The sequence below is a fragment of the Salvelinus alpinus genome, chromosome 21 (assembly GCF_045679555.1).
Source record: "Salvelinus alpinus chromosome 21, SLU_Salpinus.1, whole genome shotgun sequence".
NCBI classification, from domain to species: domain Eukaryota; kingdom Metazoa; phylum Chordata; class Actinopteri; order Salmoniformes; family Salmonidae; genus Salvelinus; species Salvelinus alpinus.
The window spans coordinates 47291173-47362540 of NC_092106.1; the positions used below are offsets into that span (position 1 = coordinate 47291173).

At 48.8% G+C, this 71368-nt stretch overlaps 3 protein-coding genes and 1 pseudogene across 9 annotated transcripts in view; 2 read left to right on the top strand and 2 right to left on the bottom strand.

The window, feature by feature from the left end:
* The first annotated feature begins 21049 nt into the window (after positions 1-21049).
* Positions 21050-50631, top strand: LOC139548387 (SH2B adapter protein 2). Of its 7 annotated transcripts, none has more exons than XM_071358051.1 (10): positions 21050-21282; positions 24941-25012; positions 35304-36246; positions 37735-37842; positions 41001-41092; positions 41352-41452; positions 41698-41862; positions 44137-44342; positions 45643-45814; positions 47850-50631. In XM_071358051.1, the coding sequence occupies exons 2-10, from the start codon at positions 24969-24971 to the stop codon at positions 48221-48223; spliced, it is 2205 nt and encodes a 734-aa protein (XP_071214152.1). In that variant the 5' UTR covers positions 21050-21282; positions 24941-24968; the 3' UTR covers positions 48224-50631. The 7 variants fall into 7 exon arrangements, with proteins under 7 accessions (XP_071214152.1, XP_071214153.1, XP_071214154.1 ...); XM_071358052.1 differs by having other exon boundaries at positions 24944-25012; XM_071358053.1 differs by lacking the exon at positions 24941-25012.
* LOC139548522 (uncharacterized) lies at positions 23703-24287 on the bottom strand. Its single transcript, XM_071358211.1, has one exon. The coding sequence runs from the start codon at positions 24285-24287 to the stop codon at positions 23703-23705; it is 585 nt and encodes a 194-aa protein (XP_071214312.1).
* An 8557-nt stretch (positions 50632-59188) lies between the features above and the next one.
* On the bottom strand, positions 59189-62425 carry LOC139548523 (dnaJ homolog subfamily C member 30, mitochondrial-like; annotated as a pseudogene).
* Positions 62426-70266: 7841 nt separating this feature from the next.
* Positions 70267-71368, top strand: part of LOC139548524 (18S rRNA (guanine-N(7))-methyltransferase-like) — a 7592-nt gene continuing 6490 nt past the window's right edge. Inside the window, exons 1-2 of the mRNA XM_071358213.1 lie at positions 70267-70310; positions 70532-70588. Of these exons, the coding sequence (XP_071214314.1) occupies positions 70267-70310; positions 70532-70588 (101 nt within the window). The remainder of the gene's footprint in view (positions 70311-70531; positions 70589-71368) is intronic.

Below are 71368 nucleotides of genomic sequence, written 5' to 3' on the forward strand. Positions count from 1 at the left end.
GGAGGCTCTAATGTCAACCAATCATTAAGGCGTTTTTGTTTGACCCACGCGAACGTGACCAAAGAAATGACTGAACTGGAACCAACTTTGCAGCGATTCATGTCGCCTATACAGCGGATATATATATACACAAATGTGATATTTGATGTTCTCTCGCACTAATTGTTTGTACACACATGGTTTCAGTCTGAGTGGGTATGGGGCTTGGTGACGTGTTTATTTCAACGTTATGAAGAAACAGTTTTATAATACCATGGCAACGCTGCCACGTTGATCTGAGCCTTGCTGTTGGACTTCCGGCTGTCGCAGATGCACCTCCCCCCCAACTTCACTCTTCGACTTTGGTCTCCAGTCAGTTGCTCGAGGCCTACCACTCAAACGTTTGATGTGTTGGTAATGAGAGGTCTCTTGTCTACGGTATGAGGGGGTTGTGGGAGGTCTCAGGTCTACGGTATGAGGGGGTTGTGGGAGGTCTCAGGTCTACGGTTTGAGGGGGTTGTGGGAGGTCTCAGGTCTACGGTATGAGGGTGTTGTGGGAGGTCTACGGTTTGAGGGGGTTGTGGGAGGTCTCGGGTCTACGGTATGAGGGGGTTGTGGGAGGTCTCAGGTCTATGGTATGAGGGGGTTGTGGAAGGTCTCAGGTCTACGGTATGAGGGGGTTATGGGAGGTCTCAGGTCTACGGTTTGAGGGGGTTGTGGGAGGTCTCAGGTCTATGGTATGAGGGGGTTGTGGGAGGTCTACGGTTTGAGGGGGTTGTGGGAGGTCTCAGGTCTACGGTATGAGGGGGTTGTGGGAGGTCTCAGGTCTACGGTATGAGGGGGTTGTGGGAGGTCTACGGTATGAGGGGGTTGTGGGAGGTCTCACGGTATGAGGGGGTTGTGGGAAGTCTCAGGTCTACGGTATGAGGGGGTTATGGGAGGTCTCAGGTCTACGGTATGAGGGGGTTGTGGGAAGTCTCAGGTCTATGGTATGAGGGGGTTGTGGGAGGTCTCAGGTCTACGGTTTGAGGGGGTTGTGGGAGGTCTCAGGTCTACGGTTTGAAGGGGTTGTGGGAGGTCTACGGTATGAGGGGGTTGTGGGAGGTCTACGGTATGAGGGGGTTGTGGGAAGTCTCAGGTCTACGGTATGAGGGGGTTGTGGGAGGTCTCAGGTCTACGGTATGAGGGGGTTGTGGGAGGTCTACGGTCTTGTGTGTGCTTCTGAGTGAGGCTGAATTAGGCTGCATTATTCATGTGAGCAGTCCCCTTAAAGAGTTCTACACGTCTCCAAACCTCTTACTGGATCATTCAACTTTAACGAGGCGTTCTGACCACAGGCAACCCCCCCCACCCCCCACCCCCCACACACACACACACATCCACTGCTTCCTCCCCAGACCATCTCACATCCACCCTCCAGTCAGCATAATCACACTGGCCTGATCCAATCTTCAGAGACTTCAATTCACTTTTTCCTCCCCAATTTACCTGCCATCTAATCCCTCCCCCCACCTGCCACTCACATCTAATCAGTGCATCCTCTATTCAGAGCTCCCTCTTGCTCAGTCAGTCATCCAGTCTTCCTCCTCTCATCAACCTCTCCATAAATATTCACTTCCGTCTGAAATAACAGTATAGTTCTTAATGAGTCTGTGTTGTTTTAACTGCGGCGGAGGAATCGTCTCAAATGGCACTTCCTCAATAATGCGTAGTTTGGATGGGTCAAATCAAATCAAATGTTAAATCAATCAAAGCAAGTGTTATTGTGGGTGTAGTGAAATGCTTGTGTTCCTAGCTCCAACAGTGCAGTAATATCTAACAAATCACAACAATACACACATCTAAAAGTAAAATGATGGAATTAAGAAATTGATAAATATTAGGACGAGCAATGTCAGAGTGGCATTGACTAAAATACAGTAGAATACAGTGAAGCAGTATGTAAACATTATTAAAGTGACTAGTGTTCCATTATTAATGTGACCAGGGATTCCATGTCTATGTATATAGGGCAGCAGCCTGTAAGGTGCAGGGTTGAGTAACCGGATGGTAGCCGACTAGTGATGGCTATTTAACAGGTCTCAAGGTCTGATGGCCTTGAGATAGAAGCTGTTTTTCAGTCTCTCAGTCCCAGCTTTGATGCACCTGTACTGACCTCGCCTTCTGGATGATAGCAGGGTGAACAGGCCGTGGCTCGGGTGGTTGATGTCATTGATGATTTCCTTTTTGGCTCCCAAGTGGCGCAGCGGTCTAAGACACTGCATCTCAGTGCTTGAGGCGTCACTACAGACACTCTGGTTCGATTCAAGGCTGTATCACAACCGGCCGTGACTGGGAGTCCCATAGGGCAGTGCACAATTGGCCCAGCGTTGTCCGGGTTTGGTCGTCATTGTAAATAAGAATTTGTTCTTAATCTTAACTGACTTGCCTAGTTACATAAAGGTTAAATAAATAATAATAAAAAATTCAACATTTTAGGTATCTTGGAGGGCAGGCAGTGTGCCCCCGGTGATGGGTTGGGTAGACCGCACCACCCTCTGGAAAGCCCTGTGGTTGCGGGCGATGCAGTTGCCGTAACAGGCGGTGATACAGCCCGACAGGATGCTCTCAATTGTGCATCTGTAACAGTTTGTGAGGGTTTTAGGGGCCAAGCCAAAATTCTTTAGCCTCCTTTCACCACACTATCTGTGTGGGTGGTCCATTTCAGATCATCCGTGATGTGTACGCCGAGGAACTTGAAGCTTTCTACCTTCTCCACTGCGGTTCTGTTGATGTGGATAGGGGCGTGCTCCCTCTGCTGTTTCCTGAAGTCCACGATCAGCTCCTTCATTTTATTGAGGGAGAGGTTCTTTTCCTGGCATCACTCCGCCAGGCCCTCACCTCCTCCCTGTAGGCTGTCTCGTCATTGTTGATAATCAGGCCTACCACTGTTGTGTCATCTGCAAACTTGATGATTGAGTTGGAGGCGTGCGTGGCCATGCAGTCATGGGTGAACAGGAGGGGGCTGAGCACGCACCCTTGTGGGGCCCCTGTGTTGAGGATCGGTGAAGTGAAGGTGTTGTTTCCAACCTTCACCACCTGGGGGCGGCCTGTCAGGAAGTCCAGGACCCAGTTGCACAGAGCGGGGTTCAGACCCAGGGCCTCAAGCTTAGTGATGAGCTTGGATGATACTATGGTTTTGGAGGGTACTATGGTTTAGAAGGCTGTGCTATACTCAATGAACAACATTCTTACATCGATATTCCTCTTGTCCTATCCAGATATTCCAGATTGGATAGGTCAATGTGCAGTGCAATGGCCATTTCATTGTCTGTAGATCTATTGGGGTGATATGCAAATGCATGTGCGTCTAGGGTGTCAGGTAAGGTAGAGGTGATATGATCCTTAACTAGCCTCTCAAAGCACTTCATAATGACAGAAGTGAGTGCTACGGGGCGATAGTCATTTAGTTCAGTTATCTTTGCTTTCTTGGGTACAGGAACAATGGTGGCTATCTTGAAGCATGAGGGGACAGCAGAATGGGATAGGGAGAGATTGAATATGTCCATAAACACTCCAGCCAGCTGGTTTGCATATGCTCTGAGGACGCGGCTAGGGATGCCGTCTGGCCTGGCAGCCTTGCGAGGGTTAACATGCTTGCATCTGAGCCATTGAATTGCGACTCCACTTTGTCTCTGTACTGTCATTTTTGCCTGTTTGATTGCGTTACGGACTGAATAACTACACTGTTTGTATTCAACAATATTCCCAGTCATCTTGCCATGGTTAAATGTGGTGGTAGGCGCTTTCAGTTTAGTGCGAGTGCTGCCATCTGTCCACGGTCTCTGGTTTGGGTAGGTTTTAATAGTCACAGTGGGAACAACATCCTCTATACACTTCCTGATGAACTCAGTCACCGTGTCCGTGTATACATCAATGTTATTCTCCGAGGATACCCGGAACATATCCCAGTCCACGTGGTCAAAACAATCTTGCATGGATTCCGATTGGTAAGACCAGCGTTGAATAGATCTTAGCACGGGTAATTCCTGTTTGAGTTTCTGCCAATAGGAAGGGAGGAGCAAAAGGGAGTTGTGATCTGATTTGCCGAAGGGAGGGTGGGGGAGGGCCTTGTAGGCATCCCGGAAGAGAGAATAGCAGTTGTCGAGTGTTTTCCCAGCGCGAGTACTACAGTCAATGTGTTGATAGAAGTTCAGTAGCGTTTTCCTCAAATTTGCTTTTGTTAAAATCTCCAGCTACAATAAATAAATGGATCTGTGATTTACAGTTTACATAAAGTCCAGTGTAGTTCCTTGAGGGCCGTCGGGGTATCGGCTTGAGGGGGAATGTACACTGCTGTGACTATAACTGAAGAGAATTCACTTAGGAGGTAATACAGTCAGCATTTGATTGTGAGCTATTCTAGGTTGGGTGAACAAAAGGACTTGAGTTAGTGTGATTGTGATAACATACATTATGAGTTGTTAATCATGAAACATACCGACCTTCTGAGAACCCAGCTGGCTGTGTGGACGGGGACAGTATATTCGGAGAGAGCCATGATGCCGTGAAACAGAGTATGTTACAGTCCCTGATGTCTCTCTGGAAGGAGATCCTCGCCATGAGCTTGTCTACTTTATTGTCCAGAGACTGAACATTAGCGAGTAAAATACTCGGAAGGACCATCCTGCCTCCTGAGTCAAACTAGAAGTCCACTCCAAATACCTTTTCTCTGCCGGTGTCATCTTGGAGCCTCTGGGATAAGTTCAATAGCCCTGGGAGGTGCAAACAACAGATCCAATCTAGGAAAGTTGTATTCCTGGTCGTAATGCTGGTGAGTTACCGCCGCTCTGATATCCAAAAGTTATTTCCGGCTGTATGTAATAACACAAAAAACGTTCTGGGCTAATAATGTAAGAAATAACGCACAAAAAAAATAAATTCTGCAAAGTTGCTTAAGAGTTAGAAGCAGAGCTGCCATGTCTGTCGGTGCCATCTTACTTCAGCTCAAAAACACACAATGAAAAATGCAATAAAATAATAGCTAGTTGAAATCCAGACACTTACATGTTGACGTCTGTCTACAACATGCCGTCAGCAGAGGGCGGCAGAGAATCTCTTTTGACCTCTTCCTGGCTCTCTTATCCTCACCTTAGTGTGTGTCTGTGTTTGTTTGTCTATTTCATTCTGTCTGTCTGTGTGTTTGTCCAGTGTGCATGTGGATAAAGGCATCATTCTGTCTGTCTGTGTGGTTGTGCATGTGGATAAAGGGATAATTCTGTCTGTCTGTGCGGTTGTCCAGTGTGCATGTGGATAAAGGCATCATTCTGTCTGTCTGTGTGTTTGTCCAGTGTGCATGTGGATAAAGGCATCATTCTGTCTGTCTGTATTTGTGTGCGGTTGTCCAGTGTGCATGTGGATAAAGGCATCATTCTGTCTGTATTTGTGTGCGGTTGTCCAGTGTGCATGTGGATAAAGGCATCATTCTGTCTGTATTTGTGTGCGGTTGTCCAGTGTGCATGTGGATAAAGGCATCATTCTGTCCATGAAGATGGTCAGGACAACATACTGGTAGTAATAGTGCTGTAAGGCCCCAGGCAGGGAGAAAGCTATTGACTGTTCTGTTTCTACCTCACAGTCGAAAATACACACGAGCTGCTGCTTCTGCTAATTAGGGTGTTATTTAATCCAACCTGCTGAAAAATACATGAGAATTGTTTTTTTATTTGATTTATTTCACCTTTATTTAACCAGGTAGGCTAGTTGAGAACAAGTTCTCATTTACAACTGCGACCTGGTCAAGATAAAGCAAAGCAGTGTGGCACAAACAACAACACAGAGTTACACATGGAATAAACAAAAATACAGTCAATAATACAGTAGAAAAAGTCTATATACAGTGTGTGCAAATGGCGTGAGGAGGTAAGCCATGCACACTGCCTCCTTGTAGCGGGGTCACAATGTTTACCTTGGGGTAAGTTGAGCCAATGGCCACCATACCCTAGATACAAATGTTTACATTTGGTCATTTTTATGCATAATTATGCATAGTATTTTTGCGATGAGTCACGCATATGAATTCAAGATGCAATTTTGTTACAGAGCAGACGACATGCCCCATGTATACAAATGTAAAACAAGCAGGGGTCTAGTCCCCCTTGAGGTCCTTGAGAGCAGCCAGGGAGTGAGAGAAGGGAAGAAGTCCTTTCAAGCAGCGGCAAGGGATGAAAACAATAGACTGAACGAGACTGAAGAGGGACAACGACAAACAAGAAGAGGAACATGAACCTGTGTGAAAGACAGGCTATGACAGAGGAACAGAGAAACACAAGGTCTTATCTAATGACATGGAGTCTGAGCTTGATTAAGAGAAGCTATGACAGAGGAACAGAGGAACACAAGGTCTTATCTGATGACATGGAGTCTGGTGTGGGTGTACCCCACACCCCAACAACCTCCCCTGTCCCTTACAACCTCCCCTGTCCCAGACAACCTCCCCTGTCCCAGACAACCTCCCCTGTCCCAGACAACCTCCCCTGTCCCAGACAACTGGCCAAGAAATAGAAGCTAAAGTAGTATTGAACAGAGAGATCTATGTCTGAATCAAGGCATACATTTAAGTTATACAATATACCACTCCCCCATTCCATGATTTTAATTTTGACCTACCAGCACCATCATCTACTGTCACAGGACATCATCACCCACTTACCCCAAGAAGACTCAACTTCCCCTGTCCCCGTGCTCAACTTCCCCTGTCCCTATGCTCAACTTCCCCTGTCCCTATGTTCAACTTCCCCTGTCCCTATGCTCAACTTCCCCTGTCCCTATGCTCAACTTCCCCTGTCTCTATGCTCAACTTCTCCTATCCCTATGCTCAACCTCCCCTGTCCCTATGCTCTCAACTGCCCCCATAACCAGGTTAAGTTGTGCCAAGAGACCACTTTTTTGGACAAGATATGTTTTCAAAACTGTTTACATGAATTCTGATTATTTCCAGGGATCCGCAACATCCTAAAATATATGTATATATCTTTGTTAGAAATAATATATTTCCCATGACGTAGTGGTGCTGAATGTAAAAAATGGTGTGGACGTACCCCAAAAACAGAATGGTGTGGGCGTACCCCAATAACAGAACGGTGTGGGCGTACCCCAATAACGGAACGGTGTGGGCGTACCCCAATAACGGAACGTTGTGGGCGTACCCCAATAACGGAACGTTGTGGGCGTACCCCAATAACGGAACGGTGTGGGCGTACCCCAATAACGGAACGGTGTGGGCGTACCCCAATAACGGAACGTTGTGGGCGTACCCCAATAACGGAACGGTGTGGGCGTATACCGGTCATTACAAGTAGGAGGTAGGAGTAGGAGTAGGAGGACGTTATTCTCTATGAGGAAATAGCTAGCATGTTTGAAACAGTCTCTTTGAGGAAGGGTTTTTGAAATGTTTTTTATCCAATTTATGCTTTGTTTACAAATACGAGTATAGGATGCGTCAACAAAATTATTTGGGTATAAGTTAACAGAATAGGAACTTTTAAAAGTGAGATTTTCCATGGACAGTTACTTTAAACCGCTGTGTTACGACGGCCCTGCAGGGTTAGGGGTTAATTCAATTACAATTCCAGTCAATTCAGGAAGTACACTGAAAGTCTAACTCCATTGCTCGTCGATGCTTTTCAATGAGGAACATGTGGAATTGGAATTTGGTTTACTTTCTGAATTGACTGGAATTTAAATGGAATTGACCCCAAACCTGCCCCCCCAGGCCAGAAGTCCTATATGTGAAGCGTTCCCAGCCTACCATTCAGAAACAGCATCGTTCACTTCTTAGTAGCTGGGATCTCATTCGTTGATTTAACATCATTCAAGATTTTCTCTTTTGTGTCGCTAAGTATGTCAGCTCAGAAAAATTTAGAATCAAGATTTCCCCCCCCCCCATCATTAATACAGAGTGTGTGTGAGGGGGTCATACATTTTTTGATGGCACCATTCACCACACACCTCCACCTCTCCTCCCCTCCATCTCTCCTCCCTCATTCCCTTCATCTCCTAGGGAACTCCTCTCCCCCACAACAAGCCCCGCCTCTCTCTATTTCTCTTTCCCAGCATGCAGTCGCTTCGCCCCCTGGTTCCCCCCGGTCGTTGCCATGGAAACAGACCTCCGTCAGGTTGCTCCTGCTGAACACTCCCAAATGCGTTCTGATTCGCTCTGACAGCATCTGGCCGAGTCACCCACACATGTGACCGCCTGTCCAGCCAATCAGATGTCTAGAGGCGCCCCCCCCCCCCCCCGCTCTGAGCCAGCCCCCCCCCTTCACCCGGCCTCCTTACACCCCTTGGTGAGGCAGAGACTCCCCACCTCACCGCGTTCCCCCTGAAGGTGACAGGAGGTGACTCTGGGTCTCAGAGCAGAACAGAGGCTGCTGCACTAATCCACTGATCACTGGGATCCATGGCCTCATGACAACAACAACAAAACATTTTATTTACAGTCAGACTCTTAGTCTCCTGCGGTGTTTATTGAAGAGCCCCCTGTGTCAAACACCGTTCAAATGAATACATTAACTGTCACGGACATTGTGTCAAATTCCTTTTTCTACAAAGCACAGTGAAATGTCATTGAATGATACTGTTGTCTTTTTCGTCATTGTGGGTGTGAATGGGAATTACTTCAGAGCGCTGTTGATGTCTCTGTTGATGAGGTTGGACATCACATTCATCCTTCTCTCCTGGTCTGTGTGATTTAGTATGTTGTCTACTATGTGTTGTATCTACTCCTGTCCCCAGACATACTGGCGTCATCAAATTAATCACTAGCTCTGTGAGAGATCAGGTGCAATTTGACTCACAATATGCACACACACACACACACACACACACACACACATTAACTGCTTTAATAAATATGTAGTCGTCAACCCCAGTGAGGCGCATGGGTGCTGAGGGATTGTGGGAGCCTGAGTAAGCTCTGTTCATTGGGCCTTTTCTGTTCTCAGTCACTAGGGAGAACAGAAGGCCCAACTCCCTCCCCCTCCTTCTCCCCCTCCCTCCCTCTCCCCCTCCCTCCCTCTCCCTCTCCCTCTCCCCCTCCCTCTCCCTCTCCCCCTCCCTCTCCCCCTCCCTCTCCCTCCAACTCCCTCTCCCCCTCCCTCTCCATCCAACTCCCTCTCCCCCTCCCTCTCCATCCAACTCCCTCTCCCCCTCCCTCTCCATCAAACTCCCTCTCCCCCTCCCTCTCCATCCAACTCCCTCTCCCCCTCCCTCTCCCTCTCCCCCTCCCTCTCCGTCCAACTCCCCCTCCTTCTCCATCCAACTCCCTCTCCCCCCTCCCTCTCCATCCAATGTTTCAGTCACCAGTCCCTCTCTGTAACTCAGTAGGAAGAGGTATGTTTCAGTCACCAGTCCCTCTCTGTAACTCACTAGGAAGAGGTATGTTTCAGTCACCAGTCCCTCTCTGTAACTCAGTAGGAAGAGGTATGTTTCAGTCACCAGTCCCTCTCTGTAACTCAGTAGGAAGAGGTATGTTTCAGTCCCTCTCTGTAGCTCAGTAGGAAGAGGTATGTTTCAGTACCTCTCTGTAACTCAGTAGGAAGAGGTATGTTTCAGTCACCAGTCCCTCTCTGTAACTCAGTAGGAAGAGGTATGTTTCAGTCACCAGTCCCTCTCTGTAACTCAGTAGGAAGAGGTATGTTTCAGTCACCAGTCCCTCTCTGTAACTCAGTAGGAAGAGGTATGTTTCAGTCACCAGTCCCTCTCTGTAACTCAGTAGGAAGAGGTATGTTTCAGTCCCTCTCTGTAGCTCAGTAGGAAGAGGTATGTTTCAGTACCTCTCTGTAACTCAGTAGGAAGAGGTATGTTTCAGTCACCAGTCCCTCTCTGTAACTCAGTAGGAAGAGGTATGTTTCAGTCACCAGTCCCTCTCTGTAACTCAGTAGGAAGAGGTATGTTTCAGTCACCAGTCCCTCTCTGTAACTCAGTAGGAAGAGGTATGTTTCAGTCCCTCTCTGTAGCTCAGTAGGAAGAGGTATGTTTCAGTCACCAGTCCCTCTCTGTAGCTCAGTAGGAAGAGGTATGTTTCAGTCACCAGGACCTCTCGTGACAGAGAGGCAGTTTTGGAGTATCTCACCCCCCCCCCCCCCCCCCCCCCCATCTATAATATGTGAGTGGGGGGTTGAGAAGACCCACACATCCATCCTCAAATGCCCCCAAGAGGCCAATCTCCCTTTCAACCACTTCAGATGCTTTCAGAGGGAATCAAACGGCTGTGTGGGTTCAGAATTCTAATTGTGATTGGTCACATACACATATTTAGAAGATGTAATTACGGGTGTAGCAAAAAGCTTGTGTTTCTAGCTCCAACCGTGCAGTAATATCTCACAATACACAACAGAACACACACATCTAAAAAGTTAAAGAATGGAATTTAGAAATATTAGGACGAGCCATGGCGTAGTCTGGTAAATTGTTCCTTGTTCCTGTTTAATGGAGCATGGAGAGAAACACACCTTGTTTCTGTTTAATGGAGCATAGAGGGAAACACACCTTGTTTCTGTTTAATGGAGCATAGAGGGAAACACACCTTGTTTCTGTTTAATGGAGGGAAACACACCTTGTTTCTGTTTAATGGAGGGAAACACACCTTGTTTCTGTTTAATGGAGGGAAACACACCTTGTTTCTGTTTAATGGAGGGAAACACCCCTTGTTTCTGTTTAATGGAGGGAAACACACCTTGTTCCTGTCTAATGGAGGGAAACACACCTTGTTTCTGTTTAATGGAGCATGGAGGGAAACACACCTTGTTCCTGTCTAATGGAGAGAAACAGACCTTGTTTCTGTCTAATGGAGCATGGAGGGAAACACACCTTGTTTCTGTCTAATGGAGCATGGAGAGAAACACACCTTGTTTCTGTTTAATGGAGCATGGAGGGAAACACACCTTGTTTCTGTTTAATGGAGCATGGAGGGAAACACACCTTGTTCCTGTTTAATGGAGCATGGAGGGAAACACACCTTGTTTCTGTTTAATGGAGCATAGAGGGAAACACACCTTGTTTCTGTTTAATGGAGCATGGAGGAAAACACACCTTGTTTCTGTTTAATGGAGCATGGAGGGAAACACACCTTGTTTCTGTTTAATGGAGCATGGAGGGAAACACACCTTGTTTCTGTTTAATGGAGCATGGAGGGAAACACACCTTGTTTCTGTTTAATGGAGCATAGAGGGAAACACACCTTGTTTCTGTTTAATGGAGCATGGAGGGAAACACACCTTGTTTCTGTTTAATGGAGCATGGAGGGAAACACACCTTGTTTCTGTTTAATGGAGCATCGAGGGAAACACACCTTGTTTCTGTTTAATGGAGCATGGAGGGAAACACACCATGTTTAATGGAGCATGGAGGGAAACACACCTTGTTTCTGTTTAATGGAGCATGGAGGGAAACACCTTGTTTCTGTTTAATGGAGGGGAACACCTTGTTTCTGTTTAATGGAGCATGGAGAGAAACACACCTTGTTTCTGTTTAATGGAGCATGGAGGGAAACACACCTTGTTTCTGTTTAATGGAGGGAAACACCTTGTTTCTGTTTAATGGAGCATGGAGAGAAACACACCTTGTTTCTGTTTAATGGAGCATGGAGGGAAACACACCTTGTTTCTGTTTAATGGAGCATGGAGGGAAACACCTTGTTTCTGTTTAATGGAGCATGGAGAGAAACACACCTTGTTTCTGTTTAATGGAGGGAAACACACCTTGTTTCTGTTTAATGGAGGGAAACACACCTTGTTTCTGTTTAATGGAGGGAAACACACCTTGTTTCTGTTTAATGGAGGGAAACACACCTTGCTTCTGTTTAATGGAGGGAAACACACCTTGTTTCTGTTTAATGGAGCATGGAGGGAATCACTCCTTGTTTCTGTTTAATGGAGCATAGAGGGAAACACACCTTGTTTCTGTTTAATGGAGCATAGAGGGAAACACACCTTGTTTCTATTTAATGGAGCATGGAGGGAAACACACCTTGTTTCTGTTTAATGGAGCATGGAGAGAAACACGCCTTGTTTCTGTCTAATGGAGCACGGAGAGAAACACACCTTGGTTCTGTTTATTGGAGCATGGAGGGAAACACACCTTGTTTCTGTTTAATGGAGGGAAACACACCTTGTTTCTGTTTAATGGAGCATGGAGGGAAACACACCTTGTTTCTGTCTAATGGAGCATGGAGAGAAACACACCTTGTTTCTGTTTAATGGAGCATGGAGAGAAACACACCTTGTTTCTGTCTAATGGAGCATGAAGAGAAACACACCTTGTTTCTGTTTAATGGAGCATGGAGAGAAACACACCTTGTTTCTGTTTAATGGAGCATGGAGGGAAACACACCTTGTTTCTGTTTAATGGAGCATGGAGGGAAACACACCTTGTTCCTGTTTAATGGAGCATGGAGGGAAACACACCTTGTTTCTGTTTAATGGAGCATAGAAGGAAACACACCTTGTTTCTGTTTAATGGAGCATAGAGGGAAACACACCTTGTTTCTGTTTAATGGAGCATGGAGGGAAACACACCTTGTTTAATGGAGCATGGAGGGAAACACACCTTGTTTCTGTTTAATGGAGCATGGAGGGAAACACACCTTGTTTCTGTTTAATGGAGCATGGAGGGAAACACACCTTGTTTCTGTTTAATGGAGGGGAACACCTTGTTTCTGTTTAATGGAGCATGGAGAGAAACACACCTTGTTTCTGTTTAATGGAGCATGGAGGGAAACACACCTTGTTTCTGTCTAATGGAGCATGGAGGGAAACACACCTTGTTTCTGTTTAATGGAGGGGAACACCTTGTTTCTGTTTAATGGAGCATGGAGAGAAACACACCTTGTTTCTGTTTAATGGAGCATGGAGGGAAACACACCTTGTTTCTGTTTAATGGAGGGAAACACACCTTGTTTCTGTTTAATGGAGCATGGAGAGAAACACCTTGTTTCTGTCTAATGGAGCATGGAGGGAAATACACCTTGTTTCTGTCTAATGGAGCATGGAGGGAAACACACCTTGTTTCTGTTTAATGGAGCATGGAGAGAAACACCTTGTTTCTGTCTAATGGAGCATGGAGGGAAATACACCTTGTTTCTGTCTAATGGAGCATGGAGGGAAACACACCTTGTTTCTGTCTAATGGAGCATGGAGGGAAACACACCTTGTTCTTGTTTAATGGAGGGAAACACACCTTGTTTCTGTCTAATGGAGCATGGAGGGAAACACACCCAGGAGGCGTGGAGCATCAATGGCTAGACCATAGATTTAGGAATTAGAATACTATAGGGAGCCTGTCTGTCTGTAGCCAGGGAGCCTGTCTGTCTGGGGAGATAAGAGTGCCTTGTCTCTCTAAATGTACCAAGCATAGATTTAGGAATTAGAATAGACTGTCTGTCTGGGGAGATACGAGTGCCTTGTCTCTCTAAATGTACCAAGCATAGATTTAGGAATTAGAATAGACTGTCTGTCTGGGGAGATACGAGTGCCTTGTCTCTCTAAATGTACCAAGCATAGATTTAGGAATTAGAATACTAGAATGGATATGAACCTTGTAATGGTGGGATTAAGGGCAGCCATGTTGGTCAGGGAGTTGGTCAACTATGGTTTGCCAGAGCTGTGATAAGATATTGTGTAAAATAATGAATTTGAAGAATTATCTGCACTGTATGTTTGTTATCTATCCAGCCAGTTTTAGATGAATGATACCATTAATATTTCAAATGTACTGCCAATATGCCAACGTTTCCATGTAAACAATGTAGTCAATCCCCAGGCTGACTTCAGTTGATGATAGGACTTAGACAAGTTGTAAATGAAACGATTAGTGATATTATACCATATAAAAGCACTCTATTGCAGCAGTCGTCCCCTGGACCTCAGGTGGGCAGTGTGAAAAGTTCCCTGTGTGGTCTCTGTGGGACACCATACTGTAGTGTTGTCAGCAAAGTCACCAATCCGTCTCGAAAGGAGCGTGAAAGAGAGCCACCGGGCTCTACGTATTTGCTGACCTGTGACCCCAATGACTACCGCCCCCTGGTTAAAGTGGAATTTACACACACTGACGAAGATGAACACGGGGATGGTTCTGTAGTACAGACATTTAAATGCAATTCATGGAATGCATAGAATAGAACAAATTGTACCATGGCATTGTTGAATACTCGTTTCTGATTGGCTTGAAGGGCATTCTAGAGCGTGCATGATTTCCCTATAAGGCACAGGTATATTTACTCCCTTGGAGATCATGGGTCAGGCTGGCTAGCCAATCAGGGCCTGCAGAGACTGCATGGCTAGAGAGTGCACAAGGGTGAGACACATGGCTATTGTCTGATTGGCTGAAGCCGCAAGCTGGAGGAGATATGGATTTGTCACGAGGGGGAAAAGGTGAGGATTGGTAAGAGTCTGACAGCATGGGTCCAGATGTCAAATAAATAAATCCACACACAACGTAGTGATACAGCGTCCTGTAGCGCCCTCGCCAGGCGGATTCTGTAACAGCTTTCCAAGAAAACAAAAATGAAGACATTTACACTCTGTTCACGTGTACATTCATTTTAGAGGATATTTATACAGAGAATTGGTATAAAACCCATATAAACTGATTAGAATTATATTTCTATATTTTAGCTTGACAATAATTCTATTACACAATTTCTGATATATCCCATGACTTAGTTTTATTTTCCGGCATAACGCGCCGAGTAACCTTAGTGGTTAAGAGCGTTGGGCCAGTAACCTTAGTGGTTAAGAGAGTTGGGCCAGTAACCTTAGTGGTTAAGAGCGTTGGGCCAGTAACCTTAGTGGTTAAGAGCGTTGGGCCAGTAACCTTAGTGGTTAAGAGCGTTGGGCCAGTAACCTTAGTGGTTAAGAGCGTTGGGCCAGTAACCTTAGTGGTTAAGAGCGTTGGGCCAGTAACCTTAGTGGTTAAGAGCGTTGGGCCAGTAACCTTAGTGGTTAAGAGCGTTGGGCCAGTAACCTTAGTGGTTAAGAGAGTTGGGCCAGTAACCTTAGTGGTTAAGAGAGTTGGGCCAGTAACCTTAGTGGTTAAGAGAGTTGGGCCAGTAACCTTAGTGGTTAAGAGCGTTGGGCCAGTAACCTTAGTGGTTAAGAGCGTTGGGCCAGTAACCTTAGTGGTTAAGAGCGTTGGGCCAGTAACCTTAGTGGTTAAGAGCGTTGGGCCAGTAACCTTAGTGGTTAAGAGAGTTGGGCCAGTAACCTTAGTGGTTAAGAGAGTTGGGCCAGTAACCTTAGTGGTTAAGAGAGTTGGGCCAGTAACCTTAGTGGTTAAGAGAGTTGGGCCAGTAACCTTAGTGGTTAAGAGCGTTGGGCCAGTAACCTTAGTGGTTAAGAGAGTTGGGCCAGTAACCTTAGTGGTTAAGAGCGTTGGGCCAGTAACCTTAGTGGTTAAGAGAGTTGGGCCAGTAACCTTAGTGGTTAAGAGAGTTGGGCCAGTAACCTTAGTGGTTAAGAGAGTTGGGCCAGTAACCTTAGTGGTTAAGAGCGTTGGGCCAGTAACCTTAGTGGTTAAGAGCGTTGGGCCAGTAACCTTAGTGGTTAAGAGAGTTGGGCCAGTAACCTTAGTGGTTAAGAGTGTTGGGCCAGTAACCTTAGTGGTTAAGAGAGTTGGGCCAGTAACCTTAGTGGTTAAGAGAGTTGGGCCAGTAACCTTAGTGGTTAAGAGCGTTGTGCCAGTAACCTTAGTGGTTAAGAGAGTTGGGCCAGTAACCTTAGTGGTTAAGAGCGTTGGGCCAGTAACCTTAGTGGTTAAGAGCGTTGGGCCAGTAACCTTAGTGGTTAAGAGCGTTGGGCCAGTAGCCCGAAAGGTCGCTGGTTAGAATCCTCGAGCCGACGAGGTGAGAAATCTGCCGATGTGCCCTTGAGTAAGGCAGTTAAACCCTAACTGCTCCTGTAAGTCGGTCTGGATAAGAGCGTCTGCTAAATTACTAAAATGTAAACGTTAAATCAGGATTATACCTCTAGGGCCATTCGTTCCAGTCAGACTGGTTTGGATTTCTCCCTGAACAATATGGCTGACATTTTCACCCCATTCTGGAACTCAATGGATCGGACTATAGAGCAGCTCTGTGTGTCAGTGTATGCTTGTCAAAGTGAGAAAGTCTGTGTGTGTGTGTGTGTCCAGCTGGTCTGAGCCCCTCCCCCAGGAAGCCTCCTGTGAGTGATTTACAGGAGACAGTCTGAAAGAACAATACTGTGAGAGATTGTATGGTGGAGGCTGGGTCACTGCACTCAATGAGTTACTGTGTCCGTGTGTCTGTCTGTCTGCACTCAATGACATTACTATATCCATGTGTCTGTCTGTCTGCACTCAATGATGTTACTGTGTCTGTCTGTCTGTCTGCCACCAAATGAATGTATGTATCTTGCTGTGTCTAAATGGCTGGGGTAGGTTGCAAGTTTATGTAGCATGCCAGGGCCAGGGCCAGGACCAGGGCCAGGACCAGGGGCAGGACCAGGGTCAGGATCAGGACCAGGGGCAGGACCAGGACCAGGGACAGGATCAGGACCAGGGGCAGGACCAGGACCAGGGACAGGATCAGGAGCAGGGGCAGGACCAGGGGCAGGACCAGGACCAGGGGCAGGAGCAGGACCAGGGGCAGGACCAGGACCAGGGGCAGGATCAGGGGCAGGACCAGGACCAGGGACAGGATCAGGACCAGGGGCAGGACCAGGACCAGGGACAGGATCAGGAGCAGGGGCAGGACCAGGACCAGGGGCAGGACCAGGACCAGGGGCAGGACCAGGGGCAGGACCAGGGCCAGGACCAGGGCCAGGACCAGGGGCAGGACCAGGGGCAGGACCAGGACCAGGACCAGGGGCAGGACCAGGGCCAGGACCAGGACCAGGGGCAGGACCAGGACCAGGGGCAGGATCAGGACCAGGGGCAGGACCAGGGCCAGGACCAGGGCCAGGATCAGGGCCAGGACCAGGGCCAGGACCAGGGGCAGGACCAGGGGCAGGACCAGGGCCAGGATCAGGACCAGGATCAGGACCAGGGGCAGGACCAGGGGCAGGACCAGGGGCAGGGGCAGGACCAGGGGCAGGACCAGGGGCAGGGGCAGGGGCAGGGGCAGGACCAGGGGCAGGACCAGGACCAGGGGCAGGACCAGGGGCAGGACCAGGGGCAGGACCAGGGGCAGGACCAGGGGCAGGACCAGGGGCAGGACCAGGGGCAGGACCAGGACCAGGGGCAGGACCAGGACCAGGGACAGGGCCAGGACCAGGACCAGGGGCAGGACCAGGGCCAGGATCAGGGGCAGGACCAGGGCCAGGACCAGGGGCAGGACCAGGACCAGGGGCAGGACCAGGGCCAGGACCAGGGGCAGGACCAGGACCAGGGGCAGGGCCAGGACCAGGGACAGGACCAGGACCAGGGGCAGGACCAGGGCCAGGACCAGGACCAGGGGCAGGAGCAGGGGCAGGACCAGGGCCAGGATCAGGGGCAGGATCAGGGCCAGGACCAGGGGCAGGAGCAGGGGCAGGGGCAGGACCAGGGGCAGGACCAGGGCCAGGATCAGGGGCAGGACCAGGGCCAGGATCAGGGCCAGGATCAGTGGCAGGACCAGGGCCAGGATCAGGATCAGGGGCAGGGCCAGGACCAGGGGCAGGGGCAGGATCAGGGCCAGGACCAGGGCCAGGGCCAGGACCAGAACCAGAACCAGGGCCAGGACCAGGGGCAGGACCAGGACCAGGGGCAGGATCAGGGGCAGGACCAGGGCCAGGATCAGGGCCAGGATCAGGGGCAGGACCAGGGCCAGGATCAGGGCCAGGATCAGGGCCAGGACCAGGATCAGGGGCAGGACCAGGACCAGTTGCAGGACCAGGGGCAGGACCAGGCTTATAAACTCTGATTTAATGGATTAGGTATAAATGTTTGGCACTGAGCAAATTTCAGGTCTGCTGAGCGCAAACATGAACATTGCGAAAATTGTGTGTAACTTCAGCCATGTGTTCACTGTGAACACTGAGACTGGATCCGCTTGTTAGTTTTAACAGTGGTCAAGTAGGCTACTGTGGTTATTTGATCACAATGTAGGCAGAGTGGCCTAACATTTAAAAAAAACAATGGAGAGAAATGCATCTCATTTCATTTGTATATGGAAATTGCTGTTCTATCATTTAGCCTGCAGTAGCAGCAAATGTGTGGTGTTCAATATAGGCCATACAGGCCTACTGCAGCTCTGATTGGTTACGGTGCACCAGTCCTTGTAGCGTTCAAGACAACTGGGAACTCAGAACTGGGAACTCGGAACTGGGAACTCGGAACTGGGAACTCGGAACTGGGAACTCGGAACTGGGAACTCGGAACTGGGAACTCAGAACTGGGAACTCGAAACTCTGACTTTCGACTTCAGTGCTTCAAAACAACTGAGAATTCTGAAAAAGAAAACGAGCTCCGACTGGGGAAAAAATCGATTTGGGAACTCTGGCCTCTTTTTAGAGCCTCGACTTTCCGACCTGAAGATCGCTGACGTCATGATGTAGTATTTTTCAGAGTTCCCGGTTGTTTTGAACGCGGCATCAGTTGTGCCTCTCAATACAATATAATCCTACTCCAATGCGCTCTGCCTACAAGGAAATCTCTTGCACAGTTAGTTTTGCATACTAAATCTTGCGTAGTTCGTTTTGTTTCGGTATGTTACACTGAAGGTGGCTAATATTGAGTTGATTCGAGCACAATTCCCACAAAGGGGAAAACCAGAAAGTTAAGTTAATCCGCTGATATTTATTATACGGCGCCCGCGCAGTTTAGAGAGAACATTGGTGGTACGACAAATGGCTAGTGATTGACACTAAGTGTGTGTGTGTGTCACAGGAGGTTGTTGGCACTGTAATCGGGGGGGGGGGGGGGGGTGCAATTTGCATACCGCACCAACAGATCCACAGATATGCAAATTGGAGTGGTCTAGGGTTTCTGAGATAATGGTTTTGATGTGAGCCATGATCAGCCTTTCAAAGCACTTCATGGCTACCTATGTGAGTGCTACGGGGCGGTAGTCATTTAGGCAGGTTACCTTAGTGTTCTTGGGCACAGGGACTATGGTGGTCTGCTTGAAACATGTTGGTATTACAGACTCAGACAGGGACAGGTTGAAAATGTCAGTGAAGACACTTGCCAGTTGGTCAGCGCATGCTCAGAGTACACATCCTGGTAATCCATCTGGCCCAGCGGCCTTGTGAATGCTGACCTGTTTAAAGGTCTTACTCACATCGGCTGCGGAGAGCGTGATCACACAGTCGTCTGGAACAGCTGATGCTCTCATGCATGTTTCAGTGTTACTTTCCTCGAAGCGAGCATAGAAGTTATTTAGCTCGTCTGGTAGGCTTGTGTCACTGGGTAGCTCTCGGCTGTGCTTACCTTTGTAGTGTATCATAGTTTGCAAGCCCTGCCACATCCGACGATCGTCGGAGCCAGTGTAGTATGATTCAATCTTAGTCCTGTATTGACTATTTGCCTGTTTGATGGTTCGTCAAAGGGCATAGCGGGATTTCTTATAAACTTCTGGGTTAGAGTCCCGCTCCTTGAAAGCGGCAGCTCTAGCCTTTAGCTCAGTGCGGATGTTGCCTGTAATCCATGGCTTCTGGTTGGGGTATGTACGTATGGTCACTGTGGGGACGACGTCAGCGATGCACTTATTGATGAAGCCAGTGACTGTTGTGGTGTACTCCTCAATGTCATCGGAAGAATCCCGGAACATATTCCAGTCTGTACTAGCAAAACAGTCTCAATGACTCAAGTAAAAGTGAAAGTCACCCAGTAAAACACTACTTGACTAGAAGTCTAAAAGTATTTGGTTTTAAATATACATAAGTATCAAAAGTACATGTAATTGCTAAAGTATACTTAAGTATCAAAAGTACAAATCATTTCAAATTCCTTATATTAAGCAAACTAGACAGCACCATTTTCTTGTTTTTTTAAATGTACGGAAAGCCAGGGGCACACTCCAACCCCTAGGCATCATTCACAAATAAAGTATTTGTGTTTAGTGAGTCAGATCAGAGGCAGTAGGGATGACCAGGGATGTTCTCTGTTTAGTGAGTCCGCCAGATCAGAGGCACTAGGGATGACCAGGGATGTTCTCTGTTTAGTGAGTCAGATCAGAAGCGGTAGGGACGACCAGGGACGTTCTCTGTTTAGTGAGTCAGATCAAAGGCAGTAGGGACGACCAGGGATGTTCTCTGTTTAGTGAGTCCGCCAGATCAGAGGCACTAGGGATGACCAGGGATGTTCTCTGTTTAGTGAGTCAGATCAGAAGCGGTAGGGACGACCAGGGATTTTCTCTGTTTAGTGAGTCCTCCAGATCAGAGGCAGTAGGGATGACCAGGGATGTTCTCTGTTTAGTGAGTCCTCCAGATCAGAGGCAGTAGGGATGACCAGGGATGTTCTCTGTTTAGTAAGTCAGAGGCAGTAGGGAGGACCAGAGATGTTCTCTTGATAATTGTGTGAAATGGACCAGTTCTCTGTCCTGCTAAGCATTCAAAATGTAACGAGTACTTTTGGGTGTCAGGGAAAATGTAAAGAGTAAAAAGTATATCCTGTTCTTTAGGAATGTAGTCAAGTAAAAGTTGTCAAAAATATTAATAGTAAAGTAAAGTACAGATACCCCCAAAAACAACTTAAGTAGGTTTTTTACTTAAATACTTTACACCACTGACCAAAACGAACTAAAACTTCACACCATCTCGTCATAATATATACACAGACTGTTCCCGAACAGTTTCAGATAGGGAAACATGCCTTTTAAGGTTAGAGGTTTGGGAAAATAGGATTTTGAATGAGAATCAATTGTTTGGTCCCCACACGGACAGTAAAACAAACGTGTGTGTGTGGGGGGGGGGGGGGTAAAAGAGGGAGCTTGGTGGGATTACACATAATAGACTTCCCTCTAGCTCACAAAGAAACACACGCAACGTTTCTACCTAGGGCACGTGAACCGATCCAGAGAAAGCAGGAATCGTGCGCGGCCCCTTTAAGGGCAGACTGCGAGGGGCTGTTAAATAGATCAGAGAGAGAGATCAACACACGCACACACAGTCATCCCTGGGCTGAGAGACGGTGGTTCCCAAAGTCTAGTGTGCGTCGAGCGGATATGGAGAAAATGTAACGTTGCCGCGGTAGCCTCCTAATCTCCGATATGAAGACAAGTAATGCATAGTATTGGCCTTGATTGGACAACAAAATAACAACAAACAACAGTGCAAGGATTGGCTCCCCGACATCAGCGTAGCGCCGTGCAGTGAGTCGGACATCGAGGTGAGCGCTGCTGCGTTCATGTTTTCCATTTTGTGGCTTCCGACCTGCTTGGATGTTGCTGGGAACTATAGCGCGTATTCTAGCCTACTATTTGCCTTTATGGTCGCCAACCAGTAGCTTAGGCTACGTTCCACATATAATTTCATTTATAGGATATGAAAATGTTTGCGTCGTGCTTTAGTGAGGAGGGTAGCAGTTCTAGGCTAGGCAGTTTGGCACAGCCCTCACTGTGTTCGCTCCAGGTGCTGAAGGATAGCCGTCTGTCTATTCGCCCCGACAACGCGCCTGGTGCTGAAACGCATCCATTTAAAAAACATTGTTGCGACACACTGGTAGCCTAGGCGATAACAGACTCGATTGATGCCGTTGTTATTACACCTCAATGATTGATGTACTTCCTCAGAGGCCTCAAGACAAAGCTACTCGGTATTGGGGCTATGCGGTACGGGACTTTCCCCCTAATCCATTTAGCGGATCTAGGGGTAGGTCTCTCGAGGGGACAATAACAAAGACCACAATAACATGTCTCCAGCAGTCATTGCCAATCTCAGAGTCTGTGTCCTGGCTTTGCCTATAGAGTCTACTCTGTTAACAGTCCTTCATTGACGCGGATTTCGGGATCCGCTCTTTCAGCCGCAGACTCGGTGCTGTTCAGCCGTTCAATAGCCGGTTATTTCTCATTCATGAGCACCGCCACCGCGCGCACATGGTACCACAGCATATTGATTATTCCCATTGATTAAAAGGCCTAAGCTATTGATATATATTTTACAGTTCTATCTAATTGGTAATGGCTCTTATATAGGAATAATGTTATTGCGGCCTGTTTCATTCGATAGACTATGATCAAACACAGGCTACAGTGAAGATCAGACAACAATCATGCCACTTAATTAATAAATGGTCAGTGCAGTGCAACATGTAGGCTATCCTAGGCCATGTTTACTACTGATGGTTTTGTTACCAGTCTACAAAAATAAAGAAAAGAAAAGAAAACTCTTGAATTTCAGGGTGTTTTGATCATCTGTGAAATTAATTGAGTGGGTGAGAGGAACAGGAAGAAGAAACGAGTCGCGGAATGAGCGTCTCACACGCTCTATCCTTTATCACCTTTGGTCATAACGGAGGAACGCTGCTCACTCAATATTTACATTAGCTCTGTTTGTCTCCGGTCTGCTCTCACGCTAATTAGTGTGTTTAACATGCACAGTGGCGCGTGGGTTGTTTATAAGTGCGTCCTTGTTTCTTTTACAGCACTGGAGGCGCCTGTAGACCAACCGTAGGCACATCCAGAATCAGAACACAGCAATAGATTCCTGTCGGGAGTATTTTTGTGATACATCACACCTCAAAGGCATTGTGTTCATGTTTGTGTGTACTCTGAGTACATTATGCTTGTAAATAGTATGGCCGTAGGGCATTAAGTTATGCCTGCCCTGACTGCTGTCATCATGTCAGCTCAGGCTGGCTCTATCAGTCTGTATAGGAGAGGCTGTATCTGTGAAGGCACCAGTCTGTATAGGAGAGGCTGTATCTGTGAAGGCACCAGTCTGTATAGCAGAGGCTGTATCTGTGAAGGCACCAGTCTGTATAGGAGAGGCTGTATCTGTGAAGGCACCAGTCTGTATAGCAGAGGCTGTATCTGTGAAGGCACCAGTCTGTATAGGAGAGGCTGTATCTGTGAAGGCACTAGTCTGTATAGGAGAGGCTGTATCTGTGAAGGCACCAGTCTGTATAGGAGAGGCTGTATCTGTGAAGGCACCAGTCTGTATAGGAGAGGCTGTATCTGTGAAGGCACCAGTCTGTATAGGAGAGGCTGTATCTGTGAAGGCACCAGTCTGTATAGGAGAGGCTGTATCTGTGAAGGCACCAGTCTGTATAGCAGAGGCTGTATCTGTGAAGGCACCAGTCTGTATAGGAGAGGCTGTATCTGTGAAGGCACTAGTCTGTATAGGAGAGGCTGTATCTGTGAAGGCACCAGTCTGTATAGGAGAGGCTGTATCTGTGAAGGCACCAGTCTGTATAGGAGAGGCTGTATCTGTGAAGGCACCAGTCTGTATAGGAGAGGCTGTATCTGTGAAGGCACTAGTCTGTATAGGAGAGGCTGTATCTGTGAAGGCACTAGTCTGTATAGGAGAGGCTGCATCTGTGAAGGCACCAGTCTGTATAGGAGAGGCTGTATCTGTGAAGGGGGGAGCAAAACTGATTCTAGATCTGTTGCTAGGCTACGTCCTACTTGTACCTGGAGAAGAGAACATCCCTCTGTGACAGTTGGTTGAGAGTCAGGAAGCAGCCGGCTGATATGACCTCATGAGGGAAGAAAGAGGTCAGGTCAAAGGTCATAGTGTGTGGTATGTGAGGGTTGTATAACGTTGACCTCTGACCCCTTTCTTACCTCATGAGGTCTAATCTATGGGCTGTCATCCTTTCTTCTGAATGTCTGCTGCTCCGTCTCTCTGGCATCCTTTCTTCTGCATGTCTGCTGCTCCGTCTTTCTGGCATCCTTTCTTCTGAATGTCTGCTGCTCCGTCTCTCTGGCATCCTTTCTTCTGCATGTCTGCTGCTCCGTCTTTCTGGCATCCTTTCTTCTGAATGTCTGCTGCTCCGTCTCTCTGGCATCCTTTCTTCTGAATGTCTGCTGCTCCATCTCTCTGGCATCCTTTCTTCTGAATGTCTGCTGCTCCGTCTCTCTGGCATCCTTTATTCTGAATGTCTGCTGCTCCGTCATTCTGGCATCCTTTCTTCTGCATGTCTGCTGCTCCGTCTCTCTGGCATCCTTTCTTCTGAATGTCTGCTGCTCCGTCTCTCTGGCATCCTTTCTTCTGAATGTCTGCTGCTCCGTCTCTCTGGCATCCTTTCTTCTGAATGTCTGCTGCTCCGTCTCTCTGGCATCCTTTCTTCTGAATGTCTGCTGCTCCGTCTCTCTGGCATCCTTTATTCTGAATGGCTGCTGCTCCGTCTCTGGCATCCTTTCTTCTAAATGTCTGCTGCTCCGTCTCTGGCATCCTTTCTTCTGAATGTCTGCTGCTCCGTCTCTCTGGCCTCTGGTGCCAGGCTTCCTTTGAGTAAGTCAGTCCCAGTAGTGTCACACTAGACTACCCTCCACTGTCTGATCTGCTCTTATAGATGCCAAAGGAACAAATCTTGTTCAGATGACTTCTGGCTAGATTTCTGTGTGGTTGTGGCCCTGTGTTTACACTACATTCTACCCTTGTAGGCCTGTGTGTGTTCTGTGTCGTGTGTCTGCCTATCATTTATCTTATGTGTCTGGTTGTGAATTTGGCCTGTGTAATTTCCTGCTCTTCCCAGCAGTGACTTCCGGTGTATGTGTTTACTGTAGTAAAGAGAACACATGACTTGTCCCGGCCAGGATAATCTTAGAAAGCATGACAGGGCCCAGAGTCCCCGGGGTGGGAGAACGGCACCACCAGCAGTCCATTTCAACCAATTGGAGGGAGAGAGTCCCCAACCCACAGGCCTGCTGAGCTGGCAGGGAAGGCCTCAGAGCAGTGTGTGACTGTGTGACTGTGTGTCTGTGTGACTGTGTGCAGCTGTAACAGTGTTGTTGTATTAATCAACGTGATGTACTGAACAGAACAGTTCCTTGGAGGACTGGGTCCGATCGCCCTGCTCATGTCTCCTGGTCAATGTGTTTTAGCAGGTGGGAGTTGCCTCTGCTCCTAGTGATGTCTCTTTCCTGCTCATGTCTCCTGGGACAGTTACTGTTAAGGTACTGAAACCATCTGATGCACACACACACACACACACACACACACACACACACACACACACACACACACACACACACACACACACACACACACACACACACACACACACACACACACACACACACACACACACACACACAGCTAAGGTACTGAAACCATCTGATGAACATATATATACTACTGTTCAAAAGTTTGGGGTCACTTAGAAATGTCCTTGTTTTTGAAAGAAAAGCTTTTTTTTTGTCCATTAAAATAACATCAAATTGATCAGAAATACAGTGTAGACATTGTTAATGTTGTAAATGACTCATGTAAATGACTCATTTTAAAAGGCTAATTGATCATTAGAAAACCCTTTTACAATTATGTTAGCACACTTTTGTATATTATAACTACTTCACTTGCTTTGGCAATGTTAACACATGTTTCCCATGCCAATAAAGCCCCTTGAATTGAGATGGAGGGAGAGAGAAAGAGTCCCCTAAGCAAGCTGGTCCTGGGGCTCTGTTCACAGAGGATTCATTCAAACAGCACTTTCGTGCGTTTGCCAGCAGCTCTTCGCTGTGCTTCAAGCATTGCGCTGTTTATGACTTCAAGCCTATCAACTCCCGAGATTAGGCTGGTGTAACCGATGTGAAATGGCTAGCTAGTTAGCGGGGTGCGCGCTAATAGCGTTTCAAATGTCACTCGCTCTGAGACTTGGAGTAGTTGTTCCCCTTGCTCTGCATGGGTAACGCTGCTTCGAGGGTGGCTGTTGTCGATGTGTTCCTGGTTCGAGACCAGGTAGCGGCGAGGAAAAGGATGGAAGCTATACTGTTACACTGGCAATACTAAAGTGCCTATAAGAGCATCCAATAGTCAAAGGTTAATGAAATACAAATCTTATCGAGAGAAATAGTCCTATAATTCCTATAATAACTACAACCTAAAACTTCTTACCTGGGAATATTGAAGACTCATGTTAAAAGGAACCACCAGCTTTCATATGTTCTCATGTTCTGAGCAAGGAACTTAAACGTTAGCTTTCTTACATGGCACATATTGCACTTTTACTTTCTTCTCCAACACTTTGTTTTTGCATTATTTAAACCAAATTGAACATGTTTCATTATTTATTTGAGGCTAAATTGATTTTATTGATGGATTAAGTTAAAATAAGTGTTTATTCAGTATTGTTGTAATTGTCATTATTACAAATACATTTTAAAAATCGTCCGATTAATCGATATCGGCTTTTTTTGGTCCTCCAATAATCGGAATCGGTATCGGTGTTGACAAATCATAATCGGTCGACCTCTAGTATGGGATCCCTCTGTCTGTGTGGGTACATTGTGTCTGTCTGAGAAACGGCTGAGGTTTTTGAAGTGAATGAGCCCTTTAAGGTGTTGTGAATGGTACAGTGATGTAGGGTTCCTATAGTCTCTTCCAGTGTGTTTGGTCATCAGGGAAGGCTAGAGGGTCTGGTCTGTGGAAAACTATTGTGTGTGTGTGTGTGTGTGTGTGTCAGGGGCGTCTGTTCTAGGTGGAGGGCTATGCTGGGGTAAGGGTCACTAGCCCCAAGGTCCTGGAGTGGGCCTGCTTTCCCCTCTGTGTCCCCAGTGGTCTCTCCACCTACACACTTACTTACACACAGATTGTTTTAACAGCTGATCCATGGAGCAAAAACATGTCCCCTCTTCTTTGCTAACACCACCCTCCTCTCTTCTCTGCTAACACCACCCTCCCCTCTTCTTTGCTAACACCACCCTCCTCTCTTCTCTGCTAACACCACCCTCCTCTCTTCTCTGCTAACACCACCCTCCTCTCTTCTCTGCTAACACCACCCTCCTCTCTGCTAACACCACCCTCCCCTCTTCTCTGCTAACACCACCCTCCTCTCTTCTCTGCTAACACCACCCTCCCCTCTTCTCTGCTAACACCACCCTCCCCTCTTCTCTGCTAACACCACCCTCCTCTCTTCTCTGCTAACACCACCCTCCTCTCTTCTCTGCTAACACCACCCTCCTCTCTTCTCTGCTAACACCACCCTCCTCTCTTCTCTGCTAACACCACCCTCCCCTCTTCTCTGCTAACACCACCCTCCCCTCTTCTCTGCTAACACCACCCTCCCCTCTTCTCTGCTAACACCACCCTCCCCTCTTCTCTGCTAACACCACCCTCCCCTCTTCTCTGCTAACACCACCCTCCCCTCTTCTCTGCTAACACCACCCTCCCCTCTTCTCTGCTAACACCACCCTCCTCTCTTCTCTGCTAACACCACCCTCCCCTCTTCTCTGCTAACACCACCCTCCTCTCTTCTCTGCTAACACCACCCTCCCCTCTTCTCTGCTAACACCACCCTCCCCTCTTCTCTGCTAACACCACCCTCCCCTCTTCTCTGCTAACACCACCCACCTCTCTTCTCTGCTAACACCACCCTCCCCTCTTCTCTGCTAACACCACCCTCCTCTCTTCTCTGCTAACACCATCCTCCTCTCTTCTCTGCTAACACCACCCTCCCCTCTTCTCTGCTAACACCACCCTCCCCTCTTCTCTGCTAACACCACCCTCCCCTCTTCTCTGCTAACACCACCCTCCCCTCTTCTCTGCTAACACCACCCTCCTCTCTTCTCTGCTAACACCATCCTCCTCTCTTCTCTGCTAACACCACCCTCCTCTCTTCTCTGCTAACACCACCCTCCTCTCTTCTCTGCTAACACCACCCTCCTCTCTTCTCTGCTAACACCACCCTCCTCTCTTCTCTGCTAACACCACCCTCCCCTCTTCTCTGCTAACACCACCCTCCCCTCTTCTCTGCTAACACCACCCTCCCCTCTTCTCTGCTAACACCACCCTCCCCTTTTCTCTGCTAACACCACCCTCCTCTCTTCTCTGCTAACACCACCCTCCCCTCTTCTCTGCTAACACCACCCTCCCCTCTTCTCTGCTAACACCACCCTCCTCTCTTCTCTGCTAACACCACCCTCCTCTCTTCTCTGCTAACACCACCCTCCTCTCTTCTCTGCTAACACCACCCTCCTCTCTTCTCTGCTAACACCACCCTCCTCTCTTCTCTGCTAACACCACCCTCCCCTCTTCTCTGCTAACACCACCCTCCCCTTGTTGTATCTGAGGACCCTCCCCTTGTTGTATCTGAGGACCCTCCCCTTGTTGTATCTGAGGACCCTCCCCTTGTTGTATCTGAGGACCCTCCCCTTGTTGTATCTGAGGACCCTCCCCTTGTTGTATCTGAGGACCCTCCCCTTGTTGTATCTGAGGACCCTCCCCTTGTTGTATCTGAGGACCCTCCATGTTCACTATATGTTTCTGTATCCACTAAGATCAGGCTCCAGATCAGTCTCAAACCCACTGTTCCACTTCCTCTACCAGCTTCTCTGGCTTGAGTTTCGTGTATGTGTGTGTGTGTGTGTGTGTGTGTGTGTGTGTGTGTGTGTGTGTGTGTGTGTGTGTGTGTGTGTGTGTGTGTGTGTGTGTGTGTGTGAACAGTCTGTCCAGCATCCTTGAGAATGGCACCTATGCTCTTCTTAGCACCTCGTTGTTTGTGTTGGTGTTTTTCTGCTGATAGCTGATACTGATACTGGACCACCAGCGTTTTAAAACAAATAGTTTAACTGGTATTGATTGCCTCCCGGCCACCACACAGTCATAGGGGAAGCTAGCTAATTATTAACACTTAGTGACCACCGGTTGGTTCAGCTTAATGACACATCTCACATGGCAGGATTTGTAAACAAGCTAACAAGGCACCTTACATTGTTTTGGTTACTTTTTTAAATGTAACATTTGATAGAACCAAGGGCTTAGGCAAGGTTTGGCCTGGGTGGACACAGGCCCTCCCACTGAGGAGCCGGGCCCACCCAATCAGATTGAACAAAATAAAAATGTTAGGCTATAACTGGTGAATTAATATGCACCGTGTATCCTAATGCAAACCTGATCTTTGATTGGCTTCCGTGTCTGTGATTAACACTAGAAAATCCTGGCCTCGTTGGACCTCCCGTCGGGCCTTTTGAAAGTCAATGTTATAATAAATATATTTAATATATACTATTGGAAGAATCATCATTTGGTTGTATTTATGAAGGTCTTAGGTAACATTTTAGAATACAAAATTCAAAAGGCTCTGGCTGGTATCACTGCTCTGGCTGGTATCACTGCTCTGGCTGGTATCACTGCTCTGGCTGGTATCACTGCTCTGGCTGGTATCACTGCTCTGGCTGGTATCACTGCTCTGGATAGTATCACTGCTCTGGCTGGTATCACTGCTCTGGCTGGTATCACTGCTCTGGCTGGTATCACTGCTCTGGATAGTATCACTGCTCTGGATAGTATCACTGCTCTGGATAGTATCACTGCTCTGGCTGGTATCACTGCTCTGGCTGGTATCACTGCTCTGGATGGTATCACTGCTCTGGCTGGTATCACTGCTCTGGCTGGTATCACTGCTCTGGCTGGCATCACTGCTCTGGCAGGTATCACTGCTCTGGATAGTATCACTGCTCTGGATAGTATCACTGCTCTGGCTGGTATCACTGCTCTGGCTGGTATCACTGCTCTGGCTGGCATCACTGCTCTGGCTGGCATCACTGCTCTGGCTGGCATCACTGCTCTGGCTGGTATCACTGCTCTGGCTGGTATCACTGCTCTGGCTGGTATCACTGCTCTGGCTGGTATCACTGCTCTGGCTGGCATCACTGCTCTGGCTGGCATCACTGCTCTGGATAGTATCACTGCTCTGGATAGTATCACTGCTCTGGCTGGTATCACTGCTCTGGCTGGTATCACTGCTCTGGCTGGTATCACTGCTCTGGATAGTATCACTGCTCTGGATAGTATCACTGCTCTGGATAGTATCACTGCTCTGGCTGGTATCACTGCTCTGGCTGGTATCACTGCTCTGGCTTGTATCACTGCTCTTTTTAATGAGCTCCACGTATCGGCCTTTGTCAGAGCTTTTGACGAAGGCCGTCAGTCCGATACGTAGAGCTCATTAAAAAGAGCAGCGACGCCAGGGGGGGCATGATCTACACCCAGAAAGGGCCGCGTCATGACACCTAGGACCATGCCTCAGGACTACCCTGTCTTCTTAACTGCTTATAACACATTCTGTTTGTGATATTAAGATTCTAACAACAATAGTGTGTTACACTTATTTAGGAAAGACAAGGATGGGGGGCCATAACTTTAAAAAATGCAGAGTAATAAAAAAACAAAGGAAGGCTAAATGAGTTTTGAGTCAATAGTCTCCTGGTCGCTGAGCCTGGCCTACTATCTCCTTGTCCCAAATATTGGGGAATATACCAGAGCTAAGGATGATGTTAAAGAGTTTAAGTATAGCCAATTAGAATTTGTGGTCTGTATATTTTATAATTTCATTGAGGATACCATCAACACCAGAGGGTTTGTATTTTGTCCTGTAGTTCATTCAAGGTAATTGGAGAATCCAGTGGGTTCTGGTAGTCTTTTAATAGTTGATTCTAAGATTTGTATTTGATCATGTATATGTTTTTGCTGTTTGTTCTTTGTTATGGAGCCAAAAAGATTGGAGAAGTGGTGTACCCATACATCTCCATTTTGGATAAATAACTCTGTGTTTGTTTAGTGTTGTCCAATTTTCCAAGAAGTGGTTCAAGACTATGGGAAGACTGGAGACATTGATGCAATGCCGATCATTCCTGCTGTATATCCTCTGGTACAGGATCCAGAGTTGAGAGAGAGACGAGGGATTTCACTTAACATGAATCTGTCTTCTGATTTTCTCCTCCTCCCTCCCCCTCTCCTCCTCCTTCCTCCTCCTATCCCTCTCCTCCTCATTCCTATCCCTCTCCTCCTCATTCCTATCCCTCTCCTCCTCATTCCTCCCTCCTATCCTCTCATCCCCAATATCCTCTCCTCCTTCCTCCCCCTATCCTTTCCTCCCTCCTTCCTCCCCCTATCCTTTCCTCCCCCTATCCTTTCCTCCCTCCTTCCTCCCCCTATCCTTTCCTCCCTCCTATCCTCTTCTCCTTCCTCCCCCTATCCTTTCCTCCCTCCTATACTCTCCTCCTTCCTCCCCCTATCCTTTCCTCCCTCCTATCCTCTTCTCCTTCCTCCCCCTATCCTTTCCTCCCTCCTATACTCTCCTCCTTCCTCCCCCTATCCTTTCCTCCCTCCTATCCTCTTCTCCTTCCTCCCCCTATCCTTTCCTCCCTCCTATACTCTCCTCCTTCCTCCCCCTATCCTTTCCTCCCTCCTATACTCTCCTCCTTCCTCCCCCTATCCTTTCCTCCCTCCTATCCTCTCCTCCTTCCTCCCCCTATCCTTTCCTCCCTCCTATCCTCTCCTCCTTCCTCCCCCTATCCTTTCCTCCCTCCTATACTCTCCTCCTTCCTCCCCCTATCCTTTCCTCCCTCCTATACTCTCCTCCTTCCTCCCCCTATCCTTTCCTCCCTCCTATACTCTCCTCCTTCCTCCCCCTATCCTTTCCTCCCTCCTATACTCTCCTCCTTCCTCCCCCTATCCTTTCCTCCCTCCTATACTCTCCTCCTTCCTCCCCCTATCCTTTCCTCCCTCCTATACTCTCCTCCTTCCTCCCCCTATCCTTTCCTCCCTCCTATACTCTCCTCCTTCCTCCCCCTATCCTTTCCTCCCTCCTATACTCTCCTCCTTCCTCCCCCTATCCTTTCCTCCCCCCTTTCCTCTCCTCCTCTCCTCCTTCCTCCCTCCTATCCTATCCTCTCCTCTTATCTTCTCCTTCCCTCCACAAACTGTAGATGTAGTTTTATCTCGGTGCATCACAAACAAGTATTTTAATGTTGAAAGAAGGTGGTAAATGGATGCTCCCTCCCTCAGCTGTATGTACTGGGGGTTTTTCTCCCTCAGCTGTATGTACTGGGGGTTTTTCTCCCTCAGCTGTATGTACTGGGGGTTTTTCTCCCTCAGCTGTATGTACTGGGGGTTTTTCTCCCTCAGCTGTATGTACTGGGGATTTTCTCCCTCAGCTGTATGTACTGGGGGTTTTTCTCCCTCAGCTGTATGTACTGGGGTTTTTTTTCCCTCAGCTGTATGTACTGGGGGTTTTTCTCCCTCAGCTGTATGTACTGGGGGTTTTTCTCCCTCAGCTGTATGTACTGGGGGTTTTTCTCCCTCAGCTGTATGTACTGGGGGTTTTTCTCCCTCAGCTGTATGTACTGGGGGTTTTTCTCCCTCAGCTGTGTGTACTGGGGGTTTTTCTCCCTCAGCTGTGTGTACTGGGGTTTTTTCTCCCTCAGCTGTATGTACTGGGGGTTTTTCTCCCTCAGCTGTATGTACTGGGGGGTTTTCTCCCTCAGCTGTATGTACTGGGGGGTTTTCTCCCTCAGCTGTATGTACTGGGGGTTTTTCTCCCTCAGCTGTATGTACTGGGGGTTTTCTCCTTATCCTTCCCTGGGCTCAGTCTGGGTCCTTCGTGTGACCTGATTTTAATCCAGCTCAGTTGGTTCTTTGCTGCAGGGCTTCAGAATGGAGAGAACGGGGGGGGGAGAGAGCGAGCTAGCAATGGGGAGGAGGAGAGTGTGTAGGAGGGGGGAGAAATGAGAGGGAGAGAGCGAGAGCGTTTGTGTGTGATCTGATGTGGTTTGGCACAGCCTGGGCCTGGCGAGGCAGGGTGTGACGGGATAGGGTTGAGTCATACACCCAGTGAGGCAGAGAGAGATGAGGGGTGAGAGGGATGAGAGAGATGGGGGGGTGAGAGGGAGTGAGATGGGGGGTGAGAGAGAGTGAGAATGGGGGGGGTGAGATATCAAATGTATTTATATAGCCCTTCGTACATCAGCTGATATCTCAAAGTGCTGTACAGAAACCCAGCCTAAAACCCCAAACAGCAAGCAATGCAGGTGTAGAAGCACGGTGGCTAGGAAAAACTCCCTAGAAAGGCCAAAACCTAGGAAGAAACCTAGAGAGGAACCAGGCTATGAGGGGTGGCCAGTCCTCTTCTGGCTGTGCCGGGTGGAGATTATAACAGAACATGGCCAAGATGTTCAAATGTTCATAAATGACCAGCATGGTCAAATAATAATCACAGTAGTTATTGAGGGTGCAGCAAGTCAGCACCTCAGGAGTTAATGTCAGTTGGCTTTTCATAGCCGATCATTCAGAGTATCTCTACCGCTCCTGCTGTCTCTAGAGAGTTGAAAACAGCAGGTCTGGGACAGGTAGCACGTCCGGTAAACAGGTCAGGGTTCCATAGCCGCAGGCAGAACAGTTGAGAGGGATGAGATATGAGGGAGATGGAGGGATGAGAGAGATGGAGGGATGAGAGAGATGGAGGGATGAGAGAGATGGAGGGATGAGGGGGGTGAGAGGGATGAGAGCGAGAGAGATGGGGGGGATGAGATATGAGAGGGATGGCGGGATGAGAGGGGGGATGAGAGAGATGGGGGTGAGAGGGATGAGAGCGAGAGAGATGGGGGGGTATGAGATATGAAAGGGATGAGATATGAGAGAGATGGATGGATGAGATGAGATATGAGAGAGATGGAGGGATGATGGGGGATAGGAGGGATGAGAGCGAGAGATATGAGAGAGATGGAGGGATGAGAGAGATGGAGGGATGAGATATGAGAGGGATGGAGGGATGAGAGAGATGGAGGGATGAGATATGAAAGATATGAGAGGGATGAGTATCTCCAGTAGGAGAGGAGGAACCAGGCGGTTACTGTCACCTTGATTTACAGGGATAACAACTCATGCTGCCTACAGACAAAGGGAAAATAACTCATGCTGCCTACAGACAAAGGGAAAATAACTCATGCTGCCTACAGACAAAGGGAAAATAACTCATGCTGCCTACAGACAAAGGGAAAATAACTCATGCTGCCTACAGACAAAGGGAAAATAACTCATGCTGCCTACAGACAAAGGGAAAAGAGGGAGGTAGAACTCACCGGAACAGGTTCGAGTTTACACATTGAAATGATAGATTTCTAGCTGACAAACAATTCATATATTAAGTTTCTCTTGAAATTGATTATATTTAATTATATTGGATCTGCGCTTTAGTCATGCTATCTGTAGAATTCCAAACCAAACACGGGTACAAAACAAGGATACAGATTTTTATTTTTATTAGATGAACACAGCCGGATAAAAACTATTAAAAGGAAATGATTTCCTGCAGATTCCTTCTGGCTCTAGTCATGTCCATGTCAATAATGTGTTAACAACATATGTCAGCTGGTATATGAGCGATGTGTGTCGGTGTAGCAGGGCTGTGTGGAGAGATCGTTCTTCCACAGAGAGAAGGACTGGGGCTGCTTCCTGTCGCCTCTATTTAGGGAAATGACAAACACGCTCACGATCTCCCGGCCTCAGCAGTCTGTTTCATTCTCACATCTTCTGTTTTTCACACGGCAGGGACTGTTGGAGCTGTCATTTGTAAATGCTAGGGTCCACACATTCTCACTGTAATGTCTCTTTCCCTGCTATTGGTGACAGACACACGATATGTTGGCACGGCTTGGTGATGAAAGGACGCTCTCTCTCACACCTCTCTCTCTCTCTCTCTCTCTCCCTCTTCCTTTCCTTCTGTCATCTCTCTCACACCTCTCTCTCTCTCTCTCCCTATTCCTTTCCTTCTGTCATCTCTCTCACACCTCTCTCTCTCTCTCTCTCCCTCTTCCTTTCCTTCTGTCATCTCTCTCACACCTCTCTCTCTTTCTCTCTCTCCCTCTTCCTTTCCTTCTGTCATCTCTCTCACACCTCTCTCTCTCTCTCTCCCTCTTCCTTTCCTTCTGTCATCTCTCTCACACCTCTCTCTCTCTCTCTCTCTCCTCTTCCTTTCCTTCTGTCATCTCTCTCACATCTCTCTCTCTCTCTCTCTCTCCCTCTTCCTTTCCTTCTGTCATCTCTCTCACACCTCTCTCTCTCTCTCTCTCTCCCTCTTCCTTTCATCTCTCTCATCTCTCTCTCACCTCTCTCTCTCTCTCTCCCTCTTCCTTTCCTTCTGTCATCTCTCTCACACCTCTCTCTCTCTCTCTCCCTCTTCCTTTCCTTCTGTCATCTCTCTCACACCCTCTCTCTCTCTCTCTCTCTCCCTCTTCCTTTCCTTCTGTCATCTCTCTCACACCTCTCTCTCTCTCTCTCTCTCTCTCTCTCCCTCTTCCTTTCCTTCTGTCATCTCTCTCACACCTCTCTCTCTCTCTCCCTCTTCCTTTCCTTCTGTCATCTCTCTCACACCTCTCTCTCTCTCTCTCCCTCTTCCTTTCCTTCTGTCATCTCTCACACCTCTCTCTCTCTCTCTCCCTCTTCCTTTCCTTCTGTCATCTCTCTCAGCCTCTCCCAGGTGGGTTGGCATGGCCCAGTGATGAACAGTGCGGCGGTGCCCGGCAGCCCGGAGTTCTCCTCATGCCCGCTGCCCGACTGGCGAGAGTTCTGCGAGCTCCATGCCCGTGCCTCCGCCGCCGACTTTGCCCACAAGTTCCGCCGCTTCTTGTCAGAGAACCCGTGCTACGACTCCCCGGGCGCCGACAGCAGCTTCTCGCAGCACTTCGCCAGACACTTCCTGGAGTGTTTCTCTGCTGCTGTTACCCAGGCCAGGGACCACCAGGCCTCGCTCTTGCCAGGGGACGACGACTCCAACGCTCCCCCCAAATACAGCATTGTTCCCTTCCTGGGCATCCAGGGCTGCCCCTTGCCCTACGGACACAACGACCTCTACCAGCGGCGCAAGGAAGCCGGTGCCTCCAGCGAGTCCCTGGACAGTATGGACAGTGGAGGTTTAGGACTAGAAGGGATAGGAAGTTCCTCCTCCATGGCAATGGCCACCTCGCGCACCCCTCAGCCCGCCCACAAGCCCTCTGCTCTGGGCCAGTCACGCAGCTCAGAGGACGTGTCAGTGGAACACCCCAAGGCCCGTTTCAAGAAGGGATTCTCTCTGAGGAACATGAGTCTGTGTGTGGTGGACGGGGTGAAGGAGATCTGGCACCGCCACGCCTCCCCTGAACCAGACCCTGTCGGAGGGGTTAGACGGGCCGGAGGAGGAGGGGAGCCAGGGGGGGAGAGATGGTCCCAGAGACTGCGTCTTCCCAGGGGGTCTCAGGGGCACAAGGCTGAGCTGCTGGAGATCCAGAGAGAGGGGGCTCTGCGTTACATGGTAGCTGATGATACTAACTGTATAGGGGTGCCTCAGTGGCAGAAGTGTCGGTTGCTGCTGAGGAAGACCAGGAGGGACGAAGGGGGTGACAAGTTCCTGTTGGAGTTCTATGTGCCACCCAAGGTAGAGTTACAGTATATGGACGTGGACAAAAAAACACACGAAAACACACAGTCATATTTGTCTGTGGGCTTCACAGATCACTGGTTCTGCCCTTAAGGTGAGGAAATAAGACTGAAGCTGTTTACATCTCTCTGCTCTCCCTTGATACCAGGGGGCCCAAGGATAGGTGGGGTTGTGGGAGGGAGGGAGAGAGAGAGAGAGAGAGAAGCGGGTAGAGCTGGAGTGAGAGGGAGGGCGGGCAGGCGGGAGAGCTGGAGGGGGGAGGGAGGGAGAAGAGGATAGAGCTGGAGGGAGGGAGGGGGATGGAGGGATTTCTGAAGGACCTCAAATCAGGCAGCTTGGTAAGCAGCGGACTCAGGGGAAACGCACTCAGGAACACATGGCTTGTCGGGGAGAGATACAGTATGAGGATTTTATTTATTTAACCTTTATTTAAACAGGGAGTCACATTGAGATTAAAATCTGTTTTATAAGAGAGCCCTGTACACATGACAATAAAAAAACTGAATATTAAAACGTGTATAAAACAATCAAATTCAGCACAATAAAAAATATATAAAATAAACATTGTAAAACAATCACATTCAACTACATAGAGGTCCTCAATCAATAATTTATACTTCCTGAGTGGCACCAGCACATCAAGCTGCAGTGAACTCTCCAGAATGTTCCACAAATTTGGGGAATAAAAACAAAATGCCGATTTTTCCCAAATCTGTGGAGACTGGAGGGATCTCTACTGTTATCCATTCCTGTGAACGGGTTTGGTAATTTATGATTTTTACTTTAATGAATAATGTTATTATATAGAGGGAGTTTCTGTAAGATTTATTTATTTACAAAGCAGAGAATGCAGCTTTCCTCTTACAGAGGTCCGTCCCACATTTAGTAGGAAATTAAGCTAATTCTATCGATTACAAACACTAAATCAGGGATGAACAACTTTTGATTGGGGGTGGGGTGTGTGTGGTCCACTGGCCACCAAGACACTGTGTTCCCTAAAGACGTACAAGTCCACGGCTCAACAGTGATCTGCTTCACTACGGTTGTCTTATCAGGGCCCGTATCCACAAAGCCTCTTAGAGTAGGATCAGGACAGAGAACAGTGGTCTGGATGGTGGATCAGGACAGAGAACAGTGGTCTGGATGGTGGATCAGGACAGAGAACAGTGGTCTGGATGGTGGATCAGGACAGAGAACAGTGGTCTGGATGGTGGATCAGGACAGAGAACAGTGGTCTGGATGGTGGATCAGGACAGAGAACAGTGGTCTGGATGGTGGATCAGGACAGAGAACAGTGGTCTGGATGGTGGATCAGGACAGAGATCATACTAATAATATTGTATGGACAGATCCTAGATCAGCACTGAGACACTTAAATAAAATATACCTACAGCCTCTCAGATGCACACACACACACACACACACACAAATAGAGCACATTTAAATTGAAATCTAAAAGGAATGTGATCCGTGTGCGTCCAACAGTCGTCAAAGCCCAAGGTGAGCATCCCTCTGTCTGCCATCGTGGAGGTGAGGACCACCATGCCCCTGGAGATGCCTGACAAAGACAATACCTTCGTCCTGAAGGTAAGGGTAAGAAATCATAACACAACCCTGTCTTCTCTCTGTTCGGTTCTCTCTCACAACACTACCCTGTCTTCTCCCTGTTCGGTTCTCTCTCACAACACTATCCTGTCTTCTCCCTGTTCTCTCGCAACACCACCCTGTCTTCTCCCTGTTCTCTCGCAACACCACCCTGTCTTCTCCCTGTTCGGTTCTCTCTCACAACACAACCCTGTCTTCTCCCTGTTCGGTTCTCTCTCTCACACCACCCTGTCTTCTCCCTGTTCGGTTCTCTCTCACAACACCACCCTGTCTTCTCCCTGTTCGGTTCTCTCTCACAACACCACCCTGTCTTCTCTCTGTTCGGTTCTCTCTCTCACCACCACCCTGTCTTCTCCCTGTTCGGTTCTCTCTCACAACACAACCCTGTCTTCTCCCTGTTCGGTTCTCTCTCACACCACCCTGTCTTCTCCCTTTTCGGTTCTCTCCCACACCACCCTGTCTTCTCCCTGTTCGGTTCTCTCTCACACCACCCTGTTCTCTCTCACAACACTATCCTGTCTTCTCCCTGTTCGGTTCTCTCTCACAACACCACCCTGTCTTCTCCCTGTTCGATTATCTCTCGCAACACCACCCTGTCTTCTCCCTGTTCGGTTCTCTCTCGCAACACAACCCTGTCTTCTCCCTGTTCGGTTCTCTCTCACAACACAACCCTGTCTTCTCCCTGTTCGGTTCTCTCTCACAACACAACCCTGTCTTCTCCCTGTTCGGTTCTCTCTCACAACACCACCCTGTCTTCTCCCTGTTCGGTTCTCTCTCTCACACCACCCTGTCTTCTCCCTGTTCGGTTCTCTCTCACAACACCACCCTGTCTTCTCTCTGTTCGGTTCTCTCTCTCACCACCACCCTGTCTTCTCCCTGTTCGGTTCTCTCTCACAACACAACCCTGTCTTCTCCCTGTTCGGTTCTCTCTCACACCACCCTGTCTTCTCCCTGTTCGGTTCTCTCTCACACCACCCTGTCTTCTCCCTGTTCGGTTCTCTCTCACACCACCCTGTCTTCTCCCTGTTCGGTTCTCTCTCACAACACTATCCTGTCTTCTCCCTGTTCTCTCTCACACCACCCTGTCTTCTCCCTGTTCGGTTCTCTCTCACACCACCCTGTCTTCTCCCTGTTCGGTTCTCTCTCACAACACCACCCTGTCTTCTCCCTGTTCGATTATCTCTCGCAACACCACCCTGTCTTCTCCCTGTTCGGTTCTCTCTCACAACACAACCCTGTCTTCTCCCTGTTCGGTTCTCTCTCACAACACAACCCTGTCTTCTCCCTGTTCGGTTCTCTCTCACAACACAACCCTGTCTTCTCCCTGTTCGGTTCTCTCTCACAACACTATCCTGTCTTCTCCCTGTTCTCTCGCAACACCACCCTGTCTTCTCCCTGTTCTCTCGCAACACCACCCTGTCTTCTCCCTGTTCGGTTCTCTCTCACAACACAACCCTGTCTTCTCCCTGTTCGGTTCTCTCTCTCACACCACCCTGTCTTCTCCCTGTTCGGTTCTCTCTCACAACACCACCCTGTCTTCTCCCTGTTCGGTTCTCTCTCACAACACCACCCTGTCTTCTCTCTGTTCGGTTCTCTCTCTCACCACCACCCTGTCTTCTCCCTGTTCGGTTCTCTCTCACAACACAACCCTGTCTTCTCCCTGTTCGGTTCTCTCTCACACCACCCTGTCTTCTCCCTGTTCGGTTCTCTCTCACACCACCCTGTCTTCTCCCTGTTCGGTTCTCTCTCACACCACCCTGTTCTCTCTCACAACACTATCCTGTCTTCTCCCTGTTCGGTTCTCTCTCACAACACCACCCTGTCTTCTCCCTGTTCGATTATCTCTCGCAACACCACCCTGTCTTCTCCCTGTTCGGTTCTCTCTCGCAACACAACCCTGTCTTCTCCCTGTTCGGTTCTCTCTCACAACACAACCCTGTCTTCTCCCTGTTCGGTTCTCTCTCACAACACAACCCTGTCTTCTCCCTGTTCGGTTCTCTCTCACAACACCACCCTGTCTTCTCCCTGTTCGGTTCTCTCTCTCACACCACCCTGTCTTCTCCCTGTTCGGTTCTCTCTCACAACACCACCCTGTCTTCTCTCTGTTCGGTTCTCTCTCTCACCACCACCCTGTCTTCTCCCTGTTCGGTTCTCTCTCACAACACAACCCTGTCTTCTCCCTGTTCGGTTCTCTCTCACAACACAACCCTGTCTTCTCCCTGTTCGGTTCTCTCTCACACCACCCTGTCTTCTCCCTGTTCGGTTCTCTCTCACACCACCCTGTCTTCTCCCTGTTCGGTTCTCTCTCACACCACCCTGTCTTCTCCCTGTTCGGTTCTCTCTCACAACACTATCCTGTCTTCTCCCTGTTCTCTCTCACACCACCCTGTCTTCTCCCTGTTCGGTTCTCTCTCACAACACAACCCTGTCTTCTCCCTGTTCGGTTCTCTCTCACAACACAACCCTGTCTTCTCCCTGTTCGGTTCTCTCTCACAACACAACCCTGTCTTCTCCCTGTTCGGTTCTCTCTCTCACACCACCCTGTCTTCTCCCTGTTCGGTTCTCTCTCACAACACAACCCTGTCTTCTCCCTGTTCGGTTCTCTCTCGCAACACCAACCTGTCTTCTCCCTGTTCGGTTCTCTCTCGCAACACCAACCTGTCTTCTCCCTGTTCGGTTCTCTCTCACACTACCCTGTCTTCTCCCTGTTTGGTTCTCTCTCGCAACACCACCCTGTCTTCTCCCTGTTCGGTTCTCTCTCACACTACCCTGTCTTCTCCCTGTTCTCTCGCAACACCACCCTGTCTTCTCCCTGTTCTCTCGCAACACCACCCTGTCTTCTCCCTGTTCTCTTGCAACACCACCCTGTCTTCTCCCTGTTCTCTCTCACAACACCACCCTGTCTTCTCCCTGTTCTTTCTCACAACACCACCCTGTCTTCTCCCTGTTCTTTCTCACAACACCACCCTGTCTTCTCCCTGTTCGGTTCTCTCTCACAACACTACCTTATTGACACGACTACCTGACCTGACAAACCAAACTAACAGCGTACTTCTCTTTCTTGCAGTGTGTTCAGAAGTCTCTCTGTCTCTCCTCTGGACTCCCACAGTAACTGTTCTGTTCTGTGGTGTGTTTTCTCTCCACAGGTGGAAAATGGAGGTGAATATATCCTGGAGACCATCGACTCGCTGCAGAAAACCTCCTGGGTTGCTGACATCCAGGACTGCATGGACCCTGGGTAAATGGAGGGATAAATATTTACTGTTCACTGAGGGAGGGAACAGCACACAGTCATTAATCACCCAGTAAGAGTTTTTGACAGATCCCTCTCTCATGCTCGGGAGTTTTTCTGGTACAGTGAGTTTGTCTGTTCAGTTCAGGCATGTATTTAGACAGCCATAAACAGAGATACATGTTGTGTGTGTCCCTGTACATTTACCTGTATGTGTGTGTGCTGTGTGTCCCCCTGTACATTTACCTGTGTGTGTGTGACACAGGGACAGTGGAGATGACATTGAGCTGGCGTCATGTCCCCACGGCCAGGCGTCTAAAGAGTTCTCCATGGTGTCCTCCTGCAGCTGTGAGCTTCTGTCAGAGGGTGAGTCACACACGCACGCACGGACACACACACACACACACACACACACACACACACACACACACACACACACACACACACACACACACACACACACACACACACACACACACACACACACACACACGTAACCTAACCTCACACATTGCCTTTTGAGGGAAATGGATGTGCTGTCAACTTGGCTGCTGTGTAAGGTTGTCGTGTATGTACAGTATCTTTATAATGTTGTGTTTTTTTGTGTCCAGGTGTTCATCGTACCCCTGAGAGATCCTGTGGATCAGCAACAACAGAACTGTATAGCGCCCCCTCTGTCCGCTGCAGAGAACTACCCTTCACCCAGCACCCTTCCCATGTCCCCCTGGAGCGCTTCCTCCAGCCCCCAGAGGCCCATGGGAAAAGCCCCACAGCAGGTAAGGGGAACAGGAATGGTGCTTGCAACGTGAGGATCAGTTCCCGGTGGTCACACCTACGTAAACTGTCTCTTTGGATAAAGTCAGGGGGTGAAGGTAAGACAGCAGCACAGACAGAAGGGGAAACCCAGACATGTCACAGGGGGCTATAAAGCTGAAGCATCTGTTTTTTAGAATGTTTCCTCACCACCAAATATGGTAGTGAGAGGAAGTTCAGTCGCGGGTAGTGGGAGAGAGGATGGAACTAGGTGAAACTGGCCTGACATTCTGCACATTTTCTCATCGATGAAACATCTGATCACAATAAATGTTTCTGCTTTTTTTTTTTTTTGGAATACAGTGCACGATAGACTTGACGCTTTGCAAGGTCGAATTGAGTTTGTGCACACTTCACAGATGAGGTGTTCCCTAACGGAAATATGCAAATACATGCTAGCTCGTGCCAGTAGGATCACGCTGGCTCGTGCCAGTAGGATCACGCTGGCTCGTGCCAGTAGGATCACGCTGGTTCGTGCCAGTAGGATCACGCTGGTTCGTGCCAGTAGGATCCCGCTAGCTCGTGCCAGTAGGATCCCGTTAGCTCGTGCCAGTAGGGTCCCGCTAGCTCGTGCCAGTAGGGTCCCGCTAGCTCGTGCCAGTAGGGTCCCGCCAGCTCGTGCCAGTAGGGTCCCGCCAGCTCGTGCCAGTAGGATCCCGCCAGCTCGTGCCAGTAGGATCCCGCTAGCTCGTGCCAGTAGGATCCCGTTAGCTCGTGCCAGTAGGATCACGCTAGCTCGTGCCAGTAGGATCACGCTAGCTCGTGCCAGTAGGATCCCGCTAGCTCGTGCCAGTAGGATCACGCTAGCTCGTGCCAGTAGGGTCCCGCTAGCTCGTGCCAGTAGGGTCCCGCTAGCTCGTGCCAGTAGGGTCCCGCTAGCTCGTGCCAGTAGGGTCCCGCCAGCTCGTGCCAGTAGGGTCCCGCCAGCTCGTGCCAGTAGGATCCCGCCAGCTCGTGCCAGTAGGATCCCGCTAGCTCGTGCCAGTAGGATCACGCTAGCTCGTGCCAGTAGGATCACGTTAGCTCGTGCCAGTAGGATCCCGCTAGCTCGTGCCAGTAGGATCCCGTTAGCTCGTGCCAGTAGGATCACGCTAGCTCGTGCCAGTAGGATCCCGTTAGCTCGTGCCAGTAGGATCCCGTTAGCTCGTGCCAGTAGGATCACGCTAGCTCGTGCCAGTAGGATCCCGTTAGCTCGTGCCAGTAGGATCCCGTTAGCTCGTGCCAGTAGGATCACGCTAGCTCGTGCCAGTAGGATCACGCTAGCTCGTGCCAGTAGGATCACGCTAGCTCGTGCCAGTAGGATCCCGCTAGCTCGTGCCAGTAGGATCACGCTAGCTCGTGCCAGTAGGATCCCGTTAGCTCGTGCCAGTAGGATCCCGCTAGCTCGTGCCAGTAGGATCATGCTAGCTCGTGCCAGTAGGATCCCGCTAGCTCGTGCCAGTAGGATCCCGCTAGCTCGTGCCAGTAGGATCACGCTAGCTCGTGCCAGTAGGATCCCGTTAGCTCGTGCCAGTAGGATCCCGCTAGCTCGTGCCAGTAGGATCCCGCTAGCTCGTGCCAGTAGGATCCCGCTAGCTCGTGCCAGTAGGATCCCGCTAGCTCGTGCCAGTAGGATCCCGCTAGCTCGTGCCAGGCTCTGCCCGCCTGCTTGCTTCTACCCACTATGATTAATTTGCTCCCACTGTAAACGACACAGATGAACTATCTTGGGTTGGTCATAAAAATGTTTGGTGGTTCGGTACGAAATAAATAGTGGGGGTACGCCGTACCGGTAAAACATGAGCCTATCACAATAATTAAACCAAAATGTCCAGAACTGTAGGCTATCGCCACTTTTTATCATTACCACGTGTCAGAGGCATGACTCACAAGCGAATGGACTTGAAAACAGGTGGTGTAGTCTGCGCTCCGAAATGCGACGTGGTTCGACGAGAACACTGACATGTTGCCAAGGCAGAGATGAGTGGCCGACACTGAGAGACGTGTGGACAGCGGTGGACGCATACATTCTGGCCTAATGACATTCGTCAAATGTCATGACACTTTGTGATGTTTTGTGTAACAGATGTCTCGTTCCATTCGCCAGTGTTTGGAGGCTGATATGTTGTAAGTGGATGAACGTGCGCGAGTATAGCCTAGTAAAGGAGTCCTTTTTGAGGTGATTGACAATCACATGAAAAAAAAGGTGTGGTCTACCTTTTATCATGTGATCTCTCATCTTTGTCTCCTCCCTTCAGGGGTTCTAGGTGACGGGGCGACTGAGGCGGAGGCGGACCCCAGCCTGGCGGAGTACCCATGGTTCCACGGGACATTGTCACGTGTGCGTGCTGCCCAACTGGTGCTGGCGGGCGGAGCTAGGAGCCACGGGCTGTTTGTGATTCGCCAAAGCGAGACGCGCCCGGGAGAGTACGTCCTCACCTTTAACTTCCAGGGCAAAGCTAAGGTGAGCCAATCACAGAAAGGGAAACGCTAAGGTGAGCCAATCACAGAAAGGGAAACGCCAAGGTCAGCCATTCGCAGACAGGGCAACTCCAAGGTCAGCCAATCGCAGGCGGTTTACCTCTACCTCCTCCCCTTCACGTGCACTGATCATCAATCATAAGATGCCAACGGAAAGATTTGCTTTCAGGAAACAGGACAGGTTGCTGCTAGCCTATTGAGAAGGTCCCTGTTTAGCCCAGACCTAAGTAGTGGTGTGGATATTATGGGCATGCACACTGTAAAGTGGGATAGGCCAAATTCCAAATGGACCCCTACGCACTTGTGGAGATCTGAGAGGATTTAATTGGTATAAGCAATATGGTTTAACTTATATCTAGCCTATCACAGGACAAGGTGGATGGAGCTATTACCATATTGCTTACACTAATCAAATCCAGTCAGATCTCTACATGGGAAGTAGGTCTTTAGGGGCTGGTTTGCGATTGGACCGTGTCTTCTAGTAGAGTGAGAAACACTCCCATGCAGGTCTGAACAGGTCTGTTCCCATGCTCTCTCTTCTCCCCCCTCTACTCCTCTCTTCTCCCCTCTCTCTCCCCTCTCCCCTCTTTCTCCTCTCTCTTCTCCTCTCTCTCCCCTCTCTCCCGTCTCTACCCCTCTCTACTCCCCTCTACTCCTCTCTCTCCCCTCTACTCCTCTCTCTCCCCTCTACTCCTCTCTCTTCTCCTCTCTCTTCTCCTCACTCTCCCCTCTCTTCTCCCCTCTCTCCTCTCTTCTCCTCTCTCTACCCTCTCTTCTCCTCTCTCTACCCTCTCTTCTCCTCTCTCTACTCCTCTCTCTCCCCTCTCTACTCCTCTCTCTCCCCTCTACTCCTCTCTCTCCCCTCTCTACTCCCCTCTACTCCTCTCTACTCCCCTCTCTCCCCTCTCTTCCCCTCTCTTCTCCTCTCTACTCCTCTCTCTCCCCTCTCTACTCCTCTCTCTCCCCTCCTCCCCTCTCTACTCCTCTCTACTCCCCTCTCTCTCCTCTCTACTCCCCTCTACTCCTCTCTACTCCCCTCTCTTCTCCTCTCTCCCCTCTCTCCCCTCTCTTCTCCCCTCCTCTCTCCCCTCTCTACTCCTCTACTCCTCTCTACTCCTCTCTCCCCTCTCTTCTCCTCTCTCTCCCCTCTCTCTATTCTTCACCTCTTATTTTCCCTCTCTCTCTCTTACATTAATGTACAGGAGTGTTACAAGTGAAACTTTATATTACTCACAATTCCCTCTCTCCCCCCCTCCCCTTCTTCTCCTCTCTCTTCCCCCAAGCACCTGCGTCTGTCGGTGAATGGTAACGGCCAGTGTCATGTCCATCATCTGTGGTTCCACACCGTGTCAGATATGCTCAGGCATTTCCACGCCCACCCCATCCCTCTGGAGTCAGGGGGCTCCGCTGACATCACACTGCGTTCCTACGTACAAGTACAGGTTACCCCCACAGGTACACACACACACAGGTACACACACACACAGGTACACCACACACACAGGTACACACACACACACACACACACACAGGTACACACACACACACACACACAGGTACACCACACACACGGGTACACACACACACACAGGTACACCACACACACGGGTACACACACACACGGGTACACACACACACACAGGTACACCACACACACAGGTACACCACACACACGGGTACACACACACACGGGTACACACACACACGGGTACACACACACACACACAGGTACACCACACACACAGGTACACCACACACACAGGTACACCACACACACGGGTACACACACACGGGTACACACACACACACACAGGTACACCACACACACGGGTACACCACACACACGGGTACACACACACACGGGTACACACACACACACACACACACACAGGTACACCACACACACAGGTACACCACACACACAGGTACACCACACACACGGGTACACACACACGGGTACACACACACACACAGGTACACCACACACACGGGTACACCACACACACGGGTACACACACACACGGGTACACCACACACACGGGTACACCACACACACGGGTACACACACACACGGGTACACCACACACACACGGGTACACACACACACACAGGTACACCACACACCTCTAAACATGAACAACAGGTTTATATATATATACTCTAAAGCTCTCTTAACTGGTTCAATGTTGAGAATGTCTTTCTAGAACCAGTTTGTCATTTCTGATCAGTTTGGACCGCCCCGGGGTAGCTCTGTCTGACCCGTGTTATTAAAGAGGACCGCCCCGGGTAGCTCTGTCTGACCCGTGTTATTAAAGAGGACAGCCCCCGGGTAGCTCTGTCTGACCCGTGTTATTAAAGAGGACCGCCCCGGGTAGCTCTGTCTGACCCGTGTTATTAAAGAGGACCGCCCCGGGTAGCTCTCTGACCCGTGTTATTAAAGAGGGCAGCCCTCAGGTAGCTCTCTGACCCGTGTTATTAAAGAGGACCGCCCCGGGTAGCTCTGTCTGACCCGTGTTATTAAAGAGGGCAGCCCTCAGGTAGCTCTCTGACCCGTGTTATTAAAGAGGACCACCCCGGGTAGCTCTCTGACCCGTGTTATTAAAGAGGGCAGCCCTCAGGTAGCTCTGTCTGACCCGTGTTATTAAAGAGGGCAGCCCTCAGGTAGCTCTCTGACCCGTGTTATTAAAGAGGGCAGCCCTCAGGTAGCTCTCTGACCCGTGTTATTAAAGAGGACCGCCCCGGGTAGCTCTGTCTGACCCGTGTTATTAAAGAGGGCAGCCCTCAGGTAGCTCTCTGACCCGTGTTATTAAAGAGGACCACCCCGGGTAGCTCTCTGACCCGTGTTATTAAAGAGGGCAGCCCTCAGGTAGCTCTGTCTGACCCGTGTTATTAAAGAGGACCGCCCCGGGTAGCTCTGTCTGACCCGTGTTATTAAAGAGGACAGGCTGGAAACAACAACATCACTCGGTCCAGGGAATCGCTTGGGAAAAAAACAGCAACCTTTCAGTGGGATGACCTCAGACTGATGTTTTCCTCCGTCTTAAAGGTTTAACTAGATGTTTTAACCAGCCCCCCCCACCCCACCCCCTCAACCCCCACCGCACCCCACCCACTCACCTGGCAGGGGATGAATGCCCTCCTGTGCATAGGGAGAGACGGGGGAGAGAGGGGGGAGACAGAGGGTGATTATACAACAGGCCCAGCCTCAGGCCCCAACCCAACACTCACAAAGAGACCCTCTGTTTCCCCCTGGGCACACACACACACACACACACAGTGGGTTGTTGGTCCAGCGTGTAAAAAGCGTTATTGATACACGCTGCTCAGCCGTGTTTTCATCAGTGGCACTATTGTTGTTGTCCCACCAAGAGGGGTGATGGTATAGAAGGTCGTCAACACTTTAACTTGTGTTTATGTTTGGCATTTTAATGAAAGATACAGTTTGTTTTATCAAAGTATCAGGCATTTTAACACTGCTCTTTTCTTACAGACAGATATCCCGTCTCTCTCTACTGCTCTCACACAGATGTGACCGTGCCTCAGCTCCCCATCCCACCCAGGGACCAAGGCTGCTGGACTGACCCGACCCAGCCAACCCTTCACCTCCCTGGGTTCTCGCAGCCGGCAGGGCCCCCCTCCGACACCCCGATCTCATCCAGCTCCTCATCCTCGCCCATCGCCCTTCCTTCCCTCTCCCGTGGTGAGCCAGGCAGCGGAGGAGGAGGAGGCGGCGAGGGGCTGGTTAGCAGGAGCAACAGCTCAGAACGTCTGCTAGATCCCTCTAGTGGTGCCTCGGAGGACTACCAAGAGACAGACGGAACACGCAGGGCCAGAGCTGTGGAGAACCAGTACTCCTTCTACTGAGACTGGGCGCAACCAAACCCGGGAGCTCTCATTGGCTGAGACACAGGACGTACAGGGATTTGGACTAAATAGGTGAAATGTCACGGATGGCTGGGGAGTGTGGATGGACATGGATCACTCATTATCTTGTTTATTTGCTTGTTTGTGTTCCAAGAGATGTCCTGTTTCTCCAACGTGTGTCTGTATCCAGTTAACCCCTGGCTCTGTGGCCACCCTCATCAGCTGACATTAAGGATATGAAGAAACAGATGATTTAGTCTTGAGAGAGAGGGAGGGATGAATGGAGACAGTGGGAGAGATGGATGGATGGAAGAGGAGAGGGGGATGGATGGAGGGAGGGAGAGTGAGTGATGAGGGGTGGATGGAGAAGGAGAGCGAGAGATAGAGGGATGGATGGAGAGAGACAGGGATGGTAGAGAGAGAGCGAGAGAGAGAGAGAGAGGAAATGGCCCAGTGGAGGTTTTGATTCACTTCACCAGACCACTTCCTGTCTGCTCTACCCACAATTCCCTAGGAACAAAGCCTGTCACCGCCCTGCTAAGTAACCAGAGCTGAAGCTACCCTACCTAAATGGTTTTCCTCCCCAGGCCCTCTTGAGCATAACCCTAATGTTTGTGAAGCTGCTTCTAGTCTGTCCCGGATATCCTCACTGTCCCCAAGGGGAGTGACAAATACAACACTCTTTCTTCTCCTGTAGCTTTGCCAAAATGAATGGTAACATCAGTATAGTGATGGGTGTGTTGGTGTTATTTCAGATGTTCTTAGTGTACAGGCAAAAGGTCCTAGTGCCCGTCAGTTACACAGCACTTTGACCGTATGATATGTGACTGACGGGCCGTCTCATTGGCAGTGATGACCTCAGGTCAGAGTGATAAAACATGCAGGGTTGGGGGCCATTTTGATTCCAGTCAATTCAGAAAGTAAACCCAATTCCAATTCCAAATTGTCCTCTTGAAAAGCAATAAAGAGAATTAGAATCTCAGTGTACTTCCTGAATTGACTGGAACTTCAATGGAATTGACCCCAATCCTGAAGACGTGATCCACATCTCCACCTACCAGAACACAGCTCAGCATTCCAGCTCACATCTCCACCAACCAGAACACAGCTCAGCATTCCAGCTCACATCTCCACCAACCAGAACACAGCTCAGCATTCCAACTCACATCTCCACCTACCAGAACACAGCTCAGCATCTCCACCAACCAGAACACAGCTCAGCATTCCAGCTCACATCTCCACCAACCAGAACACAGCTCAGCATTCCAGCTCACATCTCCACCAACCAGAACACAGCTCAGCATTCCAGCTCACATCTCCACCAACCAGAACACAGCTCAGCATTCCAGCTCACATCTCCACCAACCAGAACACAGCTCAGCATTCCAGCTCACATCTCCACCAACCAGAACACAGCTCAGCATTCCAGCTCACATCTCCACCAACCAGAACACAGCTCAGCATTCCAACTCACATCTCCACCTACCAGAACACAGCTCAGCATCTCCACCAACCAGAACACAGCTCAGCATTCCAACTCACATCTCCACCAACCAGAACACAGCTCACATCTCCACCAACCAGAACACAGCTCAGCATCTCCACCAACCAGAACACAGCTCAGCATCTCCACCAACCAGAACACAACTCACATCTCCACCAACCAGAACACAGCTCAGCATCTCCACCAACCAGAACACATCTCAACATGGTGCAGCCGGCAACATTTTCACATCGAAGGCTGCTACTGTAATTCAGTCAAATTCAATGCATAATATTCAACATGTTTCGTTTCCACGGATCCATGGACGGTTGTTGGTGGGGACAATCCAGAATCTACTGTAAGGGGTATCTTACATATAGACACACGGGTGCTGTACGATGGCAAGCACCTCCAAGACAACTGTTTGAAAGCCATGCGATATGATCTGCTATAATCAGAGGAAGGTATAGGTTACAGTATGAAAACAACAGAACCTGGGGGGGGGGGGGGGGTTGTTCTGGCTGACCTCTATGGGTTTGGCTAACCCCTTGTGTCTGTCCAGCCCCAAGCCTGATGTTTGATGTGCTACAGTTGTGTTTCCTATAACTGGTCCTATACCGCCCCTTTTGTGTGATGGTTTTCTGTCTGAGGTATCATATCATTTTCAGACACCTGAAGACTTGACTCGTTTAAAAACAATTGGTTTGGAACGTTCTAAAGAACTGGTTGATTATGGAATTAGAATTCAGGAAGACCAGCTGAAACAGGGGGACTTGACGACCGTAGTTTAGGGGACTTGACGACTGTAGTTTAGGGGACTTGACGACTGTAGTTTAGGGGACTTGACGACTGTAGTTTAGGGGACTTGACGACCGTAGTTTAGGGGACTTGACGACTGTAGTTTAGGGGACTTGACGACTGTAGTTTAGGGGACTTGACGACTGTAGTTTAGGGGACTTGACGACTGTAGTTTAGGGGACTTGATGACCGTAGTTTAGGGGACTTGACGACTGTAGTTTAGGGGACTTGACGACTGTAGTTTAGGGGACTTGACGACTGTAGTTTAGGGGACTTGACGACTGTAGTTTAGGGGACTTGACGACCGTAGTTTAGGGGACTTGACGACTGTAGTTTAGGGGACTTGACGACTGTAGTTTAGGGGACTTGATGACCGTAGTTTAGGGGACTTGACGACCGTAGTTTAGGGGACTTGACGACTGTAGTTTAGGGGACTTGATGACCGTAGTTTAGGGGACTTGACGACTGTAGTTTAGGGGACTTGACGACTGTAGTTTAGGGGACTTGACGACTGTAGTTTAGGGGACTTGACGACTGTAGTTTAGGGGACTTGACGACCGTAGTTTGGGGGACTTGACGACCGTAGTTTAGGGGACTTGACGACCGTAGTTTAGGGGACTTGACGACCGTAGTTTAGGGGACTTGACGACCGTAGTTTAGGGGACTTGACGACTGTAGTTTAGGGGACTTGACGACTGTAGTTTAGGGGACTTGACGACTGTAGTTTAGGGGACTTGACGACCGTAGTTTAGGGGACTTGACGACCGTAGTTTGGGGGACTTGACGACCGTAGTTTAGGGGACTTGACGACTGTAGTTTAGGGGACTTGACGACTGTAGTTTAGGGGACTTGACGACTGTAGTTTAGGGGACTTGACGACTGTAGTTTAGGGGACTTGACGACTGTAGTTTAGGGGACTTGACGACCGTAGTTTAGGGGACTTGACGACCGTAGTTTAGGGGACTTGACGACCGTAGTTTAGGGGACTTGACGACTGTAGTTTAGGGGACTTGACGACCGTAGTTTAGGGGACTTGACGACCGTAGTTTAGGGGACTTGACGACCGTAGTTTAGGGGACTTGACGACCGTAGTTTGGGGGACTTGACGACTGTAGTTTAGGGGACTTGACGACTGTAGTTTAGGGGACTTGACGACCGTAGTTTAGGGGACTTGACGACCGTAGTTTAGGGGACTTGACGACCGTAGTTTAGGGGACTTGACGACCGTAGTTTGGGGGACTTGACGACCGTAGTTTAGGGGACTTGACGACCGTAGTTTAGGGGACTTGACGACCGTAGTTTAGGGGACTTGACGACCGTAGTTTAGGGGACTTGACGACCGTAGTTTAGGGGACTTGACGACCGTAGTTTAGGGGACTTGACGACCGTAGTTTAGGGGACTTGACGACCGTAGTTTAGGGGACTTGACGACCGTAGTTTAGGGGACTTGACGACCGTAGTTTAGGGGACTTGACGACCGTAGTTTGGGGGACTTGACGACCGTAGTTTAGGGGACTTGACGACCGTAGTTTAGGGGACTTGACGACCGTAGTTTAGGGGACTTGACGACCGTAGTTTAGGGGACTTGACGACCGTAGTTTAGGGGACTTGACGACCGTAGTTTAGGGGACTTGACGACCGTAGTTTAGGGGACTTGACGACCGTAGTTTAGGGGACTTGACGACCGTAGTTTAGGGGACTTGACGACCGTAGTTTAGGGGACTTGACGACCGTAGTTTAGGGGACTTGACGACCGTAGTTTAGGGGACTTGACGACCGTAGTTTAGGGGACTTGACGACCGTAGTTTAGGGGACTTGACGACCGTAGTTTGGGGGACTTGACGACCGTAGTTTGGGGGACTTGACGACCGTAGTTTGGGGGACTTGACGACCGTAGTTTGGGGGACTTGACGACCGTAGTTTAGGGGACTTGACGACCGTAGTTTAGGGGACTTGACGACCGTAGTTTAGGGGACTTGACGACCGTAGTTTAGGGGACTTGACGACCGTAGTTTGGGGGACTTGACGACCGTAGTTTGGGGGACTTGACGACCGTAGTTTAGGGGACTTGACGACCGTAGTTTGGGGGACTTGACGACCGTAGTTTGGGGGACTTGACGACCGTAGTTTGGGGGACTTGACGACCGTAGTTTGGGGGACTTGACGACCGTAGTTTAGGGGACTTGACGACCGTAGTTTAGGGGACTTGACGACCGTAGTTTGGGGGACTTGACGACCGTAGTTTGGGGGACTTGACGACCGTAGTTTAGGGGACTTGACGACCGTAGTTTGGGGGACTTGACGACCGTAGTTTGGGGGACTTGACGACCGTAGTTTGGGGGACTTGACGAGCGTAGTTTAGGGGACTTGACGAGCGTAGTTTGGGGGACTTGACGAGCGTAGTTTGGGGGACTTGACGAGCGTAGTTTGGGGGACTTAGTGCTACATTCTGGTACCGCTGCATGGTTAACTCTAGGGTAAGGACCTAGAACTGTACAGTAGTCCCTAGATGGTCATGCTAGGACAGAATCGGCAACAGGTTAGTATTAAAATAGCATTTGTAATTAGTCCTGTCTAGCATAGGGCAACGGTCGTTGTCACCATAATGGCCATATCAGACTGACAGGAGGAGGAATGCAGGGGGGGGGGCAGTTAATGGTAAATGTGCCAATTTTTCATTTTTCTTTTTTTTTAAGAGTATTTATTCCTCAGCTGTTGTAAATGACATTTTCCTATCAAGTCTTATTGATGTCCTTCTTCATTGTTCTCAGTGAGATCCTCAGTGCAACCAGTGACTCACAGCAGACTTGGTCACATATCAGAGGCTAGTGCCGGAGTGGTGTCCTCTTCATTGTACTTAACATGTAGTGTTGATTTCTGTTGTCTGGCTGAGTTTAAGAGTCTGTGCAATTTTGTACTGAGTGATGTACTTGACATAACTTTATATTTCTGTGAATAAAACTTGAGTAAACTGTTACTATGAACATCATGTCTTCTGTTTCTAAGCCACCCACAAGACACCAACCCCGATCACAACATGTTGAATTGAACACTGCTCAGTACTTCATGAGAAAAGGTCTGGTTTTACTGATGCACAACAGAGATCTCTAGTGGACAAAAGCTGTTCTTGCTGACTAGTCTCCTAGGTAGACAGGTTGCAGAGACTCCTGCACTACTGCAGAGGCAGAGACTCCTGCACTACGGCAGAGGCAGAGACTCCTGCACTACGGCAGAGACTCCTGCACTACGGCAGAGACTCCTGCACTACGGCAGAGACTCCTGCACTACGGCAGAGGCAGAGACTCCTGCACTACGGCAGAGGCAGAGACTCCTGCACTACGGCAGAGACTCCTGCACTACGGCAGAGACTCCTGCACTACGGCAGAGACTCCTGCACTACGGCAGAGGCAGAGACTCCTGCACTACGGCAGAGACTCCTGCACTACGGCAGAGACTCCTGCACTGCGGCAGAGGCAGAGACTCCTGCACTACGGCAGAGACTCCTGCACTACGGCAGAGGCTCCTGCATTTGGAAAGTATTCAGACCCTTTGACTTTTCTACATTTTAAGTTATAGCCTTATTCTTTTTTTTTTTTTTATCCCTCAATCTACAGTCGTGGCCAAAAGTTTTGAGAATGACAAATATTAATTTTCACAAAGTCTGCTGCTTCAGTGTCTAGATATTTTTGTCAGATGTTACTATGGAATACTGAAGTATAATTACAAGCATTTCATAAGTGTCAAAGGCTTTTATTGACAATTACATGAAGTTGATGCAAAGAGTCAATATTTGCAGTGTTGACCCTTCTTTTTCAAGACCTCTGCAATCCGTCCTGGCATGCTGTCAATTAATTTCTGGGCCACATCCTGACTGATGGCAGCCCATTCTTGCATAATGAATGCTTGGAGTTTGTCAGAATTTGTGGGTTTTTGTTTGTCCACCCGCCTCGAGGATTGACCACAAGTTCTCAATGGGATTAAGGTCTGGGGAGTTTCCTGGCCATGGACCCAAAATATTTATGTTTTGTTCCCCGAGCCACTTAGTTATCACTTTTGCCTTATGGCAAGGTGCTCCATCATGCTGGAAAAGGCATTGTTCGTCACCAAACTGTTCCTGGATGGTTGGGAGAAGTTGCTCTCGGAGGATGTGTTGGTACCATTCTTTATTCATGGCTGTGTTCATAGGCAAAATTGTGAGTGAACCCACTCCCTTGGCTGAGAAGCAACCCCACACATGAATGGTCTCAGGATGCTTTACTGTTGGCATGACACAGGACTGATGGAAGCGCTCATCTTGTCTTCTCCGGACAAGCTTTTTTCTGGATGCCCCAAACAATCGGAAAGGGGATTCATCAGAGAAAATGACTTTACCCCAGTCCTCAGCAGTCCAATCCCTGTACCTTTTGCAGAATATCAGTCTGTCCCTGATGTTTTTCCTGGAGAGAAGTGGCTTCTTTGCTGCCCTTCTTGACACCAGGCCATCCTCCAAAAGTCTTCGCCTCACTGTGCATGCAGATGCACTCACACCTGCCTGCTGCCATTCCTGAGCAAGCTCTGTACTGGTGGTGCCCCGATCCCGCAGCTGAATCAACTTTAGGAGACGGTCCTGGCACTTGCTGGACTTTCTTGGGTGCCCTGAAGCCTTCTTCACAACAATTGAACCGCTCTCCTTGAAGTTCTTGATGATCCGATAAATGGTTGATTTAGGTGCAATCTTACTGGCAGCAATATCCTTGCCTATGAAGCCCTTTTTGTGCAAAGCAATGATGACGGCACATGTGTCCTTGCAGGTAACCATGGTTGACAGAGGAAGAACAATGATTCCAAGCACCACCCTCCTTTTGAAGCTTCCAGTCTGTTATTCGAACTCAATCAGCATGACAAAGTGATCTCTAACCTTGTCCTTGTCAACACTCACACCTGTGTTAACGAGAGAATCACTGACATGATGTCAGCTGGTCCTTTTGTGGCAGGGCTGAAATGCAGTGGAAATGTTTTTTGGGGGTTCATTTGCATGGCAAAGAGGGACTTTACAATTAATTGCAATTCATCTGATCACTCTTCATAACATTCTGGAGTATATGCAAATTGCCATCATACAAACTGAGGCAGCAGACTTTGTGAAAATTTATATTTGTGTCATTCTCAAAACTTTTGGCCACGACTGTACACACTACCCCATAATGACAAAGCGAAAGCAGGTTTTTAGAAATGTTTGCAAATGTATATATATAAAAAAACACCTTATTTACATATGTATTCAGACCCTTTACTATGAGACTCAAAATTGAGCTCAGGTGCATCCTGTTTCCATTGATCATCCTTGAGATGTTTCTACAAATTGATTGGAGTCCACCTGTGGTACATTCAATTGATTGGAAAGGCAAACCCCTGTCTATATAAGGTCCCACAATTGACAGTGCATGTCAGAGCAAAAACAAAGACATGAGGTCGAAGGAATTGTCCGTAGAGCTCCGAGAAAGGATTGTGTCAAGCCACAGATCTGGGGAAGGGTACCAAAACATTTCTACAGCATTTAAGGTCCCCAAGAACACAGTGGCCTCCATCATTCTTAAATGGAGGTCATTTGGAACCACCAAGACTCTTCCTAGAGATGGCTGCATGGCAAAACTGAGCAATCGGGGGATAAGGGCCTTGGTCAGGGTGGTGACTAAGAATCTGATGGCCATTCTAACAAAGCTCCAGAGTTCCTCTGTGGAGATGAGAGAACCTTCCAGAAGGATAACCATCTCTGCAGCACTCCACCAATCAGGCCTTTATGGTAGAGGGGCCAGATGGAAGCCACTCCTCGGTAAAAAGGCACGACAGCCCACTTGGAGTTTGCTAAAAGGTACCTAAAGACTCTTCCGAACATGAGAAACAAGAAAACTCAAGGCTGTAATCGCTGCCAAAGGTGCTTCAACAAAGTACTGAGTAAAGGGTCTGAATACTTATGTAAATGTCATATTTCTGGGGGGGTTTTTGCAACCATTTCTAAAAACCTGTTTTTGCTTTATGGGATATTGTGTGTAGATTGATGAGGGGAAAAAGTAATCAATTTTAGAATAAGGCTGTAACGTAACAAAATGTGGAATACTGAATACTAATACTGAATACACCTACTTTCCAAAGGTGCTGTATATCCTAGAAATAGACCATCAGTGGCATGTATTAGACATATGCTTGTATAATTGTGTGTTAATATGCATGAATATTTAACAAATAGGTCTACTTAAATAGTGTCACGTTGGTTAATTAGACCAAGGGCCTTGTTAGAGCCGATTTGGACATGTTTGTATAAAAGACTGAACATACTGAGCTCCATGTACATTTGTGTAAATATATTAAATATTAATGTATATGATGAAATATTAGGTACCTTTATGATTTATATTTACCTGATTGAGATATATTCATTTGTTGTTAGTTTAACTCCGTTTTTGGCCCCCCCTCTTGCCCATTCATTGTACTGTGTTAAGTGTGTTAGTATAAAGGCAGGAAGTTGGGCCTTCGGGGGGGAGGAGTCCTTGCTAGACGCAGGAGCGGTATAGTTTTTTGACCATACAGACATACATACAGACAGGTCATATTATGTATTTGCCATATCAAGTAATCTCTGCTTTAAGTTGATTGGAGAATATTTTTTTGTTAGATATAAGAAGAATAAACATTTTTGTTGCACCATATCCCTGGATGTCATTGAATGTTTGGCCGTTTGGAAACCTTGAGTGTGGACTGTATGCGTACGAAACAAACCCGCTTCAGGCTAGGGCAGTGGCTATGGTAAAGAGGAAAGGAAGCCACTACAGGCCTGTTACCCACAAAAACATCTCACTGTAGGACTGCGGATTTAAAATCAGTTTTGCTTTTTACATCATAAATGAACAACATCCATATGATATTGAATGCTTTGTGGATACGGGCACATAGACTCCAATATAGTTGTCTCAGGCTAACAGTAAAGCAGGAAGCATAATTAAGTAGCAGCTCTGAAGATTTAACAGGCAGAGTTGCAAAGAAAAAGCCATATTTCAGACTGGCCAGTAAAAAATTAAAGATTAAGATGGGCAAAAGAACACAGACACTGGACAGAGGAACTCTGCCTAGAAGGCCAGCATCCCGGAGTCGCCTCTTCACTGTTGACGTTGAGACTGGTGTTTTGCGGGTACTATTTAATGAAGCTGCCAGTTGAGGACTTGTGAGGCGTCTGTTTCTCAAACTAGACATTAATGTACTTGTCCTCTTGCTCAGTTGTGCACAGGGGCCTCCCACTCTTTCTATTCTGGTTAGAGCCAATTTGCGCTGTTCTGTGAAGGGAATAGTACACAGCGTTGTACGAGATCTTCAGTTTCTTGGCAATTTCTCAAATGGAATAGCCTTCATTTCTCAGAACAAGAATAGACTGACGAGTTTCAGAAGAAAGTACTTTGTTTCTGGCTATTTTGAGCCTGTAATCGAACCCACAAATGCTGTTGCTCCAGATACTCAACTAGTCTAAAGGCCAGTTTTATTGCCTCTTTAATCAGCACAGCTGAAAACTGTTGTGCTAACATAATTGCAACATTGTTTTCTAATGTTCAATTAGCCTTTTAAAATGATAAACTTGGATTAGCTAACACAACGTGCCATTGGAACACAAGAGTGATGGTTGCTGATAAGGGACCTCTGTACACTTATGTAGATATTCCATTAAAAGATAAGCAGTTTCCAGCTACAATAGTCATTTACAACATTAACAATGTCTACACTGTATTTCTGATCAATTTGATGTTATTTTAATTGACAAAAAATGTGCTTTTCTTTCAAAAACAAGGACATTTCTAAGTGACCCGAACTTTTGAAAGGTAGTGTATATTTAATTGTTCTCTTCATTCCTTTTACTATTTGCCTGACCTCATTAGGTCGGGCAAAGTCCCAGCAGCAATGTTCCAACATCTGGTGGAAAGCCTTCCCAGAAGAGTGGAGGCTGTTATAGCAGCAAAGCGGGGACCAACTCCATATTAATGCCCATGGTTTTGGAATTATATGTTTGATGAGCAGGTGTCCACATACTTTTGGTCATGTAGTGCATCATGGGTATATTGTTACTGACTGATCTACAAATAATATTGAGTATTTATTTATAATGCAAGGTGATTTGTAGATCAGTCAGTCTAGACCTTAAAATCAGCTGCAATGTTAAACACCCCCATTATCAAACTCTGACTGAACCCATAGAACCAGTTATGAGGTCATCATCTGAGAACTCTAAAAGCAACCGCAATTCAATTCAGTTTTGTGTCGTCATAATTTACTCTTATCCTATTTTTTACGAAATATAATATTATCTTATGTTGTCTATAACGGTTCTGTACTCTTGTCATGTATTTTATGTTTTGTGTAGACTCCAGAAACAGTAGCTAATAGGGATCCTAATAAACAAAATCATCTCTGTATAATCAATCCATTGTGGTTTGATTGAGTTTTTAAGAATAGCTTGACCATGTATGTATGTGTGGCTATAATCAATTGTGTAGGAAGGAAGTAGGATAAAGCCTGGTATCCGTTCTGATAATGACACTACGGAAAGTAGTATCTGGTGTTCTTCATGTCAGTGGTTCGCTGTGAGAATAACCAGGGGAGAGGGAAACCACCAGTCCAAAAACAAAACCTCAACAGGCAGGCAGGGACAGGTTGGTTAAGATCTATTTCAGGACTTGGTGATAGTGAAGATGACCCCTGACGGCCAGCAGCAGCCCTACAGTAATCTCCAACGTCTTCCCCAGCTTCCACTGCTTATAATCCTGCTGCTGTTTCTGCTGGTACTGGGCCCTTCTGGCCCTCAGCTCCTTCTCCCTCTGCAGCTGCTCTCCATAGTGAGCCTGGAAAGAAGGCATCAAAGTCCAACATGGCCTTCCCTCCAGCGTTGGAGAACCCCTGGGACCTGTGCTGTTGTTGATGCTGCTGTAGGCTAGAGGCCCCGTTCCGAGGGTCTGCCGGCCTCCTGGACGTCTGACCCACTGAGGATGCCGCGGTCGTACTTCCTCCTCAGGACCATGCTCCCCAGCATGGCTATAGGCCTCGCTGATCTCAGAGAAATGCTAGCTGGCCTCCTCGTTGTCGGGGTTCTTGTCTGGGTGGCCTCCTCGTTGTCGGGGTTCTTGTCTGGGTGGCCTCCTCTTTGTCGGGGTTCTTGTCTGGGTGGTAGATGAACGACTGCTTGTAGTAGGCGGTCTTGATTTGGGATTGGGTGTCGCTTGGGGATACCCGGAGGATGTCGTAGTAGGCCGTTCTGCTCCTGTGAAGAGGCGGGAAGTCTGACTGGTTGTTTTTGCGCCTCCAGCTGTAAGCCCTGGTGAGGAACTCTGGGTAAGGTCTAAACCGGCCTGACTGCTGCTCTGCCAGGTTGAGCATGACCGTGCTGAATGCTCGGAGCTGCCGAGGTGACGCTGAGGTGACCCAAAGGTTTCAGGGTGAAAGGTGGCCATGACAACACCTCTGCTATTCCAACAAGTCATCCTGTGTACTCAGGGGCGAAAATCTGATATCAACCTTGGAGGGGACAATTACATTAAATTTTCTCAAGAGCAATTCCTGAGGGGGACACCAAAAGTAGTGCTGTAACACATAGCATACGTTGTTATATGTTAAATGTATATTGAGGAACCATAATTCCTACAACTGGATAATTGATAGGTACAGTAGTTAACTGAAGGGTTTTCCCAACTTGTTCAAATGTTTAAATCATTATAATTCTACTACTAATAATAGTTATAGCAGTGCTCCTTACCAGTCCAGTATGTATGCATGCAGGTATTCGTACTTACAACCAGCAATATCAAGAAAGGTCAGTAGGTGACAATGGTACTGTATGGGTGTAGTTTTCATAAATACAATGAACATGGTGTGATCACATCTAAAAGAATCTCCATTGAGAACCATCACAAAGTTGGTCTCCGTATTGAATTGACCTTTTAATTTGACTTTTTCTGATACATTTATATAGTCATTAAATATGTGCACCTGGCCTGAGTCTACTACAATATCTTTGCAAGAACAAAAAGCTTAAAATAAGTACAGTTCTAAAAGCAAAATAACTACTTCAATGAAAAACCCAAATAAATCAAACAAAATATCCTTCAGTCAGTGTCTCAACTCTTCAAACAGCAGCTATGGACAAGTATGTCGCACAAAGTATGCAATTTTAAATAAAATAACATGAAATAAATAATTTGTAAGTGTACTGAAAACTACTAAACAAAAGAACAAATATCAATTACACCAGGGGTTCTCAAACAGGGGTCCATGGACTAATTGCAAGGGGTCCGTGAAATAAAAAAGTGTAATGAATGTAGTCAGTGCCACAAGGTTTCCAGTAAGTTTACATATAATATAGAGGGGAGGTCCCTGAGGACCGCTCAAAACCTTGCCTGCCTTGCCTCAAAATATGCAGGGGTTCCAGTACCACAAAAAGGTTGAGAACCACTGCTATACACACTACTGAACAAAAGAACCGAGCATATGTTTGCGGGTTTCCTCAACAACACATCAGTTGCCACTTTCGCAATGCCCTCGCCTGTTGTCTCCGACACCCTGTATAGCCCAATAAACTCCTTGTGAGGGACATGGTCATCGTCAACATAACGCAGACAGACATTCTCCTGTTCAGCACCAGAGACATCTTGAGTACCATCAACAATTAATGAAAATTGTACAATCGGAAGAGACCTAATCTCAGCTGCAATGCCTCGAATGACTATTGGCCATGATGTTCAGAATTTCATTCTGTGCTTTGGGGCCTGTGTACATTGTGGTACGCTCTGTTAACCACTTCAGTAAAATGGGATCATCCTCTTCTGCCCTAAGTTTCAAAATCTGGTATAAATTCCCACTGTCATCCGTGTGGCCTCTAAAGGCTTGTCCCTGTCTTACTACATGCCGCACCGAACTAACAATTTTCATCAAGCAATGCCTTGCGTCATCCTGCTGTTTACCCCACGCGCTGGATAACTGGACACTGATTGGATTTAGCTGGTGTGCTGTTACAATTACAAAGTGGCGGTGGGTTTGGCAGTTTTGATGTGCTGTGAATTATTCAATGGCTTTTCTCCAGTTCCTAAATCCTGCACTAATGAAGGCTAATCTGCTCTTTGGCCAAAAGATGGCTGGCTTGAAAACACAACACCCCTTTTATTGATGGATTATAATGTAGCCAGGGGAAATCGCGAAACCATCTCTCTTGAAACGTCAACACTCTATTGGCAAGAGTTTGCGGTTCTATAAATTGTGGGTGTGGCTGATATGGTTTTGTGCCATCACTGAGGTAACTGGACAATGCTGTGCCACTGTCCCCTATACTGGTGCTGCTGGCAACAAGGGTGACACTTGGTCCTTCCGTGGCTGTGACACTGTCCTCTGAAGTCTCTCTCCCTGGCTCTTTCCCTTTCACCACCCTAACTGACTCACAGTCTGTCTCCTAGAAAATAAATAAGGTGTTTGCCGTACTCCTAACTACCGGTACCCAAAACTACACAATTAATCACAACAGCAATACCATTGCCGTAAACAAATCTTAGTTTAGTCACCAGTTTAAGTTGAGAGTGGGGGGTATCCGTGGCATTTTCCAATTATGTCCCTATTTTACAAGTCAAAAAAATTGAGAACCTTTCATAATGTTGCCAAACAAAGACTCAACAAACTTACCTGAGACTCCCTGTCTCTGCCAATCTGTCCCTGCATATCTGTCCCCAGCTCTGCTGTCTGTGCCATCTGTTGCCTGCTCTGCCTAATGACATCATTGTGAAACATTTCCATTAGCATTTCACTTCTTTCTTATGAACATTTTATCAACTAGTCTTTGAGATTAGGCTACTAGAGTTCTTACTATGCGTTTTGGTGTACTGCCATACTCGGATGTCCGTCTTCTTACTTTTTTCTGCCATTTTTCTACCTGGCTGGCTGGCCTAGCTGCACACACATTTACACAACACATGCTGCAACCTTTTGTAATTTTAATAGTTTGTTTCATATTGGCTGGCTTCCAACAATAGCTGAATTTGTAAAGCTAGCGAGCACCAATTCCGTTTCTGTGTGTTTGCTATAATCTTTGCTACCTGGTTAAATAAAGGTGAAATAAAATAAAATAAAAAAAGTTCACTAGCGACAATTTATCTTTTGCAACGAGACCATTATATATATTGTAATGACCCGGCTGGGTCATAAAGGGAAAAGAGACGGACTCTAGGTGTGCAGGTCAGAACACAGGTTTATTCATAAACTGGGCTATTGTTCCGGCCACAACCCACGCCGCTAAATGCCGAACGTACACAATGTTACCCTGTCGGGTCAAGAGTCACTCTCCTAGGAACAGATCAAGGCACGAACAGAAGAGAGAGAACAATGAGACAGTAATCCCTATTTATGCATTTCCAAATCCCGCGGTATTACCCATCATACCCCCCCAACCTTTCCATCTGTCCTGACATATTTAACCCCTGCTAGTAGCCATGAGAACCATAACACACCCACAAACACAGAACACAATACCGGGTCGTTACATAGCCCCCCTCTTTCTAAACCCTAGCCCCTAGGGTTACACAACAAAATCCTTAAAACGACCCGGAGGTCGCATCAGTCTCTTGGGCCTCCCCGTGACTCTCAGCGGTGGCCCCCCAGAACGCTCCTCTGCCCCAATGTCATTTCCAGCGCCCTCCGAAGAAGCAGCCCCCTCCCCAGGCTCAGGTTGTGCTAGAGTCTCCTCGTTAGACTGTTCCCGTGGGCTCACATCAGAGCCCTCACTCCCATTCCCTACCGTTTTCCTCCCTCTGTAGGGTGCCAATCGATCCCGGTGGACCACCACCTTCCTGCTCCGTGGGGGAACCTCCACCCGGTACGTCACCTCCCCCACTCTCTCTATCACCAGACACGGCCCCACCCATGCACTGTCCAGCTTTGTGCACCGCCTCTTCTTGCGCGTGGGGTTGTGAAGCCACACACATTCTCCCGCTCCAAAGTGCCTCCCCCTAGCGCGCGAGTCGTAGTGGCGCTTTTGGCGCACCCCTGCGTTTTCGAGTTGCTCTCTTGCGAAGGTGTGAGCCGCTTCTAACCGGTTCTGCAGACGACACACATAGTTCGGGCCAGGCAAAACCCCGTCGTCATTATCAGGAGGGTGGCCAAACGTCAGTTCGGCTGGGGTGCGCAACTCACGACCTAACATTAGTAGTGCTGGGGAGCACGCAGTCGATTCTTGAACAGCCGACCTACACGCCATAAGAATAAACGGTAAGTGGGTGTCCCAATCTCTCTGGTGTTTTGAGGTAACGATGGCCAGCTGCTGTGCTAATGTTCTGTTAAATCTTTCCACCAGCCCATCACTCTGGGGGTGAAGCGGAGTAGTGCGCGTCTTCTCCGCGCCTAACCGTCTACACAACTCTGAGAACACCCGTGACTCGAAGTTTCTTCCCTGGTCGCTGTGAATAGACTGTGGCACCCCAAACCGACTGATTATTCCCCCCACCAACGCATCAGCTATTGTCCCCGCCTCCTGGTCTGGGAGAGCGTAAGCCTCCGGCCACTTGGTGAAGTAGTCCATGGCGGTTAGAATCCACCTGTTACCGCTGTCTGTGGTTGGAAACGGCCCTACTATGTCTACCCCCAGTCTCTCCATGGGCTCCCCTACTGGGAATTGTTGTAGGAGGGCGTGTGACTGACCTGGAGGTCCTTTTTTAGCAGCACACTCGTCGCACTGCCTACAAAAGTCCTCAACATCCCTCCTGTGCCTTGCCCAATAGAAGCCTTTACGCATGCGCTTTAACGTTTTGGAGACCCCAAAATGCCCTGCGCCTACTCCCCCATGAAGCTGCTGTAACACGCTCCCCTGCAGCCTTTTGGGCACCACTACCTGCCACGTAATTTCTCCAGTCGCTGGCTTTTTCCACCCCCTCTGGAGCACTCCCTCAGCCACTCTAAGGACTGTGAATTTAGCCCACAGTCCTTTGGTGACTGGTGATAGAGGGGCTACTTCCCCCCACGGCGGTCGTCTTCTCTCTTCCACCCACCGCAGCACAGGACGCAGCTCTGCGTCCTCCTCCTGGCGACGCCTCCACTCCCCAACGTCCACAGCCTCAAGCTCCCGGCACTCTGTCACACTCAGCTGACTCACCGTGGCGGTGACTCCCTCCTCCCTGCACAGTTCTCTCTCTCGCTCCACCCGTTTGGCGCAGTACCCACAGCCATCCTCAGCACACGGGCGGCGGGACAAGGCGTCTGCATTGCTGTGGCGAAGGCCGGCTCTGTGCTCCACCTGGAAGTCGTAGGGTTGCAGCTCCTCCAGCCAGCGGGCAATCTGACCCTCTGGCTCCTTGAAGGAGAGAAGCCACTGCAGGGCGGAGTGATCCGTCCGGACCACAAACGGCAGGCCCCCCAGGTAGTACTTGAAATGGCGTACTGCTGCCACGACAGCCAAAAGCTCTCTCCTTGTCACGCAGTAGCGTTTTTCAGCCTTATCAAAAGTTCTGCTGTAATAAGCTACTACGTGTTCCCCATCAGGGCCACGCTGAGCCAGCACAGCCCCCAAGCCCTCATTGCTTGCGTCGGTGTCCAGGATGAACGGACGGTTCGGGTCTGGTGAGGCCAGGACAGGGGCCTCCATCAGGGCACGTTTGAGGGCCTCAAACGCCCGCTGGTGCTCTTCGGTCCACTGAAAAACAGTGTCCTCCTTGAGAAGGTGGTTCAAAGGAGCCGCTACCCCCGCAAACCCCTTCACAAACCTACGATAGTAGGATGCCAGCCCCAGGAAGCTCTTAACCTCTTTTTTCCCCCTGGAACTGGCCACCCCCTCACAGCCTCTACTTTGTCTGGCATCGTGCTGATGCCCTCACCACCCAGCTGATGCCCCAGGAACGCCACCTCCCTTTGCATGAAATGGCACTTTCCCGGGTGTAATTTTAGCCCCGCCCCCGAGATCCTCTCCAACACTCGCCTAATTGCCCCCAGTGCCCCCTCAAACGATGTGCCGTGCACCAATATGTCGTCTAGGTACACAACACACTCGTCTCTCGGAACCCCCGCCAGCACTCTGTCCATGAGCCTCTCAAAGGTGGCAGGAGCATTACAGAGCCCGAAGCACAGCACCTTGAACTGCCAATGGCCCCTATCCGTGGAGAAGGCCGTTTTTTCACGTGCCCCTGGCGAGAGGGGCACCTGCCAGTAGCCACTGCGCAGATCAAGGGAGGAGAACCACGAGGACCCTCTCACGTGGTCTAGCGACTCATCAATCCTCGGTAGGGGATAAGAGTCTTTAGTGGTGACAGAATTTAGGCCCCTGTAGTCAACACAAAACCTAAGTTTACCCCCTTTCTTAGGCACCATGACGACCGGCGCGGACCATGGGCTATCTGATGGCTCAATGAAATCAGCCCGCAACATGTCTACAATAGCTGTGTCTGCTGCTTCCCTCCTGGCAAGGGGAATACGACGGGGCCGAATTTTAATGGGTCGGGCGTCCCCAGTGTCTATTTCGTGCTGCACTAGGTGCGTTTGTCCTACCTCATCTTCCCCCCAAGCGAAGCTATCTTTAAAGTCCAACAGCAGCTGCTTTAACTGTCTCTGTTGTCCCTCATCCAGACCCTGACAGTTCTTCAGCCACACAGCCTCGACGGCGTCGATAGCTTCCTCCTTCCCCGCGTCGGGCTGATGGGGTGAAGGAGCCAGTGTATTTTGGGCTACTGGGCTGCCTGTGCTTGCACCATGATGGGGAGTGAAGGCCGTCGCCGCCGGAGACAGCTGCTGGGATGGCACAACGACCAAGGGAGCAGCCGGGATGACCGGTGGAGTCTCTGCAAGCTTGGAGGAAGACGGAGGGACAGCACTGCCCCCTGCTGGCCCTCCCGAAGGCGACATTCCCACTGTGGGCCCCCCCGACAGCCTCAAAGTGCCCAACGCTAAGTCCAACTGAGCCCCACAGTTTTTCAAAAAGTCCATTCCCAGTATACAGGGGTCCTGCACCGCTGCTACCCACACCGGACACCCCACAGTTCTCCCCCCCACGGTCACAGATAGCTGACACTTCCCTAACATGGGGGCTAGCTCCCCCGTGACAGTCCGTAGCTGGACACGGGTCGGCTCCACCCGCACCCCAACAGGTAGTATGTCTGGTCTCACCAGGGTTACTGTAGAGCCCGTGTCGACCAGGGCCAAACATTCCACCCCCTCTACCTTGACGATGACATTGCAGAAGTCCCCAACGGTGGTACGTCCCACCACAACTACAGGACTAGGAAACCCGGCGGCAGCTACACCCTGGGGGAGCAGGTCCCCACCCTCTTGTCTGCGCTGCTGGGTACCTTCTTTGCTTACAGTGGGTTCGGGGGCGGGGGGTGTGGGCCCACGCAGCCCCCTGCGCGCGAACCCGCTGTCGTTTCCCTGGTGACGGGGGAATCTGTCACACTCTCGCTGAATGTGGCCAGGCTGGCCACAACCCCAGCAGACAATAGGAGCTGAGCTGACACTGCGACGTTGCCTGGAGCCCCTCTCCATGACAAGCGAAGCAGTCTTGACTAGCCCGCCCAACTCGTCAACCCACTCCGGTTTTGTGACCCCTGGCACCCCAGCCACCGCTGCTCTCACCTCTGGTTGACTGGCGACTTCCACTCTCACTCCCTCACCCCAGATCAGCTCCCTCTTCCTGGCTATCTCCACTGCAGCCCGCAGAGATGGTGGGTCCGCCATCTGAACATGCTTACCCAGTTCGGTGGAAGAGAGCGCTCTAATAAAACTGTCCCGTGCCAGCTCGTCCTGCACCCCAATCGGCATAGTTGCATAAGCCCGCCTGGTCAGGCTCAGAATATCACTTGCCAACGCCTTTAATGATTCCCCCTGAAGTCTCTTTTTGTTACTCAGTTCAATCCGCAGCATGTTGGGCTGCGCGTCGTTGCCGAAACGGCCCCCCAATGCCTCCACTAGCGCACCATAGTCGTCCCTTTCGTCCGGGGCTAGCGTTAGCAGGCATTCCGACGCCTCCTCTGCCAGGCTCAGGGCAAGCTGTAACGCTTTCGTCTCGTCAGACCACCTCCCGGCTCTAGCCAACAACTCAAATTGAGTGAAAAAAACTTCCCATTTACCTTGTCCATTGAACTTTGGTAGTTTAGCCGCTACCGTGGCTAATGGCAATAGGTCGCCGCCATCTCTGTTTACCTTAGCAGGCCCAGCCATTTCCGCACCCGGTGACGTCGATATCCCCGTCGCCGTGACGTCTGCTCTCGAGCGGTGTGAAGGAAAACCCGCCAGTTCTGCCATCTTGCTGACTGACAATTTAACTCCCGCCATGTGACTCTCCAGCCTTCCTACGGCAGTCGCCGCCTGACCCTCCCGACCGGGTACCCCCGAGCCCACCACGGACACTTTGTCCGACTCTTCCTTAATTTTCCGCCTCGCCCCAAGCATCATGACCGTAGATGCGAGTCACGCTAACGCCAACCCGGCCTATACTGAACAGCTAACTCGCCTAGTCTCTATCCCGTAGTTCGAAAGCACTTCTGACACCAATGTAATGACCCGGCTGGGTCATAAAGGGAAAAGAGACGGACTCTAGGTGTGCAGGTCAGAACACAGGTTTATTCATAAACTGGGCTATTGTTCCGGCCACAACCCACGCCGCTAAATGCCGAACGTACACAATGTTACCCTGTCGGGTCAAGAGTCACTCTCCTAGGAACAGATCAAGGCACGAACAGAAGAGAGAGAACAATGAGACAGTAATCCCTATTTATGCATTTCCAAATCCCGCGGTATTACCCATCATACCCCCCCAACCTTTCCATCTGTCCTGACATATTTAACCCCTGCTAGTAGCCATGAGAACCATAACACACCCACAAACACAGAACACAATACCGGGTCGTTACAATATTTAAGACAATGGTAGAAGAGAGTGTAGTTCTGTTCTGTTCAGATTGGACTTCAGTTTATCGCTAACCTTATCGCAGGGACTTTGAAGCACTCCAGCTGCATGCTGATCTTGGAATAAACTGACGATAGCAAAGATTCCATCTTTGACGATGCCACATAAATGGAATAGGTACTAGCTAGCTTGATAGTTAATGTTTGCTTTAGTTTGCGTGCTAGCTCTGCAAATTCAGCTGGTGTGTGAACCCTGCCAACATAAAAATAAATAAAATCATTGCTATGGACCTGCTATGGATTGACTGGATTAACCTCACGTCAGTTACGTACATGTCCCTTTCGGACAGTAGATACGAACCCTCTATTACCTTGCCAGCTAAAGAACTGGCAGTGGATCAAACCATTGTGAGGCAAAGGGCTGGGGGGTCGCAATCTTTTGAAACTTAAAAACGCGCTATTAAGTGTCTATAATCAGCACAAGTGATTTCATTGCGTATTATTAATATTATTGAAATTACATAGTTATGTTTACAGTGATATATTGGGGGGGACAAATCATATTTTTCCCAAGATGGGGGGGTCGTGTCCCCCCCGTCCCCCCTGGGATTTCCGCCTATGTGTGTACTGTTATTACTAGTTTACCCTGGGACAGAGGCTGTACACTGTGTAGAACAGTTTGATAGAGGGTTTAGCATCAATGTCTAATAAAAGTAAATCACAACTTGAACAAACTTGAGGTAATGTCCCATAACCCAGTCTGTTCTCATGTTTTAGGATAAAAAGTATTTGAGCTCTGTGCTCTTAACTCCATACATTCAAGGGCATTATCTTTGAGGTTTTCATTTTCCGGTTCCCAGGAACTTTCCCGACTGTCCCTTGTTGACACCTGCTGACATTTGTAAATCCGCTGTGAGGTTACCTTGGCTCGACAGGTTCTGGCTCCAATTATAGAACCTGCTGCTACTGACATCGTTCTGTTTTCTTGACCTTTGGCGCAGAGGAGGGAATGAGTTGGTGCTTTTCTGATAGTTGAAAATCTGTACGCTCCGCTCCCCAATCACCAACTGACCTCCATTCTCCCGTAGCAGCAGGTACAGCGACCATGGGGAAATTACAGGGGTGGTATCCGGTAAAATGTATAGTAGACACATGAGAGTCGATGTAAATGTTAAGTGGTCACAAAAACGTATTCTGACATCCAATTATATAAAAGGAATTGAGGCTTGAACGTCATCAAATGTCACCTCTTCCTCTCGGGTATTATGTAAAGAGTGCGATAGTCTGTGCAACTGAATTTTTCGTATGCTTTAAAATTGGGTTTATATATGCATTTAATTCAAGTTTTGGTTGTAGAATGCGTTTCTGAAAGTATTTTTTTTATTTTAAACCGTGTGGCTGTCTCCTTAAATCACTTGCCGCTTGCTTTGGCTCAGACATTCTACGTCATACTGACATGTCGAACCCCAGCTCTAGCCAGACATCAGAACAACTTCATTTGGTTTCAATCGATCATTGTTGAATAACTTGTATTAAACCAAAAAAATAAACATGGCCTCAAGTTGTCGAAAACCCGAGCATATGGCCCCGCCTAAAAATGGTTCGTATGACATTTTCAATGGTTTTAAAGACAGTAATGAGCGCTAGCTAGCTGCCTGGTTAGCCGCTAACTGTAGGAAGACTAACGTTTGCAAAGTTTGTTCTCTAGTGATCTGCTCTCAAATACCAAGTGACTGGTAATTTATTTAGTTAATTATGTGCACTACATTTGGGGTTTTAGGCTGGGTTTATGTATAGCTATGTATCGCTAGCTAAACACTCTACTGATGTACAATGGACTTTATACATTTGATTGATACTTCTTGTGTTTTGATTTCTACTCATTATGCAGTTCTACAACGAAGAGGAGGCCAAGAAATATTTTCAGAAGTGAGTCCTGAGTTTGACAATGACCTCTTATGGGCTGCACAATATGAATCACAAAAGTCGTTGCATTTACATACTGATCAGAGGCTGTCCTTGATAGAATCGGTTTGAGACATAGTAGAATGTAATATGATTAAAGGTAACTAAGTAATCAACAGTACAATCATTTCCTCATTGATTTCCAGTTCTTGGATGATTTAGATCCAGGGCCAGATGTCTTAGAGGGCTGTGGAGCTGCTGAACCTGCCTGAGGACCAGCCCTGTTTCCTGCTAGATGTGGGGTAGGTGTACCGGCCAGGGGACGTCTGAGGGTTCTCATTAGGACCAGCCCTGTTTCCTGCTAGATGTGGGGTAGGTGTACCGGCCAGGGGACGTCTGAGGGTTCTCATTAGGACCAGCCCTGTTTCCTGCTAGATGTGGGGTAGGTGTACCGGCCAGGGGACGTCCGAGGGTTCTCATTAGGACCAGCCCTGTTTCCTGCTAGATGTGGGGTAGGTGTACCGGCCAGGGGACGTCCGAGGGTTCTCATTAGGACCAGCCCTGTTTCCTGCTAGATGTGGGGCAGGTGTACCGGCCAGGGGACGTCTGAGGGTTCTCATTAGGACCAGCCCTGTTTCCTGCTAGATGTGGGGTAGGTGTACCGGCCAGGGGACGTCTGAGGGTTCTCATTAGGACCAGCCCTGTTTCCTGCTAGATGTGGGGTAGGTGTACCGGCCAGGGGACGTCTGAGGGTTCTCATTAATGTAATAGGTCTGGGTAGGAGAACAAGACATTAAAGCTACTTCAGACAGAGTGTGTGTATATAACTTGTCCCATCCACGTGTGACTCGGGGCTAAGTGGGGACTGCCGGGCGGACGCTACACGACTTTACAAGTCCTAACATCGCTGAGCCTATCACATTTAAACGACCGTCACACACTACAAGATACTTGACTTGGTTACCACTCTGTCTCGCCAAAACATAAAATAAAATAGAGGCTGTGATGTGATTATATTGTTAACGTAGCTAGAATGAGATGTAGCTCAAAGCAGACTCATAAGCCTTTTCAGTCAGACATTT

Bases quoted from the DNA above. Each gene is read 5' to 3' on its own strand.
- LOC139548522 (XM_071358211.1), bottom strand. From the start codon at position 24,287: ATGCCAGAGACGGAGCAGCAGACATTTAGAAGAAAGGATGCCAGAGAC.
- LOC139548387 (XM_071358046.1), top strand. From the start codon at position 33,812: ATGCTGCCTACAGACAAAGGGAAAATAACTCATGCTGCCTACAGACAA. The intron at 44,343-45,642 runs GTGAGCCAATCA...TCTTCCCCCAAG, and splicing joins ACTTCCAGGGCAAAGCTAAG to CACCTGCGTCTGTCGGTGAA. The intron at 45,815-47,849 runs GTACACACACAC...CTTTTCTTACAG, and splicing joins AGTACAGGTTACCCCCACAG to ACAGATATCCCGTCTCTCTC.